Below are 61482 nucleotides of genomic sequence, written 5' to 3'. Positions count from 1 at the left end.
AGTGGTTCATCATTCTTGCAATATAAATAAGTAAAATCGAGGACAACAGATATCATCAGTATCAACGTTTTCGGTCAACAACTCGATACAAACTTATTCACAGAACTCAACTTCACCAGTTCACCATTATTGCATAAACCTTCAACACACCCACAATCCTCGATCATCACTGATCCCACACAATTCTCAGCTTCCCTCCTACAAATCAACCCATCTCCCTCTTTGCGACCGAAATGACTCTGGAACGGCCATTGTCTTGGTTTAGGCCGGAGTCATACAGATTGATTTCCCGAATCTAAGCACCCCCTTTGCAGCGGTGCATCTGTATGAGGAATAACATTTTGCCCGGCTGAGGAGTCTCGACAGCACGCTCGACTCTCCACTTTCCCGAAAAACCGGCGACCCGTTTTTCCCCATCCACACCAATATATATTCAAAATTTAAGAGGGCTAGTTTCCCTAAGATAATGATCATCATAGAGAAGCCTAGCACAATCCTTTCAGTTCTATATCACTTTTTGGTCCCTAAAAGTGGAAGGCGATGAGGTCTTTGTCTAATATGGGACGATAACTTCAACATCAAAATATTACTCCACTCACAGAATTACATTTATACAAGGGTTATTACACCACCGCCTCAAAAACCATGGCTCAGCACAGGTATTTATGGCCAACTGCACCCGGATATAAGGAAAAGTCTCTGGCAAGACTTCCCATCAATCTTCAACAACACCATCCCGTTTATGCCTTTGCTTTTGCTAGGAGGCTTCAATGACATTCTGGATCAATCAAAAACAAAAAGGAGGAAGACAAGTAACTTATGCTCAATCTCAACCTCTCCTCACAATGATGGCCAGATGGGGTTTATGGATTTGGGATTTCGAGGTGACCCCTACACATGGAAAAACAACCAACTGGGGCAGGATAACATTTTAGAGGGACTGGATAGAGCCCTGGAAACCCAACATTGGCGTACTGAAAAATCCACATGCAGCAGTTAATCATCTTCTTAGAATAATATCTAATCACGTACCAATCCTATTACAAGGAAAAGCAATATATTGGTAGGGAACAAAAAATTACAAATTTGAACACATATGGCTCACTCATCTGAAACTCAAGAAAGTGGTTGAATCGGTGATAGACGCATCTATGTGTCTATTTTGATCTCAATTATGTGTATTGTTAGTGCTAGATTTTGTACTTATTTTGGTGTTTTATGTCTTTGTAGGTATTTTTGGGCGATAAATATTTTTGGAGAAATCGGCTCAAAAAGTTGATAAAGGCACCCAGAGAGCACCTACTATTCGGACTCTCAGTTTGGATAAAGGGTACTTCAATTACTAAGGGGCACCTCACTGCTATTTGTACCCAAGATGTGTTATTTACACCCCACTGTTATTCACACACCAGCCGCTGTTAGGGGGAGGTCATCTTTTTCATTTCAAATGAATTAAAATTTGGCGGGAAAAACTTGGTTTGAGAAATCAGTTTCTGTGATATTCCATGGATTGAGTTAAACGAGATTTTCTTGTAAGATTTGATTGGATTTCGATTGCATTCGATTGGTTTGAGTTTGTTGCGAAAAGTCAGGGATTGTATGTGGTTCAGAATCATAAAAAAGGAAAGATATTGTCGATTTGAAGAAAACGAGGAGGAGAAACATTCTCGGCTTTTTAGTGGAATTATTTTTGGACATTCGTGGTGAATTAAGGAGAGAATATCTTCTCAAAGGATTTATTTATAAAATAGAGAATAGTTTCAGTTAAAAAGGGAACGCGTGAGGTGAATCAGGGGAAAGAAAATCCCGGTGACTTCCGGTGAAAGAAAACCGAGATATTCTCGGATTTATTCGATAGAATTAGGGTTTGTTGTGTATAAATAGAGGAGGTACGAGTCCCATAGAGGAAAATCGAGACTTTGGGGGGAGTGGCAGTGAAGAAAAAACAGTTGCAGAGACGATTCATCATCAGCAGGGAAGAAAGAAGAAGAAGACGCAGATGACACTTACTGTGTGTTGTTAATTCACTATTATTCTGCAGCTGTTTTCTTGAATCGTTTATGTAACAGCTGGTTGTAACGCCTACACAGCGTTGCAAACTGCCTGAGTTATTAGTTTTCTCTTGTTTTTCACCTGTTTGAGCTATGAACACCTATTTTGAGCACGTGAATAATATGAGGAGCTAAACCCCAACACTGGGACAACTGAGCAAGCAACTTTTCATGATTGTGGTAAATGAATTAATTATTTTTATGACTTTTTGCATAGATCCTTAATTGATTTATGATTTATATTAATTACTTGTTATTTTTTCTGATGTCGCATGCTTAGTTTTAATTACTTTTGATGCGTCATGCTTACAACTTACAACTAATGTTTTGTGAAATCTATTTTTGGCAAAGAATTAGAGGCACAACTTCGTTTGTTTGAGCTATATTGTTTAGAGTTAATGATTGAACCACAAGAATATGAGAAGTAGTGAAATTTTGAGTCCCAGTAAATTCTTCATCTCGACAAACCTTTGTGTGTATATATATATAATTAGTGTTTTCAATTTTTAAGCCTTAAATCAAACCTTTACAAGCCCGAGTGAACGACATCCTATTTACCACTATCTACATCACATCAATCGGCTTGGGCACAAAAGAAAGATATCGAAACTACCTCTGGCCTTTAGTTGAAACTCATAACAACCGGTCAAACTCTATTGGAATAGAATAAGGAAACTTTTGACCACCTTCCAACTATGATCAGGAAATCGACGACCAAGATAAAACTTGCTCAGCATCAGTGTGCTACCCAATCGGGTAACAAACTGGAATTTTGGTCGGCATAGGAAAAACAGCTAAGAATCAATCATACAGAGTTGTTACAATATCACGCAACATACTGGCAGCAAATATCCATAATTCAATGGTTACAATCAGGCAATCTCAATACAATCTTTTTCCACATTAAAGCAACCATTCACATGGTCTGTAACAATGTAAAACGACTTCAATACCCACAACATAACTAGGTTAATAAGAAGGAGAACGTAGTTCAAATCATTCTTGATCATTACACTTAACAATATACGGCCCCACCTACTGTGATAGATGGGGATCTTCTTACAAATATCAACTCAAGATTAACTCTTAGACAGTTTGGCCTACTTGCTAAGGAAGTAACTGCATCGGAAATCAAACAATCCCTCTTCTCTATAAATTCCTAGAGTGCTCCTGGTCCAGATGGTTACACAAGTAATTAAGTGTTTTTAAAGTTTTCTGGGAAACAACTCGCTCCAAATTGATAGTTATGGCTCAAAGTTTTTCAATGATCTTCATATGCATCCATTCATGAATCACATAAATATGACGCTAATACCTAAAGTGGAGCATCCATCAAAACCTTCAAAATTCATACCTATACTAGTTAATCAATTACATCCCTACTAACTTTCTTAATAAGCCCATATCAAAGTGCATTTGTACCACAAAGATAATTCAAGACAAATAGTGATTGCTAGAGAGTTATTCCACCACATCGGAACCTCAAGCCTCACCAAGGATCCAAAAATAACTCTCAAAATAGATATACCGAAATCCTACGACAGCTTAGATTGGGGATTCATCGAAAATGCATTAACCAAGTTTCCATCAACCTTTGTAGATTACATTATGTTATGTGTCAGAACTGTTACATATTCGATCAACATGGACAGTACACTTCATGGATACATCAACTCAACAAGAGGTATTTGAAAATGTGACCCGCTTTCTTCCTATATTTTCATAATATGTGCAGAAATCCTTTAACGGACCAGAAAATTACGCCTAGAACGCCAGTTGCGCAGGCCATAACTCCCTGATGCGCCACTCTGATGCTAGAATTCGGGCCTTAAAAACTAGGAAAATGCACGTCCATCTTCTCTTGCAAGTATGCTCGACAGGCATGTTGCCTTTAACTTAGCTTCCACACCGTCCCAAACTTACCCTTGTTATGCGAAGAGTTTAAATCCATAGAGGCTAATGCCGATGCATAGAAGATGCCTTGAACTTGCACATAAGTCATTGTAGGCCTAGTTCCGCCCCTTTACTCAGCTTAAGCATTGATGAAAGTATGCACTTGTCTTTACCGTGCCCAGGTTGCATCAATCAGGCTCATTTTGTACTTTCCCTAGGCTTATACAAGCTTTGTTAACTTGCACACTGATATTGCTTGCTTTCATGGCCATACCTAATGCGTCATTGGTCCACGCCCACGTTGAACGCCTTTATAGGAAGTATGATCATCCAAGGAATGGAATGAAACTTGCCTTATCAAGTTTGCGCACAATCATCTCTTGCATCACAATACTGAGCCATGCGATATGAGAGGCCAATATGCCGCAATCATCTCGCAATTAGATGATATGAGCAACAATGTGATGGACCCGTAATGCTGCAACTCATTGTGTCTTCCTACGTACCCTTCCCTACATTAAAGGGATAAAGAAATGACTGTAGTTCATCCCCGAATGGACATCAACTTAAGCCAACTCGTGTTGCAAGATCGTGGCCAAGCAATAATGGCCTGGTTCGTATAGGTCGTTCCGTCAAAATGCACAAAGATTGCACATAACTTAGTTTGCAGCATGGCATGGTGATGTATTTGCATCATATGCCCCATTGGTAAGGTTACACAGCTATAAATGAGGCCTAAGCATCATTTATGCTCGTCCGTCTAAGCTATGAAGCTTACTTATGCATAGTCCACTATGCACCTTCAACCAGCTACCCCTCCCTATATATGTCTTAAGGACATTTTTACAACTGAAAGTTGGGGAGGAAAATTAAATCACCAAGTGAGGCCAAGATGGTTGTACATTGCCTCGGCCAACTCTAATGAAGCGCCAAGATGGTTGTACTTTGTTTTTGCCCATAGGCCAACTGCAGTGAAACGCCATGATGGATGTACACTGTCTTGGCCAAGTCTCGTGAAGTGTCATAATGGATGTATTTCCAGCTTTGGTCCACATGCCAAATCTAATGTCCAGCCACGATGGTTGTACATTTCCAAGGACAATTCCAATATCTACTTTGCTGCAATATTGGTGATAGGCCAATTCCAATATTTACATCCATGATGGTTGTAATAGCAATTATTTGACATATACAGGTGGCAACATCTTAAGTGGTGATGTACCAAAAGAATGATCAAAGAGAAGCATAATCAGTTCCCTAGCCTTGACACAGTAAAATAGATATCTACCACACCCACGTGAGAAGCGAACACGTGTAAATCTTGGGCCTGACCTAATGGTATAGCGTGGATCGGGAGATTAAGGCATTAAATGCTACTTACAGAGCACGCGTGGGGAGCAGAAGGGTCAAGTCATGGTGGGTATAAACACAGAAGGATTGACAGGTTCGGATCAGGTAAGGAATTTACAGCGGATGAGGCATTTACATCGGACGATGATATATCGGAAGGCATATTCTTCGGGTGTAAGAAGTATCGGGCGGAGCACATCGGAAGTGACTATTCACATTCATCCGAGAGGAACATCAAGATAGATAGATTAGTATAACACAGTATGGTTGTATATTCACCTTATACCTATAAATACACAACTATGTATTGAGAGAGGGGAAAGTTTTGTAAGTAAGTGAGTAAAGAGAGAGACTAAGTATTGTGTTCCATTGAGTTCTATCATCCTTGTAATCCTTAAGAAGTAATAAGATACATCCTTTCACCCTCGTGGATGCAGGTAATCATACCGAACCACGTATACCTTGTATTCTTGTGCATCTCTTTACTTACTTATCTTGCAATTACTTTAAATTCAATGTTAGATGTTGGAAGTAATATTTTTTACAACTACAATGGTTGTACACCATCTCGTCCATCCTGTTCTAACCTAAGCATCATTGTGAAGCAATGTTGGCCATAGACCAATGTCATATGTAATGCGCCATAATGGCGCTACTTTGCTCAAGGCCATCTCCTAACTGACCTAATGCACCATTTTGTGCGACATTGGCTCTTGGCCAATATAACTCACATAATGCTCCATACTTAGCGCAAATACTGGTCTTGGCACATATGCCTTCGTAATGCGCCATACCTGGCGCTATATTGTTCCTTGGCCAGTGGTCCTCTTAAATGCAACAGAATCTTGAGATGAAGCTTCATCTCAGACCATGGCGCATCTTTGAGCATGTGCCATGCTAAAAAAACACGGGGTGTTACATCACTCACCCCTTTACAGAATTTTGTCCCCGAAATTTAAAACAAAAACTATTGTGGGTAAAATCTTGGTTTGGATTGATTCTTGAGAAAAAGTCTGGTCGTTCTCGTAATATGTCAGAAATAATAACACTTTCTCATTACTCAAAATATATTATGAAGTAAGGGCAAGAAAGGATTGTTCCCACAGAGAGGTATAAGATTATCGTTTGTTTCGGTTTCTTACGTAACCAAAGGGGGATTTTCAGATTTTTTATAAACTAATGGTGGGTTTGGATGTAGAATTTTAAGGATGGAATTTATGGGTCCAGGGGATTTGGTAGAATTACGTATTCCTCGGTATGTCTGGTTGCCAAAATCCTTGTAATCAAGTTTCTTACGGGAATCAGTTTTCCAGCAAATCCTCCATATGGAATCCGACTCCTCCCCCCTAAGATTTGCTGGGAAACTTATCAAGGGATTTATGGACCCACTTTATTTTAACTCTAAATTACATATACAGTAAGAACTCCACATATTAATACTCCATATATTAATAAACTTTGTACATTGATAAAAAATCATAGTCCCAACTTGGGCCAGTTATAAACAGTAATAACCTCCACATTAATATCAATAGATTTTTCTAGTCCCGCCGTAAGGAATTTACCTCCATATATTAATATAATCATCATCATTGGAAACTTATAGATCTTGTTACATCGAAATTTAAGATGAAATAAAATACTTATCTACAGTTATTTGAGAAATATTTATAGTTGTTTGAGAAATCTCAAATGATGTATTAACTTTTTGGGTTGTTATGCTATCTTTTGATTTGCGGATGCACAAGACCTCGTTAGTATAGGCACCTTCTTGTTGAAGCCAAAATATTTCCAACTTGTCGAGCATGTTTAAAGCTTATTGGCATGAAATTTTTAGTGTTTACATACTATCATACTCGGGATTATCTCCCGTTGCTTCTTGTCTAATTCCATCAATGATTTCTTCTTGGATAAAGTATAACTTGTTGCTCGTTTGGATTATTAAGGAAGACATTTATATCCATTATCATTTACATATTTTAATTAGCAAAAAAAAAATAGTGCTTTTGGTATACCTCCATATATTAATAATTTTGTGAAGTCCCAAGACTATTAATATATGCAATTTTAAGATTTGAGGGTAATGTCAATTTGCCAAACGATACAAAGACTTTAAAACAAGAAAACTCTATAAATCCTATGACTTTTAATTGAGTTACCAAACATACAAGGGATTTATTTGAATTCAAGAATTTGTAATCCCATGGGATGATAAATTCCTGGAAATGGTGAATTCTGAAAACAAACCCATCATAAATATAAACTAAAAACAAAACAAGGAAATCAATCACGCAAATCAAAGATGTGAAAGTATTGGATAAAGATTTCATCTTCATTGTAAACAAGTATTTCAATGAACGATTAGAATTCATATTTAATCTCTAATTATCAAAATCCCTAGAGTATGAAGAGAGCAAGTTACTCTGTTAATTTCCTAAAATCATCACACTTACATGTAAAACGATGCAAGTACGAATACTACCTAGAGAATAGCCTGAAGCCTTGCTCTAATCAAGTTCATTTCTCATGGAGCATTAAAATTGGTGAAATAGGCTAAACGCAATTGAAATACATTGCGCAAACAATTCAATAGCTCCTGGATGGGGAACTACCCCTTTGATGGGTGTCACAATGGCTTTATTTGCGGTATTCCTATGTATTATTTTAGAGATTTATAATTCTTCGGTTTTACCGGACCGGATTTCAGTGAATTAGGTCCATAAGAACCATGAAGTCCTAGCTTTTCAATAGAAAATGAATTACTTAGGAATTTTTTTATAGATCATTCTGGTAGTTCGACCGTGGAATTTCTTTGTTTCAGTATTTCCAAAATATGAGTGTGTGACTTGTTATAATTGATCCTATTAATAATACAGAGAATAGGTCTGTCATCTCGACAGAGATGGTACTACCCCGTCGGATACTTATAGCCCGTTTGGATACTGAAAAATAAGTATCTTATTGACTTTTCAAAGTCAAAAAATCGAAAGTAAGGTTGGATAGTTAAAATAAATTGACTTATGGAAACTACTTATAAGTTGAAAAGCAGCTCCATGGAGAAGCAAAAAAAATTGGCTTCTCATTTCGGAAAGAAGTAACTTCTCGTGGGACCCACATTCATAATCCCTATCATTCATCGGTTTCTCCCCCTGCGTCTTCCTTCCTCCTTCCTCCTTCCTTCTGTCTTCCTTCCTCCTTCCTTCTGTCTCTCTTTCTCTTGTAGAGAACTTAATCCTAAAAGAAAATCAAGGTTCAAGTCTCATGTAAATTTTTTTCATTTTATCGATAGTCTTGGTATTCTTCTTACAATATTTTTTTATAAAATTTTTATTGACTTATAGAAATTTTGATTGGATTTCGAACCTTAATCAAATAAAATTTAATTTTTGATGTGGTCACAACAAAAATCTGATCAATCAGAAAAAAAAATAATCAATGGGTTTAAACATTACGGCAACCAAACATTAAGAGGGTAGATTTTAATTTCTATATCTGATTACTAGCCAAGAATATAAAATCAAATCTTGGAAGATGAAGTCGTTGGCGATATGAATATGGAATTATAGGCATATCAGATGTACAAATTCAATTTTACTTTTCCTTATGTTTGGTAGGATAGATCTGGTTACTAGTATTCAGTACGGTTTCCATTTATTAAGTGATTTAGGAATGATTTGCAACCGATGAATAAAAACATGCATTCTTAAGTTTGATCGAACATACAATTTTAAGTTAATTTAAATGATAAATTTGTGATACAAAAAATTGTGTTTTAGCTGAATCGAAGCATCTATATTTTGATCTTGTGATCATCGAAAGCCTGCTGAAAATGTAACCATGAAATTATCAGATTTTTTCTTTTTGCCAAACTTACTTAATTGATTTTTAGCTTATAAGTAAGGGATTTGACAGATTAGCTTTTTTTTACTTTTGTCTTCTCGTAAGAGCTTCTGCTTCTCACAGAAGGACTTCTTACTCCTATTAATGTATCCAAACAGGCTATTATTCTAATACCTGGAGCACGGAATCCAATTCATACCTACTATTTAGACCTCGCGATCCTAAATTAGTTATAACCTGGCGATCATACCTACTATTTAGACCTCGCGATCCTAAATTAGTTATGACCTCGCGATCCTAAATTAGTTATGGGCAAATTAATAAAGTAACCAACTTCAACACCCCTAATTAATAAACCGGCCGTTTTCTCAAAATGTTTTATAAACTGGCCTTTCCGTTATTTATTTCATACGGTCCCACCAAGATGGTCCAACAAGTTGACTTAGTCAATTTCTATACTTAAAATGACCACCATATCCTTCATGTAACCCTTGTATCTTCTCTTTGGTTTTTACATTGTCGAGAGTCTATTTTGAAAAAAATTCTAAAGCCAGGAACGGAGAAGCAGCGACCTTCATCTTCTGATTTTAGTTGGAGTTTGCAACAAATGGGATGAACCACCAGAAGATTTTCTTTGTCTCAACTGTTCTTAGTCTCTCCCTTTCTCTCAATTGTTCTTAGTCTCTCTCTTTCTCTCAACTGTTCGTAATCCTTGTTAATTCAGTTAGTTTTTTTATTGATAATACTTTAATTGAATTGATTCAGTTTGAGACAATGGGTTTGTGTTAATTCATCATATGCATGTTCGTTTGGATCTAATTTCAACAATTAGGGTTCTGGATGTTGCATTGGGGATTCCTTAATTAGGGTTCTTCAGAAATTAGGGGATTGCGTTAATTAGGATTTTTAATTTTATCAATTAAATGGGTACTGCTGCCATCATGATTAACAGTGGTTGATAAGAAAATCATTTGGGTTTGAATCAGTAACAATTTGGTTGGATTTTGGATGAGTTTTGTTGCTGGTATGGTAAGCTTTTAATTGGGTATTTGATTTCAATTATTGTTGCAGAGATTTGATTTTCATGCACATAAGAATTGATTAGAGTTTAGTTATGTTGATTTCAAAGGGATTTGATTTCAATTGTTCACTTGTAACAGGGAAGAGATGGGGTCTGCTAAATTAAACAAGGAATAGATGAAGAGGCTCAGTTATGTATGTGCATGTGTTAAAGGCATTGATTTTACAGAGAAGTTGCGCTGTTGTTGTTCTAGTGGAGTTGCAGCTGGAGTTGTAGGTGGTTTCTGGGTTGGCAAGAGTTATAGAAATGGAGATGGTGGTTAAGTTACAGATGCAGTTTTGTGGATTCAGCTACATATGAGCATTTGAAGTCAACATGGGGTCTGGTAGCTATGGTTTATACTTTATGAAGATATTAGAGGTGAGGATTTGTTGCAGCTGTTGTTCAAGAGGTGATGTTGCAGGTACTCTGGTGTTGCTGAGTATGGAGAAGGGAAGGAAGATGTGGAAAAATTTACAAATCCCATGGTTGTTTTACACACTCAACATGTATGTAGAAATGCCTACATAATGATGTTCTTCACTTGGTCCGAGTCACTGAGTTGGCTCGAAAACGACTCATGTTATTAACTCGACCTAGTCAATCCATGTGAGGGTCTAACTGTCTTTTACTGAGTAGGATAACTGACACGTAAGCATTTAACTGATGTTACCCGTTTTATTCAAAAAACGGGACGGAAAAAGTCAGACTCGGCCAGTTTGTAAAACAATTCAAAAAAACGGCCAGTTTCTTAATTATGATCCAAAAAGTTGGTTACTTTATTAAAAAGCCCATTAGTTATAGACATGGATACGAGTTGAATCAATTTAGACCTCACGACCCTAACATTCAATCATATTATGGCGCCAAGTAAGACACATTGCAAAGATATATTGGCCAATCGCACCACAAGTTGTAATTTGTATTGGCCAAGAGCCAACCCTGCTTCGGGCCAGTTGGGTGGCTAGCTTAGAGTAAAGTAACGCCACAATGGCGCATTACGCGGGTCACCAATATCGCAACAACAGGCTGGCCGGCCTTGGCAATGTACAGCCATCACGGCTGAACATTGGAGTAAAGAAGAAAGTTATAATTTATCATCACGGTTCTTCTAGGGTTCAAAGCTTTTTATTTTTGACTTATTAGTGAACAATGGGGAGGAGAGATATCTATCATTTAGACTTTAGAGGGATACTGAACTCAATTTGTTTTCCTTAATTCATCACTAGAGGATCTGTTTAAAATTATAACTTTCTGCCCATTAAGAAGTTCTTTTGCAATAATGGAAGATAATCTTTCAAGCATATGGTGACGAGCATCAACACCAACTTGTTTAGTGAAGATGACACTCCCCAAAACCATTACTTCTGCTGCTTCATTTCTTTCAGCTCTAAAAAGTTGTGCATTCACAACTTCAAAGGTTAATTAAAGCATCTTCAGGGTTTCCATGTGTTGTAACATTCAATAGATAAATTCATGCATGTTTGAAGAGTTTCATGCTGAGCCAATGGAAATATACAGCCACCACCAGAACAGGAAGAGTCAGCGGCACCAAGAAACAGTAGCACCTGCAATGAAAAATCAAATCCACATACACAAAAACATTAGAATTCATTATGTTTTAAGTGACAGGTATAATCAGGAAGAGTCAGCGGCACCAAGAAACATAATTCATCATGTTTTTAGATATGTTAAAACCAACCGTGTCAAAAATAATATTGTTGACAGGTATGATTCCAACATGACTAACAAGAACCATAAAACAATTAAGATAACAAAACCAAGCCTTTCCTATTACCTCATAAGGAGCAATATGTGTGCTATCACATACTCAGGATGGGTTTTGTTTTGGTACTGAGACTGTACCAGATTTACCTGGACATATCTCACATTAATAACACATCCAACTTGCTCAAGATTACAGTAAAAGAACCTTTTTTGGAAAAATCATGCCACCCTTCATCAAATGCCTAGCCAGAAACTCATATATTACCTTCCATTAGATGCACTTCAGCAATGGAACAACAAAATCACTATAGAATAATAAAAGGTCACCTGTTATTCTGGACAGCTGATACGATTCGATTGCCAGATGGTGGAAGAAGCTTGGATAATACTGCTGAAAAGAAAAACAACAAAAAGGAAATGGAGCCACATAAAATAAAAAAGTATCCCCCAAGCACATTTGCCTTTGAATCAATAGGCTTTGATGTGGTTGAAGCATTCGCCATCTCAACTCTACTGTACAACGTACTGGAAGAAAAGAGATATATCACTTAACCAATACCCAAAGTCCCATTCAATGTTAGATTGCAAGTAAAAATACAACAGCAGCATGTTTGTCGGGTGGTTACAAAGGCAGGATGGAGCAATTACAGATGTCCAGCAACAATACTGCAGTTCAATTTGAAGTGATCAAATATTTCAGGTAGAATGCTAATTATATTCGCATATTATCACTAATATTTTTCATTTTAGCTTTTGTTGTTCTATGACAATCCAGTATTAGTAAGGAATCAACAGTGTCCAACTCCAAAGTATTCTATAGAGAGGAACCCAGTAATATGCAAGGTTTGTAATCCTGCTGTGACATTTGTGTAAAACTGGAGTCTCAGACATCCAAGGAAGGAATAAAGCAGCATCAGCTCTCAAGCCCGGCGAAGGGCGAAAGCTCTTAGGCGGCAACTGCGAATGTTCTTGAGAAACAAGCCTTTGGATTATCATCATGGACTATATAAGACGGGTTTATAAAGCAATATCAATGCCTAAACCTTGACACATCTTTCTCAATTTGGGCATTACCTTAGAAATTAGCAATAATATGATTAGCAAAAAACTGAAAAGAAGTTTAATAATTGTTGTAATTAGTCAGAAATCTCGTGTGGAAAGCGCAGCTCATCGCACCTCGAAAGATGCTGCTTTTGCAGCAATACAGATGTTCATCATTCTATGACTACAACAATAAAATGATAGTTCTATGGACAAGGTAGGATTTTGGAAGAGACCTCTTACAAATTAAAAATAAAATGTTTCAGGAAAACAATACAAAGACACAATACTTAGAGATCTGATATGTTGTCAATGTGTAGTCTTACAAAGTTTTCCATCATTTAATGATCAACAAGTAACAAGAAAATACACAGCTGACAAAGTGAACAGATGGATGAATTTGAATTTTAGGGACCCATTCATTCCCTAGGCACAAAATCAAGCCAAAGAAGAAATGTTTAATCCCTAACAAAAAGCAAAGTTTACAAACTAAATAATGTAGAACACAAATAATACACAGAAAACGCAACGAAACACCACTGCACAGCCCTAGATTTAGTTTATGTCACGATGAGTCACTAGATCTTATCATTTTTTATTTCAAAAGCAATGAAATAACAGAAAAATTAGAATTAGGGGTGATGAAAACAGTATCGATCTACGCACAAAGCATCAGATGATGAAGTAGAAGAATGGAAAGATAACGTGCGAGTGTGAATGGCGGAAGTATGCGGAGAATGATATAGTTTTATAGGGAGGGGTTAGGAGATTAGGGTTTCAGGGTTTCATTTTTTTCCCGAAGGGTTTTATATTGCGTTACCAACGGGCTGGGCTTAAGATGTTCAGGTTTTAAGCCATATGGTATGGGAGCATTGGGAGGGGAAGCCGGGATTCATAGGGGCGACCGGTGAGCATTTGGCACAAAATCCGTGGTTTTTATCCGGTCCAGACTTTAGGGCTGTCAATGGATAAATATCCGTCGGATATTGACCATACCGATGAGGTTAAGGTTAAGATTTATCGGATATCCGATAACATCTGACGGATATCAAAAAATCCAATTCGATAAGGTTAAGGTTAAGCTATTGGATATCGGATTTTTATCCGTTAAAATCCGATAGGCACAAGACCGTTAAAACAACGTTCTGATTCTTCTGTTGCTTACAGTGAAATCTTCACATCTAATCCAATAATATTTTTCTTTTTTTATCAATCAGTACAATGTATGTAGCTTTGACAAGTTTTTTTCACATATGCTTGATCTTTTTCTCACTGAATCGCTCGTTTGTAATTGTAGGAACAAGAAGAATCTGTGATGTTATCTTTATCCCCACTGTTGATATTAGATTAACTAATAAAAGATTATGTTTCTTTTAGAAGATTGTTCTCAAGAAGGTTCACATTCATGGATACTAATGAAATGCAAACAAGTCTCAAATGAGTTTCGGGTACTCATTAGAACCATCGCAACAGCTTTAGATGTTCTTCCGATTGGTTTAATCGATTTACCAAATGAAGTCAAAGAGATTGTTGTTTTAGTTGCTAAACAAGTCGAGAAAGCGAAATCCGAGGTGGAGCTAACTGATGAAAGAACTGCAGTTTTGGTTACTTCCATATCGAATCAATTCGAGAACCGGGTTGCTCCCAATCCGACTGATTTAAAGAGAGTTTTAGATTACTTAAACATTCGAAGTTGGAATCAATGTAATAAGGAGATTAAGTTTTTAGAAGAAGAGATTAGTACTGCAAGAGCTCGGGGAGAAAACAGAGAGGTTGATTTCTTAAGAAATCTGATCGCCTTCGTTATTTATTCTCGCGTTGTGGTTTTCGATTTCATAGACGAACACCGAAGTAGTTCTAACAATTTATCTATATTTGATAATGGAAGCAACCCCGGATCGACGATTAGTTGTTTGGATTCAGAAGATTTTCTATGCCCAAATTCTCTGGAGATTATGTCAGACCCAGTAATAATCTCAACTGGTCATACATTCGATCGAGTTTCAATTCAAAAATGGTTCAAATCAGGGAACTTAATCTGTCCCAAAACGGGCGAGAAACTTACGAGTATCGAGATAGTTACAACAAAAAATTAGTTAATCTAATGCCTAGAGGTATGAAATTACAAGTACACCCATAGGCTATCGGATGTCGGATATTAACCTAACGGAAGCAGCCTAATCCGATTCTGATATCGTTAAGAGGTAAAATCCGATAGAATATCTGATTCCGATATCCGATATGTCGGATTAAATCCTATAGGATGTCGGATTTTCAGAAACAGAACCCGGATATCGTCTATCCGTTGCCAGCCCTAAGTCCAGTCGTATTTTTGCAGATGGATGTCCGGAGCATTCATTAATGGATTGGATGTGGATATAATATTTGGGATCAGATGGATTTTGGATTGGATGCACGTACCTTTAAAATTCCGTTAAACATTCACATCCGTTAGGTTTAAAGTACTCGTAAGATTTTTATAATATATGATGTTAATTATGTATCATTTTCAATAGTTTACAATACAACTAATTTATCTCTTCATCGTTTTCTTCTATCAAATTTTTAGGGCTTGAATTTTAGACGCAAAATTAAGTCATATTCTTCTTTTTTATTCCTTGACCGATCGTTATTCAAGTCGTCTTTGTTAATTTATTTATTTTTAATTTAACATTTAATCGTAAAAGAAATTCATCGGATCATCCGCATCCAATCTGTTTATCCGGGCATCCACAGGATGCAAACTCGTTAGATGTTGGGTAAGGCAAAAACCGGCTCATGCTCACCTCTAGCCAGGAAGGTGGAAATTTGTTTGTACTCAATTGTTGCATGTGGGTACGGGTGAGTATTTGGGACCGAATATGTGGATTTGATCCCATCCATTTATTTCAAGGGGCAGGTTTCTAGCTTGTACATTAAGGTCAAGCACAATGGTGAAGGATTTCCCTTAGTTATAGCTTAATTGAAGCTAAGCGAAATGGGTTTGAGGCGCACCTCACTATGGGGTATTGCCATCGCTTAGCTAAACCACATGGAAACTCAGTTTCCGTGTAAATAGTGGAAAATGGATAGTAAGTCCGTTTAGGTCAATGTGTTGAATTGACTACAGGGAATTCCATGTAAAATCCATAACCCAATAGCGAAATCAAACTACTATGGCTTAATTACCAAATGGACACTAAGTTTTCGTGCAATATCAAACGGATACTCAGTATTTGTTTGGATAAAAAACGAAGATTGAGTTTCCATAAAGTGAAAAATCCAATGAAAACTTAGTTTCTGTGTGATTTCCCTTAGCTATAAGGTGCATCAAATCTGATTAACTTTAAAGTGTAGTTAAGTGATTTTTCTACATTTAAGCGACATGGAAGATCATAGTAGTTGGATTTCGCTACAATTAAGTTATAGCGAAGCGAAATCCAAAACCATTGTGCTTAGCCTAATGGGCTGGATGATGATGCAATTTGTATGATTCAATGAATTTGGATTGGATATGGAGGTGGACACCTACACCCCTTATATTGAATATATAGAATTTCCGTAAACTTTGAGTGTAGTTACCCACTATATTCATCTTACTTCTTCACCATTAACCTTTATCGAATTTTTCAGGGCTTGAAATTGAGAAGTAGAGAAAAAAAAATGGTATAAATGCACTTTTCTCTTTGCAATGATGATTTATTGTGGTTATCAATTGTAGTATTTATAAAATTAAATCCCATTAGATCATCTGCATCTAATCATTCCATCCGCGTATCCGGTGGACGCAGGTCTGTTGGATGTTGGATCGAATGAGGATTCTAAACTTGAAATTCGTCGTGTATCCATTCCGGACCATGATCACCCCTACATGTGGAAACATTTTGATTATCATTTGAAAATAGTAAAGGAATTAGATTTTAGTTGGATGGACAACCAATAGGACTCTTAAGGACAAGTATTCTGCTATCTTTTGCATTTTGCAGTCAAAATAGTATTTTTATTGCAGACAAGGTTGAAGGTGGAAGGCTTTTTTCAGGTCAAGGAGAAATATTTTAACGCATGAACAATTAGAATGGAACTTGTTGCATAATAAGCTTGGTAAAGTCCCTAATTCGGTGGATGGGGGTGATATTGTTGATGTGCTTTGAGCTTTTTTTTGTCCATAAATGTTGTGAGGTGCTGAATCAAGTGCGACATGATCATTTTTTCGAGAAGTATATAAAAGACGATACCTCGACAGTTAGTATTATGGTCTCATCATAATTCAATGCTTATTTTAAGTATGTTATTTCATGGAGGCATCAATGTGAAAAATAGCTTATGCACTATTTGTAACAAGGATGACGAGACTTTTTATCATGCTCTTCTCTATTGTGAGTATGCTAAAGAAGTTTGGGGGAGTTTATAAACTTTTTTCGCATTTAACGGGTTTCTCCGGAGTTTTTCAATGGTCATTTTGAAGCTTGACATGTTATTGTTCTTCGTGGGAGGCAAAAGAAAATATGGAATAAACTAACTTATGATATCTTGTGGTATCTTTGGAAAGAAAGGAATAATAAGGCTTTCGATAGCAGTCTCGTGTTTTTTGATGAGTTATGTTTGATCATCAAGCAAATTATCATTTTGTGGGTTTTTTAGATGATTTTTTAAAGGGTGTGATAAATAATGAGTTATACTGATTATGATTGTTAAGGATAATTACAGAATAGTTTGTCCTCTACATAGTCTACAAAGAGGAAACAAAATAAAATTAGAATGACGGGAAAAAAATGAAAACATAATAATATTACAAGAAAATAAGACACTGAAAAGCACATTGGGATGTTTTCACTTCTATATTTACACTAGCTATGTCTTGTTAACTAGTTAATAATATTGTTTTAGTCATTTCTATGAAATACAATCCAATCCGACCACCGGAAAGAAAATGGTTAAATTGGTGTCTAAAATAGCGTTAGCCGCTAAAACTACCAATGCTACATTTCACAGCACCAAGATGAAGAGGAGTAAATAATGGCAGGCGTTTTAATCTTTTATATTAAGCGCATGCAACTGAAATATCTCACCCCACGGACAGGCAATGATACAAAAGGAACAAAAAATTGTCTTTGTTTTGCCCCGGCACGTGGTGGAGTCCACTAGGAGGATAATTGTGGTGTGTCCTACTCTCCACCACAATACTGTCTTGCATAGTCCGAAGCGTCATCATTTTCATTTCTTACTGAAAGAAAAAGGAAAGGAAATTCTCATCTCAGCTGACATGGTGATGGGTTGATGTTACTGAATGTTCATAACGGCAACAGCTAGTCGGAGTGGTTGTTCTCTAATATTTACAGTGGGTGTCGGCTGAAATGATTGTGGTTGTATGGCAGAGAAAATAGTTTCTTACGATTGATGGCTTAATTGGGTTTATTGTGGTCGGATGATGTAGATGGGTTGGTTATTGCACAAAAAAGGTGGGGCTATTGATATGGAACTGCAGATTGAAAGGCTACAGAGAAGTCAAGATTGGTGTTGCTGGTGTTATGGTTGGTTTGGGAGATGGTCAGAATAGAATTTCCAGCCAGCGGTTAGGCAACAGGCGGACAAAATTTGGGCATGTGGGTTATTTTTGAGCAGTTTCATGTTTGGTCATGTGCAAACCGATTGCAACAATCACTATAATAAAAAAAAAAGTGGTCTTTGACTCTGACATGTGAGAGTCATTAAAGGGACAGGATTTAACGGGGATCCTGATCTTGCGGTCGGAATCTTTTTGACTTCGACGGCCAGGAATGATAGGCTATGTTATGCGGAATGCCTTTTATAGAACCAGCTAATTCCAATCTCTTGGCTATCACAATCAAAAGTCGGAATAGGCTATCTCTTTTTTCCCTCTCTCTCTTCTCAAACGTCGAGCTCAAATTCTCAATGGCGACTCATTCACTGCACGAAGAAACAAGATGTCAGGTTTTAAGATTTCAATCCTAATTCTCCCCCACTTTATTTTGGTTTTACTCTGATACTAAAAATCCCATCGTATTAAGAATTTTAGGTTAACTTTTACTTCATAACAGTCTTCCAATTTATATTGTTTAGGTTGAATTTTACTTCAATGATAGCAGTCTTCCGAGAGAAGAGTTTCAGAAGAAATAATTAGTGAAAGTGAAGATGGATTTATCCTTTTAATCTTCCAGGAGAAAGAAACCCTAGATTTAGGGCATCTGTGTGATTTGAAACCTGGTTTTTTCTTTCCACCTCTTTGTTTTTTTATATCGGATTCTCTTTCTACCTCCCCGATTCCTTTTCCTCTCTCCCACACAAAACCTAGACCTTTGCTTCTTTGGTTTCTGTTTTGATTGTTTTTTCTTTTTAATGTATTGGTTAATGATTTATTTTTATTTTGATTTTGTAGTTGAAAAGAGACTGATTCAAAGATGGGATGATTTTGGTTGGTATCCTTGAGTCTTTCCTTGGTTGCTTGCCTTACATATATTTAGTTTGGATAGCACAGTATCTGTTTGGGTTAACATATTGGTGTTTTCTTGAATTTTAGTTTGCCTGTTTTTGATTCATGTTCTTATAAAATTTTGTTGAATTTTAATTTGTTGACCTTGCATAATGCTTACATTTGCGTTTTCCGCTGATGATTTCACTTAATCATTCCATGGTTCAGAAGGATATTGTGATGTTTCTGACGATGTATCATAAACCTTTTCAAAGCGCTTATGTTTTGATAGAAGTGTATTTCGTTTCCACAGTATAATTTTCATTGTTTTCTAAGGAAGTTATTTTGTCTGCCTGCTTCACAGGTAGAGATCTTTAAACAAAAATAAAGACTTATGGATGCTTTCAGATTTGAGGGCAGACTTAAAGACATGAGAACTTTCAGTATATTCAGGTTCGTTTATCCCTCCAAAAACCTATCAAAGATTGAGTGGCTATGTTATAAGTCTCTTTCTTCACTTAGACATTTGTAGTTCTTTTCCCGTACCAAGCTATATATCCTGGCATCATTTTCCACTTAATTTACTTAGTCGGTTTATGCGTTGTAGATTAATGTGAGAGAGTTGTAGGTTTCTTTGTGTAGTATTTGATGCTTTCCGTTATATATTTTGTACCTGATGTGTACCATTTGATGCCATCACTTTTATTATTCATGCAAGTGAAATTCCTTACATAAAGCACATGAATTGGATTAGACATTGCTTCGTATATTTCATTCTGGACGCGACTATAAAATTCACATTTCTGCCTGCTCTTTGGATGTATAATTATCAGTGTATGTGCCTTACACGCGTTTCCTTATTGGTCTTTGTAGTGGCTGTAATTTCAGGTTTTCGGGTATTTTCATTTTTCCATTTTTCTTCAGTTATTACTGGCATGTTTTGTCTATATCCACAGTCCATGTTTTCTCAAAATCCACTCCTTATACAGTAAGTGTTTTACAAGTCTCTACTTTGGCAACATTTGGGTGTGTTAGATTGTTTCTACGGATACGTCCTTGCTCCTAAATCATGGCCATGGTATGATATTTTGTTTATAGGCAAGTGATACGAGGCAACAAGTGAAGGCACTTGCTGCTATATTTATGTCGATAAATAAAAACTCAGATTCACTGTGAAATTCATTTTTAGGTTTGAAATTTGAGTAGTAATTGTATCCATATTAGATATGTATTGTTACACTATGTGATTGAATTTTGATTTTTGGATTCTTATGTGTTTCAATTTTTGTTCTTTTTAGGAGATTTGTGATATTTGATCTTTCTTTTGATTTATGATATTTGATTTTTCTTTTCGTGTTGATTGGTGTTTTGTTTTTATCTAAGAATTCAAATCTTTAGTGTACCTGTTTGGTGTATAATTTGGGTTTTTACTTAGATGTTGGTGCAGGCAAGGCAAGTGAATCATGACAAATATCCTGCTGATCCTGAAGCTGCTGAAAGATTTCAGGTGACTACATATATTTTTTTTAATCTTTTGGGTTAATGAGTGACAACATTGTGCTTACTGTGTAGTGCAAAAATATTTGATTACTTTTTCTTGCTGAGTTAATTAGATGCAAGTCCAGGCTAAACAATAACATTTGTTTATTTGAATACCCATAATATTTTGATGTCCTTTTCATGGTTCAACCTCCAGCATATTCTTTAAAGTTTCTCAATAGTTTGTATATTTAGTCATTACTGATTTACTACATTGATCATTGCTCCGTATGGGAGTCTTTTTTTCTGTCTTAATCTTCATGTTAGTCATTACTTATGTTCCTTTTAGCTAGCTACTCTAAAATCTCTGCTACCTTATGACACATCATATTTTCGCACATGATTGACCAACGGACTCCAATAAACTTGGGTTGGTTTACACTATAATTTCAGAATACCTAAACATAATTAGTCTTTCTTTTTTGGGAAGAGCATAAGCCTTTGTGTTGGTATTTAGCTGCATGTTAGGTGCTATATAAAACCGAGCATGGCCACAGTAATATTGTAATCTCAATAGCAAGTTACTTTGGTATTCCCTTCACTTTTGGTTTAGTGGAGTGGTCAGCTAATTGCAAGACTCCGGTTTCATGGAATACGGCAAAGAAATAGGAAGGAGGAAATAATATGGTGGAATGTTCTTGAGTTTCATGCATGTATGGATTCTTAAATCTGAGCCGACAACAATGCATTCAAATTTTTAAATTTTGGTGAATAAAAACTGAATTGTGTTTGTTTCGTGAAGTTGGTTAACATTTGGAGAATAGTATGTTGCACCAAGCAAACTTCGGTGGTTTCTTCATATTATTTTGTAGAGAATTGGCCGAGTTTAGACCACTTACAGGGGTCAGCTGTATTCGCCGCTACTCACCCTACCCGTTACTGTGTTACCTTCTGTCGACACAGTGGCTAGATCAGGCACGTTGGCTCTATTATATCTCTCTCTCTACTGCCATTAGAAACTCATAGTAATTAATTACATAGTTCTGATCACTTTTTTTTCTCCCAGTAAGGCGTCTTGATCACCTCTGAATGGAATAATTAAGAATCTTCAGTGGGTGTACCAACTTTCCTTAAAGCACGTAGAAGTGTCGCGTTTCATATTATTTACTCAGAATTTTTGATCGACTAATTCTTTGTTCGTGTTTTATGGGTTCTGTTAGGGTAACATGGCAAGTGAGTATTAGGGAAAAGAAAAGTTTCTCAAAAGTTTCGATTCCTCATCTTCTTGATATGGGGAATCCGTTATAATTGTAAACACCCATATCGTCTTGCTCTTTTATAGATTTATGTTCTAGCAGTTTCATCATTCCTTCTTCTCATCTGTGGAACAGTTCGGCTTTGAATATATCTTTCTTTTTGTACTTCCATTTGCTTCGAGTTGGAACTAGCTACATGTGGGTGTGGAAGGGATTGCGAAGTACATTTGTCTCTGCTTCATTTTCATAATTATTGCGATTGCAGAGGTTTTTCTTAAGGGTGGGTTTGTTCGGGGGGGCTTTTCTTAATGCGTCCTGAGTTCATGCAGGTACGGTTCTTTTTTTTTATCTGTCAACACTGAATGATACTCTTATATTCTTTGATGATATTATATTTTTTCTACAATCTTTTTTTTTTGGGTTTTAGCTACATCCGGCATGCTAACGCCTTATTTGATATTATTGAAAAAAGCGGCCTTAGAATTTTTTTAAGGGTGGTTTTCTCAAGGGGCAGGTAAGTGACATATTTTACTAACTAAACTTGAAATTTAAGAAAGTAAATTTCTAGGAATTGCTTTAGCTTATAAAAGAATTTATCTACTTTATATGAAATAAACAAATACCATAATACTACGTCAAGCTATCTTTTCGTGTTTTATATTCTTATATGGGTCCCATCCAGTATGTAGGATGAAAAGGAATCAGGTAGTCTATTTTAGAGCCACAACAAATGACCCAGCTATTCACCGGTTGTTTAGTTTCCCCCGGTATTTCTGATTAATCTAAGAGAAACTCTTGCTTGGTACTTGCTTGATCTCATTTACTGATCTGAATGACCATTTCTTTGGAGTAGCTATCGGCCCATCTTCTTTTTAAAATTTTGTAACACATTACAACTACTAAGATGTGTGTGATGTACCTGTTGTCCCAATAGTTTGAAATTATATATACTAGATCATAATTTGCAATGGCATGAGCAAGACTACATGCATGACTTCTGTGGGGCCTATGTACCTTTTATCTCTTGAAGTTGAAGCAACAGATAGCTTCAAAGCTATTGCAATTCGAAAATGTTAGATGAACCGAGTTTTCTCCACCACGGTGGGTACCGTGTGAGAGGGGTTGGGGCCCACGCCTGCCCACCACCCTCCTGATGCTAAGCACGCTGCAAGAGGGACCGTCAGATCCCTCTCGGTGCATACCGTATCGGTGTATTATCAAAGATGATTGCAATTTTATGTTGGTCAGCATTGTATGCCAGAGGTTACTCCACAGTTCGTTTTATTTAAAGTATTTTTCTTTTGTCGTCCCAAAGTTAGACTAAAGAAATGTTTCAATCTTTCGAATGTTATGAAGCATATTGTGTAAGGCGTTAAAAAATAGGTGGTGCAAACATGAAATCTGGAAGATGATTTAAACTTATTAACCTCTTCATCATTGATTAAAGGTTGTATATTTGTTTGTTTAAGCAAATTATTTGGTTATTTTTGTTTGAGATACTGGATATGTACTCCACACCTTCATGCATCATCCATCTTCAGTTCTTACAGTTGGGATTAATTTACAAAACAGTGTTGATTGATTGTTAATAGGTAACATTCTTGATTTTAGCAGGGAAATCACCAAAGAGTTTCTGCACATTCATTACCCCTCTTCTTTTATATTTTTTTGTTTGGTTAAGACCCTAATGTCATAACAAATGTTCTCATCCCTAGAACTGTCGGCACACTTTTCTTAATCAGATGATTGCACCGCCGTATCATCTTTATATATTCATGGCTTTCATTTGTAGGTTTATTGAACGGATTAATTTCTTTTCCTTTTGCAGAGGTACAACATTACATGGGAAGTCAGTTTAGGTTTTGAAGTTGGTCGCTACCCATTTTGTTGTAATAACTCTCTTTCCTTCCTGTATCTTTATTTGAATCCCTATATTTATACAAGAACATTTTGTATGCTTCAAACAAACAAAAAAAAAAACTAGAACATTTTGTATCAATTTTATTTTTCTAATGTGTTATTTGTTTCATTTTGCAGAATCTGGCTTTGTATAATCACGGGAAGGAGAAACAAGCAAGGAAGGTATATATTTTGCCCTTTATTCTATTTGTACTATTATGTTGTTTTTCTCCACTATCAATTTTATGCACACTTCAAAATTCTTTTGCCTCATATTTATTTATTGCGAATCACAATGATTAATTTAAATATGTAGTTTATAAATGTTTGTGGCGGTATTTAGGCTTGGATCTTATAATAAATGATAACTGATTACTAGAACATGAAGCCACCCGAAGATGTAGTAATTACTAATTAGACCCCATAGTTGGCTATGAAATTGAGCGAGGTTTTTGAAATTTGTCATGTCAGAAATATAGTAAGAACCGGAAATATGTCTTTCTTTTACATTTTATCTCCTCGAAGTAAGGTTTTTGTTTGAGCTTGACAAATGTTGTGAAACACTCCATTGATTATGGGACAAACATCCGAAATATATTATTCAGAGTGAGTTGATTTAAACACTCTAAACTAGGTGAATTTGGATCTGCTCTCCCTTGGCTTTCCTTTATAAACTTTTCTGAGGTTTTTGATGGGGTTTTGGGGGTTGGTTTCTTGATTTTTGGTATTTTGTGACACTGTTTCTTATTGTTCTTTTTCTTCATTCTCGAACTTGCTATGTGCAGGAAGTTGCTTCATTCTAGGAATGACTGAGTCGACCCTGCTTTAGAAAAATACTGGATCCATCCATGACTATCTTTGGGATACTGGAATGCTTGGTCAAGTAACCTTGGTAACAACAATTGGCTTATATTCCTGAATGAATAAACGCAATGCTTAGCTGACTACGTGGGGATAATGATGTAACAATGATTTGTATGATGGACAGTCGATGTGCCTACGTGGAGGTTGGTGTTGAGTTATTTGGAAAAGAGTACATAGCATATATACATGCGAAGGATGGTAATACTGTCATCTTTGTTTCTAAAACAACAACCGTATATGATATAATGTAGTTGTCACAACTGAGGGATGAGTAACTGCTCCATTTCAAGTTACGTACATACGGACACGGACATTTTCCAGACTATATCCATAATTGCATCCTTGGAACCATACCGATGATTTAGCTAAGATTTACGTTGTGTAGCAATTGTTTTTGTTGTCAAAGCACTGCATAAAGTTTTTTTGCCATTGTTTTAAGATTAAGATACAAGCATTACAATTGTTGCTGCATAAATTATGTTTTTTCATTCGTGAAGTCCGTTGTTTCTGTTGAAAAAGACTAGCACCGAAGGTAAATCCTGTTTTTTTCCCATGCTAAGACGAGTATTTTAAACCATGGATCTGTGGCGCAATGGTAGCGCGTTTGACTATATGTCAGAAGGTACGTGTTCAAATCACGTCAGATCCATCTCCAATATTTAACCGTGATGTACAAATATATTGATGTTTCTTTTCGTGTTGTATGCCTGCATTTTGAATATGAAAGTAAGTACAGTCCAACAAAGGTAAATGAAAACCATTAGTCGTTGCATGTTCTTCTACTTTTGATTTTTTTTTTGGAGAATAAATGATGCGTTCGTGCCTTGGAATTATTGATTCACATGCTAGCCCGGATATAAATACCACATGGTATACATATCAAAATAAAAAACACCTCTAGGTTAAAGTCGGTGAGCAGCTTTTGCTCGCGTTTCGTCCATTGTGACTAGGTAGAATGATATGCAAGTAAAAAGCCTTGGCCATAAACTTTTTCTAATTAAATTACCATTCAAGAATTGAAATACTAAAAGCATTTTAATTCTAATATAAACCCTTTGTACAAAGCTTGATTCATAACATTGAAAAAAGTGAAAATAAATTATAGGATTTTTGTAATTATGATTCATTAATCTTTTGTAATGGAGGGGGCTATATACTAAGAACATAGCAGTAGGTATTGTAGTATGAAGAATCCAACCCTGTTCGAATTCTGTTGATTAATTTGTTGGTGTAAAATTTATTTTATTGATTTGATCGGTTAAGATTTTTGTCCAACAAGGCATGAACTCCTTTTTTGCAGCCAGTTTATGAGAAGGTGTTGGTTTTAGTTACTGATTTAGCAAACTCAACCAACTTACGTAGATTGGGAATGACTTCACTAGACCATGGCTATAGTTAAGGAAGGTCGAGTCACTTTTATGTTTCTCATCGTAAAGCAAATTCGGAAATGGCGACGACCTCTACCAATTTTCAACTAAACAAGTTTATACGGTTATCTAAACTATTCTATGTAAACACAAGGAAGATTTATGCTCTTGGCCTTCACATTTCTTATGCATGGTTATCTATGCGATCCTGTTTGATCCTGTTACAAGATTTAATTTATTAAACAGTTCGGTTTTCCCTTTTTCTTCATCTCTATCTGTGTCCTAAGCTCTATGAACCAAGGAGATGTTTCTGAAAGGTAAGAAAGCATCTAAAGGACATGCACAAACGGAAATGAGCTTCGGACTAACTGTACGTGCATACATCTTATTCCCAAATATGAGATACTTTCCTTTAAGGTTTTGACCGTTTTCCTGCTGCTACAGGTAATTTTTATCTTCCGCTTCTTTGAGTACTATCATTCACATATCTTTACCCCTAGGTGATATGTTAGAAACAAAATCTAGCACATAGTCAATGTGATCGTGTCGTATATTTAATTCTTAGTGTTCGAAAGATCCCTTGATACATTTAATGCATTCGTGACACCCAGTTTGCAAGGTTCTGGAAATGGTGAATTATCAGTCTCACAACTTGAAGGTTACGTTTGGATGAGTTCATTAATAGGTGGTATTAGTTGGTGTCTTTGTAAATTACATAAATTTAACTCCCTTCTAAGGTAACTTAATTTTTGAGCAAGTACAAGAATAGGAACATAACAAGTTGGCTGAATTAGTTGCTAAGAAAGCCAGAATTCGTAATTTAAACTTCTGTAATTTATGGTAACTTTGATGTTTTTCTCTAATGATAACATCCTTGAGTGATCCCAACTTCAAACAAGCTCCAGAAGCATCTCATTGGTACTTCAGGTCTTCAACAGAGGTTACTCTGATAAATATCATAATAAAGTTTTCAAGGTACAACCATTTTTCAATTTGACCTATTTTTACAATTTAACTGATCAATAAGGAATGAAGAACATCATTAAACTAATAAAAGAGCATTATCATTATTAATGGGATTGCTCTCATCTTCTTATTAAACTCCTTCGTCATATTCAATTCATCAGGTAAGCCTTCTGTACCCGTGAAGGATAAGAGCTTCCAGCATAATAGAAAACAAACTAACGGTCTTTTTGGTTTGGGAAAATAGCCAAAATGCCCCAATTTGGGAGGCATGGTTGCAGATATGTCCTGGATTTTCAAAAAAAGTTAAAATGTCCGTTAATTTTTCCATTCAAGATAATTAAATGGTGAATTTTGCAACATGTGACTTCACACATGTGAGAAAAAGATAATAATAACCCTTCGGGGTTAAGGGTTTTAGGGTTCATGATTTAGGGTTCAAAGTTTATGGTTAAGGGTTAAGGGTTTGGGTTCGGGGGTTAGGGTTCAAGATTTAAGGTTCAGGGGTGGTGGTGGTGGCGGCGGTGGTAGTGGTGGTTGTGCCGACGACGACGACGATAATGATAACGACGATGACGGTGGTGGTAGCGGTGGTGGTGGTGGTCGTGGCGACGGTGGTGGTGGTTGTGATGGTAGCGGTGGTGGTGGTGGTGGTTGTGACGGCGAAAATGGTGGTGGTGATGGTTTTTGGCGGTGGTGGTGGTTGTGACGGCGACGATGGTGGTGTCGGTGGCGGAGGTGGTGGTGGTGAGGATATGACACGTGTCGCAATATTAAAGGTGGTCAATTTCTAATAAGAAAAGGTGAATTTAATAAAATGAGGGCTAAAAATAACTTTTTTCACGTATGAGAATTCACATGTGTGCAAAATTAACCACTTAACTAGCTTGGATGGAAACTCTAACGGATTGGGGATTTTAACTTTTTTTCAAAACTCGGGGAATTTTCACTAACAGCGTCCCCAAATTGGGGCATTTCAACTCTTAGCCCTTTTGGTTTCGATAAAAACTATACATGGCCCTGATAAAAATAAAGGGTTATTTTGTTTTTGGTATTCAGGTTTTGTCCAGCTTTTGAGTTTGGTCTAACATTTGTCCAGCTTGGTGTTTGGTACCTGAAATAGACGTTGACTTGCATTGACTATGTCAAACATAACTTCTCAGGGTGTTAGTCCTCAGGGGAGTTGGGGGAGTTGGATGTAGTTGGGTTTTTTCCCGTTAGTCGTGGGGGAGTTCGAAGGAGTCTCTTAAAATCCCCGTTAGTCGTGGGAGAGTTTAGAAGAGTCTCCCAAACTCCCTAGAAAACCCCGTTAGTTGTGGGGGAGTTTGAAAGAAACTCTTAAACTCCCTGTTAGTGGTAAAAATTAGAATGTTAGGGAGTTGAGTTTTTTTGGGGAGTTTTAGGGAGTTCACAGTGTACTTTTGCCTCACTCCAAATCTCTCAAAAAAGTAGAGATTTTGGGAGAGGCTCTCAAACTCCCTACACTCAAAACACCAAACTCTCTCAAACTCCCTACACTCTCTTACACTTCCTAAAAATCCTCAAGATCCAAAATACATTAAACTCCCCTCAACCCACTCGTGGACTACCCCCCTGTCTCTTTGTTAATTACTAAAAAAATTAAATAAATCTAACACCGTTTAGATGCCGTTATCATCCTCTTAATTTGTTTTCTATATATATATAAAAAAAAGATTCACGAACCGGAAGCATGAGATAAAAAGGAAGAACAAAATGTGAGAGAATTTTTTCATCCTCTTCCATGTTCAGATTCAACTAATCAACTTGATTATTCAAGAGAGTATTATTAATAGTTAATGGTATAATATCAACAGATGGAGTATTGGTATGTATCTGAGGCACCAAAACAGATGGGATTACTTGATGTAAACAGAAAATGGTCGACGATAGAAGGTGGTGCTAATTTATATCACAAATATGCATGGTGAATTAAACAGATGAGTTTGATGTTAATGCAAGGTTCAGAACTACATCAATTGGAAGAGCGGTTACAAGGGTGTTTATAGTAGGAAGCTAGGGTTCGTCTGTCGTCTAAAATTGGGTGTTTACGGTGGTGGTTCTCCTAATTACCTTGGTGGGGTAGAGCTTAAACGTGAATTAGAGATGAGATTAAACATCCATTCATTGGGTGATATCCATTGTGGTACAACAATCATGGAAATTCAAATTGGGGGTTTTGTGTGTGATCCAAAATCGAATGCAAATGGAACTGTGCTATGAGAAAGAGCAGATTTGATTGATGGATTAACAGCAGCAAAAATGAAATTTGTCTTGGTGGTGTTGCGGAGATAGTAATAGGTGGAATCAAGAAGGGAACTGCCAAATTTTTAGGGTTTTTCAATTCCAATTTTGGGAAGAACATCATACAACAGATTTCTTTAATCTTAGCCCTTCATTTTTTGGACGGACAAAAATAGTCCACGTGTAAACTGTGTTAAGGACTTAGTTGGTCATTGTTAATAAAGTCAAATATACTTTTGTAATTAGATATGTAGTTAACAGAAAGTAAGTACACGTCATCATTTGACATGGTCAACGCGGGTCAACGTCTGTTTCAGGTACCAAATGGCAAGCTGGACAAATGTTAGACCAAACTCAAAAGTTGGACAAAACTTGAGTACCAAAAACAAAATAACCCAAAAATAAAACTATACCCGTATCAGTTGGGAGTTTTAAAATAAAATAAACAAAACTAGTCATAAAAACCCAAGGTGACCAAACTTGTGGTACAAAAACCCCACTCAAATGTTGGGATCCATTAAAACTCCATCGTAAACAAAATTGATACAAAAACCCCAAATTTTTAAAAATTGATACAAAAACCCCAAATTTAAATGTTGGTTTCATCAAATTTTGTTTTGATGGGGTTTTTGTGTTACTTTTGTTTTGATGGGTTTTTTGTGGAAGGATGGTGACACCTCTGGGGTTATAACTCGCGGACCGTAAAATAAATCCAAAGCTCAAGTGCAAACCCTAGATAAAAAAATTCGGAGTGAAATCCAAAGCTCAAGTGCAAACCCAAGATAAAAAAATTCGGAGTGAAAAAGGAAAATCTTTTCAAATATGAGAACACTTGTGAACAGAATTTTTTTGCCAACAAAGGTGTTGATAAAACTAATAAGATGCTCGATTTTTATTACGCCACAAAGTTCCTTCAAAAATAATTATGCCACAAAGGGAAATTTTCCTTGACGTTAGCAATAAAAGGACGACACGTAAACAAAGACGGTATGAAAGAGAAGCTCGCGAACATTGTAGAGAAAATGGAGGAAAATAGGGACAACATTATAATGCATGCACCTTTTACTAAGGAGGAGCACCCAAAATCACCCCTCCTATCTTCTCAAGCTAATATATTATTTTGTTGTTAATGATTTGTTGATAACGAGTTTATGTACTATTACACAATATGATGATTTTTGGAGTTCGTAAATAAATTATCCATAAACTGGGTGATTATTTGAAGGTGTTTTGAAAGCCTATCATTCGAGAGAAGGTCGAAAGAGGTAAGCACAACAATGCATCGAAGAACAAGAACGTCGAGGACCCATGTGTACTAAGGGAATTGAAACAACCTAATCAAATTCTTAAAGGAGACGATGTATATTTTTCCTCCATCTTAAAGTTATAATCTTTAATAGTCTATTTGACGTAACGAGTGATCCGAAACGAGAAGCTATGCCACAATAAATGTGGTGAATTTATCAAATGCGTGGAGATATATGGTGTTGAAGTCATATAGTTATATCACCATGATTTGCACCAAATTCTTGGCATTAACCTTAAAATCCTCGGTATCCCGTTATATTAAACCCATATATGGTATTGAAGATTTTATTAGCCATAAACAAAGCTTATATGCAAGGACAAAAAGTTGAGTTGGGTTGTATGGAATAAATTTTTAATTCGAGTACTTATCCAAGGCAACTTCATTTTTTGTTAGCGTCGAAAGAAAAATATATGAAAGAAGGATTTATTGTAACATAAAAAACTAATAACATATACAAGATCAAGTCACATCTGATAATCACTTATACCAATAGACAAACACATCTATTTAAGTGTCGATTCAAATATTAAAAAACATACATCGAGATAATCAACATAAAGTTTCATAACTTCCAACAACTTCTAGAACATTTAGAATAACCAAGATTCTAAATCCATGAAATCCATCTAAAATTTGGTTTATCTAAGTGTTGTTGCATCATTTCAGATAGTATGGATTGTTTATTTGGATCTATGCATGGTATGTTGCTCATTTATTTAAGTGCCCCTGAAATAAATTTGCTCATTTGGATCTATGCATGGTATGTTGTTGCATCATTTCAGATCGTATGGATTGTTTATGTGATGGGTTCACCCATCTGTGTTTTTGCTTATTTATCCGCTTGAAAATTTATGCATAGTTTATTTAGATTCGCAAGGGGATATACACAAGTTCTTTGGTTGTTTTACAACTCTTGCTTGGTGTAGAAAGAAGTTCCTACAATGTTTTAGTTGACTCAACTTCGTTGACTTGATCTTGCATGCCTAGATTTTGCAAGGAAACGACCGTATTATAGGTGGATCTAACCTAATCAGATCGAGACTTTGAGCCGTCGCCAGTTGATTAAAATGAGATTTGTGGAGGCTTCTTTCGGAAGAAAATGAGTAGATCTGTTGGAGTGGAGAGCATGGTTGTGGTCTTCTTCTTGCCAAGCTCATGCACATAGCTGCCATATTTCTAACATGCTCATCAATGACCAGATTCATTTTGTTGCAGTCAACAAGTTGAAGACTAATCATCCTAAAAGATATGATAATTGACGTGTCCCTGTCTTACCTCCTTCGCAATTGACCGTCCAAATGTTACCCTCCTTCTCTCTTAAAAAAGTCGAAAAGGTACTAGGATTATTTCGTGAAACTAGATCTCATGTAATTTTTGTAAGTCTCTCTTTGAAGTTTGAACTCCTTGAACTCCATACTTCTTAATCTACGTGTTATTGTATATACAAAAAGCTCACATAGTAAGATCAGAAAATCGGGAGAAAAAATGAGAGCGTGATATGACTATTCATTCACTTTTGAAGGTAACTTTTAGTGAATCCAAATTATTTTGTTATTTTTCCCATTATTATTCTTGATAATGTATTATACCATATGGTTCACCATGGTTTTGGTTGTGTCAAAAGGCATGAATAGCCTGAACATCTTCAGTAGTTTTTGCATTATTCACATAATTATTTATCTTATTATTATTTTGGTAATTTGAATTCTTATTCAGGTCAAAATATTTTTTTCTTCGGTATAAACTTCCTGGATTGCTTTCATAAAATTCAGATTTGTTAGTTTTATATTCTTAAAAAACAAAATCGTTAGAATAATTTGTTACGGCAAAAACTAGATTTGTTCATTTGCTTGTTTCAAGTAAATAATTAAACGTTGGTTAAACGATTCTGTATATTCATACCGTGTTTGCATAATCTAGATTGTTAGATAAAAACGCCCAATATCAACCTCATAAGCCACATTATACTTTGGCTCCCATTAACTTTCAAAGATGAAGTTCAAATTTATTGAATGATGTTCATGGTCTTCATTTATTTACAATGAAACTAATGAATAAAAAAGACATCAAGGGAAAAATCTATTTTAATCATCAATGGTGACACCTGAATAGCATAAACTGTATTATATTAATAGGAATACATGGATGACAGAAGCATCATAAAATATTTTAAAGTAATTGATGCAACATACCAAGCTATAAAATCATATCTTGGATACCGAAGTCTACATGAAACGTGATACTAATCGAAGGTTGAAGACTTGAACACCGTGTCTCAAAAATGTTCAATGTCGTATTTGGATTCGCAGTCAAACGATCAACTTCATATAGACTAAGTAGTTCATGTTCATCATTCAATGAGAGTTAATATTTTCGTTTTTGCAGGCACGATGAGAGTTCCAAGACATTAATTATACACTCAAAATCATTGTTTAGAATTCATTGGATAACTTTAAACCTAGCGATTCAAACCATATCATGTATGTTAGTCGGCTGAGAATTCACTAAGCATGGTGTTTTATCTTATATGTTTTTGCTTCCTTATTGATTTAATTGTTTGATTTGATTCCCAGGAGACAGTTCACTATTACCCTATGATCAAGCTATATAACCTTTGGGCAGAATCTGGAGGCACCTTTCAACTATCATTCTGTTTGATTCCGTTTTTGTTTATAATCTACCAGCAAAAAAGAACTATATGATTGTTTCCTTAGCTACAGTTTGATCGTGATAGAAAATGTCCAGTGTTTTTAAATTTTAAACTGTTAAAGTCATTCAAAATTATTTTGATTAATTTGAATTAAGGTTTATTTGATGTGAACGATATAACTTAATCGATAAGTATGATGGGATTTGGTAGATGACCATAACAGATTTATGTGGAAGAAGCTATAAAGGGAGACAATGTATATTAGAAAATTGCGTTTTGGACCATTACCACGCCACACCTCGCATAATCTCATTGTAGTTACTTTGTTGGCATCACATAGCCATCTATTTTACTTTTTGGACAACTAAGTTTCACGTGGCTTTGAGACGGTAATTTTTGGTAAGTATGGATCTTATATTCTAAAATGTTATCAAATTGGTCATCATTTGCGGGTGATTATTTCAAATTATCTATAATGTTTCATTGGGTATAATATATATTGGTTGTTTCTTATGAGATAATAGAGGTACTGACTGTGAGTGATGGTATATATATGTATTTTCGGGTTTAAGAAGTTCCCAATGTTTACGAGAAGGTGGCGGGTTGGAAAATGCTAAAAAAAACTTTACGAGGTACAAAACTACATTATGGATTAATCACCTGATGACTGATCATGTCATTTTGACAACACTGATATTTGTTAAATACAAATATCATGAAAGTTTTGATTTTTGTTAGATACAGTTGCACCTATACAAAAAAGTTAAAAGGGTATATGCATTTTTCTCAAAGTAATTTTCCGTTGATTGATTTTATGAACAATAAGAAACATTTGTTGATTATTTAGAATTAAGATCTTGATCTCCGTCATTTTCCTTAAAGAAAGTAAGACACATTTGTTTCATTATCTAGGTGTTAATGCGAAAGATGAAAATATCGATGTTTTGGTTAGAGTTATGGAGGGGTTGAACTTAGGATTGGGAGCTTATAAGTCAACGACAACGACTGCAAGGACGCTTCCTTAGAAGTCAGTTGGAATCATAATTCTTTTGATACAGACGAACTAAGTCAGTTTCTTAGAAGTAGAAATACATGTTGATGTGTTCTGATTTATTGATTAATCGACTGTAAACTACTTTTACTTGCTCAATTTGTATTTCTTTGAGGCTTGACATTACAAATACAATAATCGAATCTACTCATGCACATAAGAGAAAACCATACATAATGTTAAAATCTACTTGCCAAAATTGTTTCAATAACAACATTAGGTCAAAGTTTGAAAATTGTGAGAAAAACTTTGTGTATAAAGAACTGTTCAGCGATTTACATTCAGGGACTTATACTAGATAACATGTATCCAAATACATGTGGCATTGAATATGGAGAAACTCCAACAACAACGGGAGAGAAATTTATAGAGACGAACTAAGTGAGAAAAAAAACATGAGAGTTCCCAACAACAAACGTAAACTTCACTTATGAAGCTAAGTCGAAAATATAACTTTAATTATAATTTAAACCTCCCTTATATAACAAGTTGTTTTTCGTATTGTACTGCTTGCTTTTGACAAATTTACTGTTTTGTGTTAAAGCGGAGATAATACAAGCTACTAAGATAGAAAATTTTGTATTGCTATTGTGGACATCAGGTGCACATTTTGTTAATGAGATCTCCTACACTCCGACAGACTTTTGGGTTGTGGTGTGTTAGTGTAAAGAAAGATAACTTTTCAATTTTAGATTTCTTTGTTCCGAGTTTTACATCGTTTATTTTGCAGGATTTTGGTTCTTATAGTTGTTGTAGTTGAGTTGTCATGTAATCCGTTTAGTTGTTGTAATCGAGTTGTCGTGAATCCCATTTCCTACATTTTTGTGCTCTTTATGATGCTTAAATGTACGTGATTATCTACATAAACGCAGACTACATAAAACTCTTACGGTTCCTAGATGAACTAGCTACAAGATAACCAACAGCGAAATTCAACAAAAATAATATCTATTATATATTTCGAACTATCCAGATCGTAATTACCTACTGTTTTGATTTACTACAATAGTGATGTCAAATGACCATAGACTCGCATCCTTTCCAATGGAGTTATACCCTTGAAAGAGAGACTCTTACTAGAATTTTTGCATACATAAGGTTTAATATATAATTTTCCATCTTTACTATCAATGGATAGAAACCTTATACATATAACCACTAATAAATGACAAAATACCGAAATGAGAGGTTGAGTCCGGGTCGTAAGGCCCGGGTGATACCTAGTATATCTTTGAAATATAGACAGACAAAAAAAAAATGCGGTTGCAGAGCCGAAATAGTGAAGAGAAAGGGGCGCTACAGAGCGCAAGAGGAGAATAGGGTTTGCAGTTTATGTTGATCGATTCCATTTTTGATTAGCTAGCTATTGATTCGATTCTCTTGAATATGTTTATGGCTTCTGAGAAATCCATGTTTTGTTAGATTTTTTGTAACTAGAGTTTATGTTGAAACCACTTTGGGTATTAGGCTACTTTGATTTGATTATATAGCAATAGGCCGTTATGATTTGAATTGATAAATTCTTGAATAATTTTTATTGATTAATCGAAACAATAAGTTTTTGCTTCACCGGTTTTAATACCTATGTGCGTAATTGATAGTTTTACAAATATGTTTGTCTTATTATTTGATGAGTTAATTACTTTGATGGGTTATGCTTAGGAAAGCGATATAAAATTTGTGAACCTGAATTTAGTTTCATATGATTTTTTAGTTGATGCAATTTGATGGTTCATGCTTGGATTCGGTCTTTTGATGTGCCATGCTTAGGGTATACCAGTGATATTTGCGACTCTAATACATATAATAGGTGATGTCAATAGAAGGACAATAGATAATTCATGAATTATGTTTCATTTCGGTGATTGAATAGAAATAGTGGTGGATACTATAAACCCTGGTTACCGACTCCCTCTTTTTACGAATTTACTTTATTAATTTCGTTTAATTTTATCATTTCATTTTCAGTTCTAAAAAATCCAAAATTATTGTTTCTGATTCGTCTATTAGAAATATTGATCACGGTATTTTCATCGCTCCCTGTGGATTCGACCTGTACTTGATGTTGTCTACATTGTAGACACCGTGCGATTGCGGTTATTATATATATGTATCCCCGAAAACATATTAGATGCCCACCTCACAACTCGGTTGTAAATAAAAAATAATATCCAATTACCCTAACATGATCAGAAGATCCCTACCAACCTGATAGTTACAAATACGCATATGCAAATCAAAAGATGCGATAATAATCCAAAAAATTACAACCTTTTCTCAAACAACTATAGATACATATTTTTCTTTATCTTAAATTTTGATGTAACAGGATCTATAATTTTTCGATTATGTCTATTATATTAATATATGGAGGTAAATTCCTTATGGCGGGACTAGAAAAATCTATTAATATTAAAATATGTTGTTTATTACTATTTATAACTGGCCCAAGTTGGGACCACGATTTTTTATTAATATATAAAGTTTATTAATATATGGAGTATCAATATATGGAGTTTTTACTGTAAATCAAAATTAAAGGCTTTTGATAGCATCATTGAAAAGATGGAACAAAGAATCGATACTATTGGCTAGGAAATTTTTTTATCTCAACCTAGCAAAATAATGCTTAACAAAATTGTATTGTCTAGCATGCATGTCTTTAGCGTGGGTTGTTTTGTGCTGCCAAAAAAATTCACTAAGAGAATAAATGACATCCAACGTGATATATGGTGGGGGAAACATTCTAACTCTAAAGGTATCTATATCAAATCTTTCGACTTTTTTTGCAAACCAGTAAACCAGTGAGGGTTAGGTTTCAAGGAAGCAAATAAGATTAACCAAGAAATGATAAGCATAATTTCTTGGAGACTGGTAAGTCATCCTGATGACTTATGGGCACAAATCTTGAAAGGGAAATATTTCAAAAAAACCGTAGCACTTCATTCTAAGAAGAAATCACAAGCTTCTTGGGTATTGAAATGCATACTGCATGGAATTGAACATATAAAAAAACATAGCATTTGGGAGGTTGGGGATGGCACATCCATAAATATATGGGAAGATAAATGGCTACCTAATAGGGAGGAGATTCTTATCAACTCAGTCCCAAATGGTAACCCAAATATAACACTTGTATCACAGTTAATTGACAGTGACACAAAAAAGTGGAATATATCTTTGTTAAACTCTATGTTTGACACAGAACTAGTCAAAGAAATCTTGAATATTAGACTCTTCTTAACTGAGGCAGGAACATTAAAAAAAGATAAAATCAGATGGCTGCTAACCACCAATGCCGAATTCACTGTGAAATCTCTGTATGCCAAGCTTCAAAACTTATTAGGTACAACTTCAAAGGTAGCAGGAAAATTTTGGAAACAACTATGGAGCATGAATACATCACAAAGAATAAAGCTCTTTACTTGGAAGTGCTTACAAGATACATTACCCACAAAACAAAAGCTAGGGTTTCAAGATGAGGAGAGAAAATGTGTTTTCTGTCAGCAAATAGAAGAATCAACTTTTCATCTATTTTCTGAATGTGATTATGGAAAAGCTGTCTGGAAGCTCCACCCAATGCCTTCTCAGGGAGTAATCTCTAACCAATCATCTACTGATTCTTCTTTCTTAGACATGTACAATGAATGGAGGAAAGGAGACCTGAACTCCATATCCATGTCTTTAGCAGCTACTAAATTATGGTTTATATGGAAAGAAATGTACCTTAGAGTGTTTGAAAACAAAAACAGAACACCAGAGAAATTGGCTATTGATATTCTCAGACATTATGAATACTGCATCCATCTACTCTGTCTTCAGTTTCAATTCATAATAGCATCAGACCTTCACCCCAACCTTACTGGACATTTCCCATAAGAAACTCTTATAAATTGAACAGTGATGCTTCGTGGAAATGTGCTAAAACTAATGCAGGTTGTGGTTTTATTTTGCGCAACTGGACAGGTACCTTCAAAGCAGCGGGAATGGGGAGCTGCAAGACTGAATCTGCAGAAGAAGCGGAAGCTGTAGCTTTGCTACACACTACACAATGGGCTGTCACAAAAGAATTGCAGAATCTGGCAATAGAAGGAGATAACCAAAATACGATCAAGTACTTACAAGGCACACAGACCTCAATCAAATGACAATGCTTAGCAATTCTAGAAGAAGTGAACAAGTTGGTAGCTAATCTAATCTCTTTTGGGGGGTTCCATTTTGTGGATAGCAGAGCTAACAAAGTGACAGACTTGCTGGCTAAAAAAGGGAGAAATTCACCTCAACAATTTACTAGTTTTGCCGAAGTTCCTTTGTTTTTAATTCCAACAATAACTTTCGACTCTGTCAAAGCTCAAGACATATGTAATATGAACTCAAACTTTGTACCTTTTCTTGGAGAAACTAATCACACAGATTCAGTCATCGGGCGGACGACTCATTCAGAGTTGATTTTACATGAGTCTGAATCTACGGATTAGTCTTCTTTGCAGTAATTTATCTGGTCATTTTCAAAAATAAATAAATATCATTACCATACCAAAAAATTGAATTTAGTTTCACTACAACCAGGTGAACACAGTCCAGCACAATGTCAGATCCCCAAAACCAGAGAATGGCATTGATTCTTATCTCAGTCATTGATCTCCTCTCTTGCTTCCTTTGATGCTAAAAGTTGAGCGACAAATGCTGCATCAACTTGTTTCTGGGCTAAATGTTTTGACTTGCCGTTAGCATAATTTGCTGTTTTTTTGTTGGACATAGGGCTCCGCTGTATGTAATAATTCCGGCATGCACTATTACTTCGTATACGAGACAGCATTGCATTTTTCTGTGCAAAAGCCTGATGAGCTCTAGTAGCATTTGTATCAGACTGATATACTTTCATTTCCTCGCTTACTTCAATCTTCCCCTCAATTCATTACCACACCCTCCATTGGAATTGAATCAAGTGGCTCTATAACAAGCGCTGAGGACTGTTAACTAAGCTCAGGTTCAGCTATGGCATTCGTTTTAAAGAATGGTCATGCTTTATTATCATGGTACTAGATTCAATTTTTGAGGAGTCTGCACTTGCATTAAGGATATCAGGGCCATCCTCCTATGAATCGTACAAAGGGATATTCTCCACCGAGTATCTGGTAAAGTTAAAAACAGGTCAACATATTGAGACAGTTTAAATGGAAATTTGTATTTAAAGAGCAAAGTTATTGCTTATTGCTTAGAAACAGTAGAATTTAAAAAGAATTTGGGGATAAGATCCCAATCCAGTAAGTAATTAGGATAAAGATGCATGACATTAGGAACTTTTATGATAAGAAAAGGCATCAGGGGATCTTATTATGATACAACTGCATTAGACAAGATATGATTCCTTGTTCTCTTTAGTCTATGAATTGCTAGCTAAAACAAAAATTGAAAAATAAAGCAACATCAAAGACAAATCATTTTCCAAGGAGTTCCGACAAGAAATTCAAGCTAAAAGGCACCACGGATAACTTGTATCAGTCATATGTTGTGCCATGACCGACTGTATGTCAGAGTTACGACTATCACTGCCAACAAAATTGCCAAGATTAAAGAAAGCCAAGCTAAATTTCCAAGAGATTTAGAAAAATACAGACACATTAAAAGTGCACTCCAATAACAAACACTAAATTCTTTCATGCTACAACTAGGAATTAACCAATTAATACAGACAGATGGGATTGCAGTTGGTGCCGGTTTAATGGTTAGCCTGGTTTAGTAGATTGCTCAAATTACTATAAAGGAAACAAGAAGAATTTATGATTTCAAAGTTCTTTCCATTAATACCCTGATGTGCAACAATGTAACAAAAGCTACAAAACTTGGAAGTGCTCTATCTCTCAAACGAAAGAACTGGTATTTGTAAATTTTAGACCGTTGGTGAACTTTTCAAAAGACATGTGCAACGAGTATAAACATGACTATCAAATTATTTACATTTACCAGAGTAAGATTTAACAACACTAATTATGAAAAAGGATAAAACATAAAAAGGAAAAGATCTATTATTTTGGGAAGGAGGGAGTAGTTTTTATAACTCTAAACAAATGGTAAATTGGCAAAAGTTTAGCTAATCTTCCTGGAACCTATTTGCAGTCTTCTTTTTGTTACTTTTGAAAGACTACACGCACTACTGAGAGGGTTATTTCTATGTAAAGTGGGTAGGGTTAAGCACAGATGCTCCTCGACCGCAAGGGTCCACAATTGTCACTCGGACACTATCCGTACAGACATTTAAAGTATTCAAACCAATTCGCCCATCTCACATTAGAGACATACAATGTTTGTAAATATAAAATTGCACACCTAGTGGTATATATTTTCAGTAGTACATCTATGATTTATCCAACAGTTCTCATGCATAAAAAGTTTTGTGAACGGTTACTGACAGGTAAGAAATTACCTGAAACCCACTAGATTTTGCCCCAAGAATATGAAAATCTTGTTGTTAATGTTTGCATCTTTCTTATTTCATATCTCTTCATAACTTCACCTCCTTAAATCTTCTATTTCCCCTTTAAGGAACACAAAGAAGACTAGAGGGATGCCATAACTCAAAATCACCAACAATGCCATACCTAATCACAAAATTTGTGACAGATGTATCATAATTTTAGTTTAGTAAATCAAATAAACAAAAATGAAAAATCGATTCAAAATTTGAGGACTTGCTATTTCTCTAAATACAGGTAGTCGAATCTAAGGATTGATACGAAGTGCGGGGTTAATAAGCAATTGAAGTTGATAGCAGCCCTTGGAATATGAGTAATGACAAATTTCTTACCGTAATTAACATATCGTGGTGCCACCTTGATTTTTTTAGTATTTCCCTTTGTAGATTGGTCCGAGGAACTAAGCAACTGAAGAAGCATCGAAATCACAACTAACCCACTTCCAGTTTTCTCTCTTACAACTCTTTGACTAAAATCCATTGAACTAAAACCAGCTAATTCATATACATAATCTTCGATCACAACTTTCATAAACAAAAATATACCTAGCAACAAATCCAGTCTGGCTATGTTCTGGATTTCTTGTGATTGCTTATATCTCCCGATATTAATCAGATTAATAGCAGAAGCAAAAGTATAAAGAGGTAACCAGAAGTACCAATCTGAAACATGAAAATAAATAAATGATGATTTGGGTATTTGAAACTAGTTTGATTACAGGTTTGATAAAAGTTTGATTTACATACCTGGGTCGTTTAACTGAACTGATGCAGAGTAAGCAAAGAGAAAGGCCATTAGAAGAGAGCTTATGGTAAATAGCTTAGGTTCTGTCATATTTCTTTTTTCAATTTCTAAAGCTTGATCAGCTGAAGATGGTGAAAATGTAGAAGTAGGTTAATCTTTGAATTTGGACTCCTTCAAAAGAAGAATGTTATAGTGTGGTCAACGGGGTCTGTTATCTGTTTGTTTGTTTTTTTTTTTTCAAGTTAAAATTCATTCAAAGAGTTAACCCTTACATCTGGCCTAGTAGAGCCATCTAATGACAAGATATATTCTATTTAAGTTAGGGGAACAAAACAATCATACTTGCAGATTAATCCTAATTTTAATAACGGGTGGATACCCGACCCGCATTTTGATGAGTTAGACGTGGATGAATTCCTAAACCTGGATGTTTTCACGGGTTAGACGTGGATGATATTACTTATCCGTTGGACATCTGGCCCGTTAAAAAGGTCAAGCTATCTACTATAACGACATACCCGATTGATAAGCGAGCAGCAGGGATTTATATCAAGTACCCCGGATCCTAACGAGGTAATTCATAACCTAATTAACTATTCAACAATCTATCATTAACCGGTTCTTCTTTTATCATTTCAAAATTTTCTATAGTATTTATTCTTATCATTCTATCATCAATCTTAGATTTATCCCAAATCTTATAGAAAACGCTAACTATATTTGTTTACACCAAATCATTTCATACATTTCCATCTTGATCTATCACATCATCATTGTTATCGGGTTACATAGTTGTTATATTGTTTATCGTTTTACAATTATTCAACTAATTAAAAAAATATCTTCTACTCCTGGATGTGATTTCAAAGTTCTATCGCGGAATCTGCAGGGCCTTAGATCACAATTGAAGCATGACGTCCATCTTAGATATCTTGTAAAATCTCATGGGATATATATAATTTTTCTTACGGAAACTAAATTTAAAATACCTCTTGTGAAAAACGTTTTGAATAATCTAAATGTTAAGGATTGGTTTCTGGTTCCGTCAATTGGAAAATCGGGTGGGTTTGCTATTGCTTGGTTTAGTGAAATTTCTGCATCCTTAACAACATTTAAAGATAACATATTTCACTTCAATGTTTTAAAAAATGCAATTTCTATCAACATCTCTTTCATTTATGAGATTTAGATGCCAAAATTAGAGTTAGACAATGGGATTTTATATATGACTTGCATACCCAGTCTTGTCCTTGGACAATAATTGGAGACATGAATTTCATTCTGCATGCTTCTGAAAAAAGAGGGTAGTAATTCAGCAAACTCAAGTAATCAATCATATGTTTATAGTTGCATTCAAAAACTTGGTTTAATTAATTTAAATTTTTCTGATTTACCTTTCATTTGGATAAATAAAAGGATTGGTATTAATAATTCAGGAAAAGATTGATAGGGTGCTTTCTAATCATAAATGGATGGAAAATTTTCCTCTGTCCCAAAACAAACATCTCACCAGAGTTGCATCATACCATGCTCCAATCATGCTGGAATTTGTGCCGAAAGGTGAGAAAAGTAAAAGACCTATGAGATACAAGCGATGCTGGTAAGAGCACAATACGTATAACTTTGTGGTTGAAAATAATATTGCTTCTAGTAATTTAAATTATTTTATGAAGATTATACAAAGCTTTTAGTTGGTAACCTAACAACAAGCTGGGTTCCAACACCTTTTTGAATAGCAATGCATAATCTATGAAAAATAAAACTACCAATACCACTACTAGCGTCATTACTAACTAAACAATTTTTCAAACGCTTAAAAAAACATAAAGTATCCTCACCTAACTCTCCTAAGGTAGTGAAAGCTAGAACACCCAAACCAAAGCCATGTGAAACACACTTGTTCAAGTACTAGAAAAGATAATAATGTGAATAGAATTCTGGCTAACCTTAGAACTAGACCTGGAAAATGGAATAAAGAAGAATTTGACAACATAATAAGGAATATATCAAATATCCTTCAGGAAATAGAATCGGAGAATGCTAAACCTAATAGTATGGGCACTAAAATGAAAATAGAAAAACTACAAGCTGATTTAAAATCTTGGTATGCTATAGAAAAGATCAACTGGAGTCAACATATTAACGAAAAATGGATAAAACAAAATGATCATAATACTCAATTCTTCCATCAAAATGCTAATGAGAGGAAAATGATAAATAGAATCACAACTTTGAGAGACTCCACAAGTTTATGGGTTGAGGGTCAGGATCTTCTGAGTAACTTGCTCGCAAACCATTTTAAAAATATTTCAATTGCTTCTGATGGTAATATAGGTAAAGTGTTTGATGACATTATTCATTTTGTTTTGCAAGATAGTGATAACATGTATTTGTGTGTTATCCCTACTAAAAAAAAATCTCTTTACACGATGAACTCATGGGGGCACCAGTACCAGATGGGTTCCCTCCATGGGTTTTTCAACATCATTGAGATGTTCTTAGTAGTGATATAATTGTTTGGGGTAGAAGTGTCTTCTTTGAGAAAAAATTTTGATCAGGACATAAACCATACTTTTATTTCTTTGATTCCGAAAACAAAAATGTCTTGCCCTCCTTCTGACTATAAACCAATAAGTTTAAGTAATGCTCTGTATAAGGTAGTTTCTAAAATATAGCTAATAGGGTTAACCTATATATGGATAAGATAATCTTACCAGGCCATTCTGCTTTTATACCAAAAAGACAAATAACATACAATATAGTAGTAGCTCATGAAATATTGCACACCATGAAAACTTCTAAAAGGAAAAAAATTGGTTACATGGCAATTAAGCTAGATCTCTTTAAGGCTTTTGATAGACTTGGATTGAAATTTATTAGAACCTCTAAATTGCTTGGTTCCAATTCTGAATTTTGTGATTTAATCTATTTGTGCATTTCTTGTTCAGTGCTTGTTAATGGTTCACCTGGAGAATCTTTCTTCCCATCTAGAGGGATTAGGCAAGGAGATCCATAATCCCATACCCTTATTAATAATTTGTATGGAGGCTTTATCGAGATTACCCGAGCATGCTGAAAATTTAAACTTGATTAGTGGAATTAAGGTCACTAGAAATAGCCCTCAGCTTCTCACTTATTTTTGTTGATGACTCCTTTATTTTTGCTAATGCTGGTCTTGTTCAGGAAAAAAATTTACTTGATATTCTTAAAATTTTAGCAGTTCTTTTGGACAGCTTGTTAATTACCAGAAGTCTGGTATTTATTTTAGTAAGTATGTTCAAAATAAACATTGCAAAATTATATCAAAAATTCTGAAGGTTAATAGAATAACTAAGATAGATAAATATCTAGGTAGCCCTCTTTTCTTTCATAGATAAAAAACTTTCAATTATCAATGTTTGCTTGATAATGTGTTTAAAAGAATTCAAAGCTAAAAGGAAAAACTGCTTTTTCAGTCTGGCAGAACTTTGCTTATACTAGTGTTATGCCCATATTCCAAATGATGTGTTTCTCTCTACCTAAAAAAAACTCTGGATAGACTTGATGTTATGCAGAGAGAATTCTGGTGGCAGAAAAAGAAAGGTAACAAAGGTATTTACTTAAAGTCTTGGAGAACTGTGTGTACCAGTAAAGATAGTGGGGGCTTAGGTATTAGAAACCGACACAAGTTCAACCTGGCTCTACTTACTAGACTGGCATGGAGACTTTTAGAGAATCCTGATCATTTATAGTGTAAAATTCTAAAACATAAATATTTTCCTAATCATATACTAGTCCTAAACCAAAACCAAAACCAAAATCAGGAGTCACTTTGTATGAACCAATCCTGATGGAGACTGGAAAGCAGTCCTTTTAGAAAAATTATTTGATATCGATTATCGGGAACAAATCAACATTATTGAACCTCTTTCTTCTCCTGATGGGAAATACACTAGGGAATTGATAGGAACTAGAAATGGTGAAGTTTATGTTAAATCTGCTTACAATTATTTATGCAGCAGGACATATACAATGTTTCACTAGAATGGGTTAAAATATGGAGTTTCAATGTTCTTCCTAGAGTTAAAAATTTCTTATGGAAAGATTTAACTGATTGTCTCCCAGTTAGAGAATGAATAGGAAGATATGTTCCAATTGATATTGTTTGTCCTCTATCTAGCTCTCTTAAGTATGAAAGTGTTGCTCATATTTACTTGGATTGTATTTTCTCTGAAGTTGTTTTGAGGGGGTTATCTAACTTACGAGTTTTTAGTTCTGGTAAAAGTATGAATTTTAAGGATTGGGTTACTCTTTGGATTAACAGTGATAGAAAGGACAAAGATAGGATAACCTATGTTCTATGGCTTATCTGAAAGTTCAGACGTAAGGTGGTTTTTGATAAGAAAATACCAGATCCTAAAAATATTATCAGGGAAATACGAAACTGCAATTTTTCCTAGGAAAGGATTATAAGAAGCAGGTTAAGTCAGACACAAGAAATAAGTTCATTTGTTATGAGGATCATCCAAACTGCAAAAATGGCAAAATTGATCTAAAAATAGATACTAATTATATCATGTATGATGCATCTTTCATTGAGAAGGAGAAACTGCTTATGGCATTGTTAGAATTAACAGTGAAGGTGTTATTTGTGAATTTGTAGATGGAAATGGGTGGTGTAACAACGCTTGTGAACCAGAAGCAAGAGATGGAAGAGAAGCTCTGAAGTGGGCTTTGAAAAAAGATCTAAAAGATATCACTCTGCTGAATGATAACAAGAACGTAGTCGACTATTTTGCTTTAGATTTTTGCTCTGTCGACTGGAGATGTCTTTCTATATTGCAAAAATCTAGTAAACTTAGTAGCGGTTTTACTTTTGGTTTCTTTTAAGTTTGTTAACATATGTTGTAATAGTATAGCGGATAAACTCGTTAATTTGTTGCTAATTTTTGTTAATCATCAAATGAAACAACATAGCAAAAAGTTATGGATTGATAAAATTAGCTCTTAAGAGCATGTAATCGGTTCCTCTTCAAGTTAATGAATTTTTCCTCTTATAGAATTTTTTTTTCTTTGGGTTTAAAACAAAAATGTGATACAAAACAAAAAATGTGGTACCTAAATTAAGACAAATGGTTGGCGTTACATGAAAACGTGGTTTGCACTTAAACCATATATCCACATCTTATTTTTTTAGTTATGGGGTGTTGTGGTGGGAATAGTCAATGTCGATTTTGTTAGAGCATTGCTCGGTTGAACCCACCAAGCGTTGGTATGTCAAGTTTGGTTGTCATATTTTAGTGAATCAAAGCTCATGTTAAGAGCCGCTTGATTATATACTAGAGTCAACTTCGTATAGGTTATCTTGAAAGTATTAGGATATGAGACATTACAAGTATTGCGAAGTCTTGAATATGTGAAGAAGCAAGGAGCTACAGCGACAACAATCATCCTTTCACTTGAGGCTAGTGATATTTGACTTGAACTGTTTCATTCCCTAACGTAACTTTCAAGTCGTGCATATTGGAAACAAAACTCCGAAGCATATTTGAACTCTAGATAGACATAGTATTAAGGAATACAATACGAGGTTTATTAGTTAACCATTAAACTTTGTAGATAAGACATCACCATAATCATTTGAATGCCATTGTGATTATGTATGGGTATGAGGTGAGGATTTCATCCTAGGGAACAATGTTTTACATGTGTTCTAAGGAAGTAAGTTCATAAACTTGTTTGTGAACCGAAAAGGAAATTTCCAGGCGTTATTGGTTTTGTTATTCATTGCATATGTTATGAACAACCAATATGTGTGCGTGAGTATAACCGTTCTTGGTAGAATTATTCACAAAGGCCTGACTTATGTATTGGTATGACTTTTATTAGTGAAACCGACCTTAAGTAATCACCCGAGATGGTATGATCGGGTTTGTGATTTTATATCTGACCAAATATGGGAAAGGGGAACCGATCCTAGTAAGAGGTGCAGTACATCACAAAGGGGAACCGATCCTTGTATGAGGTGCAACAAGGTTTATAGCAGAAAGAGGAACCGATCCTATGAACATGTGCAACACGTTTTTAGGAAAAGGGGAACCGATCCTATGGACATGTGCAACACATATAAGTTAGGTACCATATATATGTGGGGAACCGATCCTAGTACCTAGTCAACCGAATTTTGGAAAGCTAGTGTGACTATGCACAATACTCACATGGAAGGTAGAACCGAAACTTGTTTTGGTAGAACCGTTAAACCCATGATTGTGATTGAATGTTATTTGATTAATCGCATAGTTCTTGAAAGTCGGATGAACCAATTCTAAACTTGTTTGGAAGTGTGGCAAATCGGTTTCAAGGTTGTAAGTGTGAAAGAGAACTTACAAAGTAAGGATGTCGACATACTTTGAACACGTGCTATGAATGTTTATTATTTAATTGTTCAAAGTTATTCCGTAATAGCTACGGGAAGAGAATCCCAGGATCGAAACATAAGTAAGTTAAGAATCTTTTAATTAAGGTATTTAACTTCATTTTGTAGCGAAATAAGAATTAGTAATGTGCACTAATTAGAGATTTTTTCGAGAGATTTCGATCAGTATTTTTGGACAGAACATTTCCAGGAATTATGAAAACCGAATTTGTGCTTTAATGAATATTTTGAAATATTTTCGGTTTTAGAAATTCCTTGGTGTCCAAACTTCCTTGTCTATAAATACTTGAAGTTTTCCTTTCTAGCAAACTAATCCTTCGTAACAACAAGCTTCCTCTTTGTTGCGTTGTTACTGGTGTAGCCGCCTATTCGGGGAGGAGAGTAACCTAATTAAGCGAAATCTCTTACGGCCGCTCAATTTAAAGTCTTCTTTGGGATTGAGAAGCTCTAGCGTGTACCGTTGGTGGGAAACTAGATAATTGCGGTTTATCTTTTGTTTTCATTGATTTGATTGACTACCGGTGGTTGAACTTTGATTGCACCTAGTTTGTTTATGCTTGAGAATCTTCTCTTCTGATATAAGATTCACTCAAACTAGTTTAGAGTTTCGACATGGATCTTTAGACTGTTGTTAGTTCTAAAGACGATCTTGTGATAATCCATTGTTAACAGACTCCGTTCTGTGCGTGATTGATCACAAGAGATTCAAGTGATTGTGTGCAGGTTATTATTGAAGATATTGAAGATTTATGATTTGTGGGTTCATAATCTTTGGTGTGCACTATACTTGTTTCGATAAAAGATGATCCAATTAATAATCGGTTTATCCTTGTGATAGATTGGATTGATTAATTGAGTAGATTGGCATCAACACAATTCTTTGGACTAATAGTGTTGTTGGCTTAATCTTAAACGATTACTTCGTTAATTGAATATAAGATAGATCTAAGAACCTGGCGAAGGAGTTTATGTTAAGATAAACAGAAGAGCCTTTGTCCGACTCATATCACTTGGTTGAATAGAGTTGATACCAAACAGATTTGTTGTTCCTTTACTTTTTGGAATACGAACCAAAGGAATTGTTCCAAGTACGTGATTAAGGTCGGAGGTGTGGGAATACAGATTGAACTAGGTGAACTATAGGTTTAGTTTCTTGGTCTCAACTATACAAAGTTAGGTGTAATTTTGTGTAGCATCTTAATCCTGAGAGTATTCAATTCTGGACAAGGTCCCGGGGTTTTTCTGCATTTGCGGTTTCCTCGTTAACAAAATTTTGCTGTGTCATTTACTTTATATTTCCGCATTATAATTGTTTTATTATAATTAAAGTAAATTACACAAACGTTAGTTCCTATTTACTTGTAAGTGAATCCTATTGTGTTTGGTTAAGTCTGAACCTTTTTATCAAGTAACATACTTCGTTGTTGTATTGTCTCGATCTTGTATCCATAGACGATTACACGAAGTGTGAACCAATTAGTTGTACTATCTCGACTCAGTCCATAGACAATCACTTTCGGAGAAAGGACTTATAGGTAGGAAAAGTTTTAGCTTGAGGTATATTTGGGTACCCTCCCCTTTTCAATTGGTATCAGAGCAGGCAAACACGAAAAAATCTAACAGATTAATCTGTGTTTGGTGCGATCCAACCTATTAGGATTGAATCAAATGTCTGATTCAGTTAACGTTGAGCAAGAAGATGATATACTTCTTAAAGGATGTTTGTTTTCAAAACCTGATAAACAGCTCTGCACTGTAAGTTCACTAGTGGAACACAACTCAGGAAATATTAACCATGATGTGTTAATGAGAAAACAAACTAATGTGGCAAAGAAGTCAGATTCAGATGACTGTAATGAGATCAAATTTTTCAGAAAGCTTGCTGAAAAATATAATCTAAAGGATAATACTTATTATCCATCTTCCGAAAAGATCGTCAGAGATTTCTTGATTCATGAAGATGCTGAATCAAAAGGTCTTGAACTTACTCAATCCAAAGGAGCTATATTAGTTAAAACAAGGATATGTGATTCTAACCTGCAGAATCTCTTAACTAATATACAACATTATGATTAAAATTGTCGAATCTCTCACAAGAATCATGATGGATACATTTTTAGGGATAATCTCTTGACTAGTATCCAGTCAAGATCAACTGTCATCAATGGTGACAATGATTATCCCTCGGACAGAAGTAAAGATCAACACTTACACACAAAAAGGAAATGATTTCAGATCATGATGTTTTGTTATTGATCAACTGTCTAAAATTGGATCCAGGAAACAATCTCATCAAATGATGATGTCATATTCCAAAAAATTCATGGGTCAATATAAGAGTTCTGTTTATTTTACAACTTAAAAAACTTCAAGTCACAATTTTGATCATCAAGATGATTATTCTGTTGAATCAGATCACTCCTGCTGTGACACAGTGAAAGAAGTTTTATCTTGGAAGAATCCCAAAAGGATAGATATTCAGAAATATCATGATGGATCATGTCCCATAAGTCCTGAGCTATCACTAGCTCACTCCAATAACTGATGTTGGCTTTCAGAATTTCCCTATGATTGTGCTCAATTCAAATAAAAAGGGAAATTCTTAAGAGGAGCACAAGAATATATCTAAAATATTCTTATACTTGGAATATATTTTCTATTTTTAGAAAAATACTCTCGAATCTTTGGGATGTCCCTAAGAAAAATATTTTTTAATATTTTCAGAACTCCTAGGTCACGATAATTATGAGATGTTTCCGAAAGCATATATTCACAAATAAAATACCGCGATTAGGTTTTTCATCCTTGGATATCAAGTTTGAATTATTATATAAACCATCTTTTTGGACCGCTACTCATCTATGTTTTGTTTGCGGTCAAAGATGGGTGAAAATACTATTGACATTGAATCTCAACTTCGAAAACTTGAAACCTTTCCAGTTGAGTTCAAGTGTTATTTCTCAAGCGAACATAAAAATAATCATATTTCTTTTGAGCTTATGCTTATGTTAATGGGAGATTTTGAGGTCGCTCGCGAGCTTGAGGAATTGAATCTTTTGAAACAAAGACTTAATCATCTGAAAGAGAGGAGAAGATCCAAGAATCAAAACACCGAAGAATCTTCGGTAAATAATGAAAGGTCTTCTAGAGATTAAGTTATATGCTGTAATACTTAATCTAGAAAGATAAACATCAATTTTTGATTTCTTTCAATGATTGTATTGGTCTATTATGAATAAAACTATAATGAATAAAATTATTTGATTTATAATTTTTCTTGTGATAGTTTTCGGTTTACATAGCTTGTGCTTGAATGCTTTTATCTTATTGCATGTATGTTTATGGGATGTCTGATTTCGGTTTTACTACCTTAATATTCGATCTCATATATTGTGAACCCTTGTGGTTTGAGTGACTTTTTGATTTAGCAGGATTAAGTTCTAGCCCATGTTGGTAGGCTTTATCAAAGAATCATGAGGTGTTCTGGTAGAAACAATATGTGAAAAGGTCACAATATGTTGAATCGGTTTTGGTTTAGCATAAAAGCATATGTGTTTCGACGGTTTTGAACTTTTGCTTGAAATTGTTAAAACCGATTTTCAACCTTTCTTTGGTAAAGGTTGGTTGTTGTTATTCTTTTGTTTTTGCATAAGTATGACATCATGATGATATTTCGATATCAATTCTCCCTGGACGAAGATGCAATCATATTGGAGAAGTGGATGCGAAATTTGAGGTAACAATCTTGTTAGTTAATTGTTTTCCTGTTTAAGAAAAGCCTGAGTTTATATCATATATATTTATTGCTTTTGCTTAACAAAATTTCGGTTCAATTGATGTTTATTTCGTGATATGTATGTGGATGTGTGTGGTTCAATTGGTTCCGGTTAAGAAAAACTATTGTTATGTTGTTTTATTGTGTGGTATCAATTGTTTAGGCTTATGAAATTTTGGTGCAATTGCGGTGTTTTTTTTTAATATAAAATGCTTTGCAGGATAAAGTTAAAATATAAAATATAATATTTTGGTGAGATAAAATAGGATGAAGTGAGATAAAATAGGATAAAAGTGAGATAAAATAGGATAAAGTGAGATAAATATTAATAAAATAACAGATTTTGCAGTGGGCGTTCATGGTAGAAACGCCAGAGTTTATGGTAGGAACGCCCGCGTTTTTTCTTGGCTCGCGCAAATTACCTAGGCTCGCGCGTCCTTACCACAGACGCGCGTTGGATGTTCAGACTCAATGTTCAAAGCAACAGATTTGTTGATTTGAACATCCATTTTTCATGTTTGTTCATTCCATAGTGGGAGCAAAATGAACAAACTCTGAGTTTTTTCATACCATAGGAACTTCTCTTACCATATTAAAGTGTTTGTGATTTCTTCCTAAGATAAATTTTGATTTATTCACATAAATACAAGATTTGCTAAATTAATTATCTATTTAATTATTTTGGTAAGAGTTGTAACTTAGGAAAGACTCCCAAAATTAGGAGAGTCTTGAAAAAGGAAACTAGCTTTGCTTAACTTTCAGGCTACCTTGTTCACTATAAATAAAGGGTTCGTGAATGCTACACGTTTTCATCCCCTTTGGAAAATTGGTGTAATCTTCATAAGGTTGTTTTCCATGTCTTCTGTTCTTCATGAACAAGAGTGAGATAAAAGTCTTTGTATTGAGGATCGCCAAGCCGAGTTGGATTCAATCTTCCTGATTGATTATACAACTTGTATAGGTTTTTCACCTCTTGTCTATTCTAAGGTTTTATCTTCTAATTTAAACCATTCAAGAGTTGTTGATCATAAACCCTAGGTTTTGATAGATTTCAGTTTCCGATCGTATATCAACACTTGTTAGTCAAAATCAGAAGATAGAAAGAAAACTTCGATTAAGGTATCTCGTAAAAATCCTTAAGAAGTTTTAAACAAGATATCTCTAGATTTATTCTAGTTGTTCTTGTTGTAGAATCATTAGGTTTCTCTTCTTATTTTTGAAGAGTATAATAATCCCTAATCTACAAGTTTGTTTTGATATTACTTTTACCTAGTAATTGTTTTTCTCAAAACAAACACAAGATTTCCAAAACCTTTATTCACATCTAAAGGGAAATCAAATCGGTGTTTTTGTGAAAACAAAAAGATCGAAAAGTATCAATGTGTTATTTTCTGAAGAGAACTCTGTTCTGCCAGAAGATTTTCGAGAATAACTTCTAAAGAGAATTGGTGTTCTGCTAGGAGTTTTACAAGTGCTTGAATACACCTGAAGCAAGTATTACATCTAGTCTGAATAAGTAGTAGGAAATTGGTGTAACAACTTATAATCAGTTTGTGTTTATTCTGGACTAGGTCCCGGGGTTTTTCTGCATTTGCGGTTTCCTCGTTAACAAAATTTTTGGTGTCTGTATTATTTGTTTTCCGCATTATATTGTTTATCTTTATAATTGAAATTAATATCACAGGTTATGCATAAGTTCAATCAATTGGGAATCCAACCTTTGGTTGTTGATTAACTTGATTGACACTTGGATATTGGTTTTTGATACCGTCCAAGTTATTTCTTATATTCAACCGGCCTTGCATATTCCTATTTGTTTGATTGCGGATTGAATTGAGAAATAGAGATATAACTCTTTGATATACTTTTCTTAAGATTGAGTCTGACTGTCTAGTTGATTCTCTTGAAATTATATTGGAGTTAGTCCATACAGATTGCCAAACGAATTATTGGGTGTGGTTGTTATACCTGTTAGAGCATTGCTCGGTCGAACTCGCATGCGTTGCTATCTCATGCATGTTTGTCAAGTTTAGTTGTCAAAACTATATGTCTTGATTTCTAGACTACTTATAGCTAAGTCTCGGTTTAGTATAGTTTAGTGTAGTTGAGCTCCAGACTCCATGGCGATCATCTTACGAAGACGAAGAACTACTCAAGGAACCAGTGGAACTTCATCCGACTAAAAGGTATGTGGGGACTTGAACTTATCTATCACTCAAAAGTCTACTCTATCTCCTACTCTTGAGACAAAGTCGTATAAGTATGATAGTTTTCATACATACACATTTTCTATTTCGATCCGAGTTTACTCGTCTATATTTTTCTCGAAATATGTGTTGGTAAGCTTTCGCTTTAACCACTTTTCATCTTAACCCGTGACGAAATTCATGATGACATTTCCATCTTGAAAATAGCTTTGATGACGATAGTTGTGAATAACGACTGTTATAACATTATAAGAGAATGTTTCAATGATTGAAATGTAGAGTTAAGATTACGCAACCAACTATGGATATAAGCATATATAGTGTGTTCACATATTAGTGTATAAATCCATGTGCCGAAAACCAAGTGTGTGCATATGTGTGCATACGGTATTGGTGAAGGAGACAGATTGGGTATGCATACCAGCGGAAGTTTTCGGTTCGAAAATTTCTGCTGAGTTTGTAAGTTTGCAAACTGTTAAACCACTCACCTTAGGTACGCATACCTACGAAAGTTTTCAACCGAAAATTTCTGCTGAGTTTATAAACTCAAATCCGGCATCTATGGTACACGTACTCGTATGCTTACCCAAGCTGGTTATATTTCTCAAATCGGAAGTTCATGAACTTAAACAATGAATCAATAAGGACTGCAATCTTTCCAAACCGTGGCTATATTGTTCATGAATTGATTCAAGTGAATCAAACCGATTTTGTTTTAATTGTGTCTATTCATAAAGACCTAAGCAATTGAACAACTCTTCAACTAGTTCTTATAAGTCACTTGAACTAGTTATGTGAAGAAGATGAATATGGTTAGTATGGAAGCACTCATATGGCTAACCGTTGGTTAACTATTTGTGAACCAACTAAGTGTACACGTTTAGGTACGGTTACTCAAAACTAAATGAAATACATTTCATTTGTTTGTGAAAAGCTAATTTTCGATCTAACGGTTGAAAGATATTAGCTTGGTTAAATCAGGTTTTTCATCTAACAGTGAATATTGAATGCTTTGTTACCAAGGTAACTTGGATTGCAAACCCTGATTTGAAAACTATATAAAGGAGACATCTAGCAACTGGAAAAACTAATTTCCACACCTCCTGGTGTTGCTAGAGTTGATTCTCCTTTAACCTTAGGTTTCTTCTCGAGACCCTGTAGGTTAACGACTGAAAGACTTCATTGGGATTGTGAAGCCAGACGAAACTACTTCTCGTGTAGTGAGCGATCTGATCTTGCCATTTTCTATCGTACAAGTTCAATTGAATAATTGAGATGAGATTATATCTCCGGTATGGCAGGATAAAAATAAATCAAAAACATCTTCGTCTCGTCGTTTGTGATTCCACAATATCTAGTTTCGCTACCATACGATTTATATTATTGTGAGGTGATTGATAATTATAGGTTGTTCTTCGGGAATATAAGTCCGGGTTATCAATTGGTTTCTATTCACCATGATTTTATCAAAAGACGAAACAAAACTCTTAGTTTTATCTGTGGGAGACAAATTTATCTATCATTGTAGACTTTTCTGTGTGATACAGATTTGTTTATTAAAGTCTTCGACTTTGGGTCGTAGCAACTCTTGGTTGTGGGTGATATCAGCTAAGGGAATCAAGTGCGTAGTATCCTCCTGGGATCAGAGACGTAAGGAGCGTAACTGTACCTTGAATCAGTATGATATTGATTAGGGTTGAACTACAGTCTAGACCGAAGTTAGTTTGTTGTAGGCTAGTGTCTGTAGCGGCTTAATACAGTGTGGTGCTCAATCTGTACTAGGTCCCGAGGTTTTTCTGCATTTGCGGTTTCCTCGTTAACAAAATTTTCTGGTTCTGTGTTATTTATATTCCGCATTATATTTTGTTATATAATTGAAATATCACAGGTTGTGCGTTAAGATCAATTAATTAGAATATCCAACCTTTGGTTGTTGATTTAAATTGATTGACACTTGGATATTGGTATTTGGTACCATCCAAGTTTATCTCTCTAGTATTTGATAAAGACTCGCAGATTTCTATTTGCTTGAGTATAGATCAAATCGAGAGATTAAGATATTAATTCTTTAATATACTTTTATCTAGATTGAGTCTGACTGTCTAGTTGATTCTCTAGAAAGTATATTGGAGTTAGTCCATACAGATTTTTAATCGAAATATTGGGTAAGTTGTTAGACCCCCGCTTTTTCAATTGGTATCAGAGCAGGCAAACACGTTCAAGACCTCAAAAGTCTGTGTTTGTAGCGATCAGACTCTATGGACAGAGGTGCTATCTCTATTAACGTACCACCAGTCTTCGATGGCTCAAACTACTTATGGTGGAAAATTGCTATGCGAGATTTTCTTCAAGCACATGATTTTCAATCATGGGTATATGTAGTTAATGGTTATGATGCTCCCGTTGTGGCAATAGGTAACGCTACTGTTCCAAAGTGAAAAAGCGGGGGTCTAACAACCACACCCAATATTTCGTTTGGCAATCTGAATAGACAAACTCCAATACACTTTCAAGAGAATCAACTAGACAGTTAGACTCAATCTATAAAAAGTATATCAAAGAGTTTTATATCTCTATCTCTTGATTCAATCTGCAATCAGCAAATAAGGATTTGCAAGCCCGATTGAATATAAGAGGATTAACTTGAACGGTACCAAAGACCAATTTTCAAGTGTCAATCAATTCACTCAACAACCCAAAGGCCGGATACAAGGACTAATTGATTTTAACGCACAACCTGTGATATTTATATTATATAAATAAAATATAATGCGGAAAAGAAATAACACAGACACCAGAATTTTGTTAACGAGGAAACCGCAAATGCAGAAAAATCCCGGGACCTAGTCCAGAATCAACATACACTGATTATAAGTTGTTACACCGATTTCCTACTACCTATTCGAACTAGATGTAATACCTTCTTCAGCACTTGTAGAACTCCTAGCAGAATACCGATTCTCTTTAGAAATTCTTCACACAAATCTTCTAGCAGAACCCAAGGTTCTCTTTAGAAGACACACCACCACGATTGATACGATTTGATATCTTGTATGCACAAAACACCACTTTGATTTCCCTTTAGATGTGAATCAAGGTTTTGGAAATCTTGTGTTTATTTTGATAACAACAATTACTAGGTAAAAGTAATACCAAAACAAACTCGTAGATTAGGGTTTTATCTTACAATCAGTATACGTACAGACAAGGAGTATGTGAACCTGATTTTCGTAAGTGAACTTGGGTGATTCCAAAGATCAATTTCCAAGTTAAGAAAACCCTAATAATTCTACAACAAGAACAACTAGAATAAATCTAGAGATATCTTGTTTAAAACTTCTCGAGGATTTTTACGAGATGCCTAAATAGAAGTTTTTCTTTCTAGTCTCCGATTTCGACTAACAAGTGTTGGTATACGATCGGAAACTGAAATCTATCAAAACCTAGGGTTTATGATCAACAACTCTTGAATGGTTTTATATCGGAAGAGAAAGCCTTAGAATAGACAATAGGTGAAAAACCTAGATTACAAGTTGTATGATCAATCACGAAGATTAAATCCAACTTGACTTTGTGATCCCTAATACAAAGACTTTTATCTCACTCTTGTTCACGAAGAACAGAAGACGTGGATAACAACCTGCAGAGCTTACGCCAATTTTCCAAAGGGATGAAAAACGTGTAAACTCACGAACTCCTTATTTATAATGAACAATAGCTTAGAAGCTAAACAAAACTATTTTCCTTTTTCAAGACTCTCCTAAATAAGGGAGTCTTTCCTAAGTTACAACTCTTGCCAAAATAATTAAATAAATAATTAACTTAGCAAATTATATTTTTGTGAATAAATCACAAATTAAATTAGGAAGGAATCACAAACACTTTAGTATGACAATCAAAAATGTTTGGACCAATAGCCATCTTGACTAGATAAGGAAACATCACCAATTTGACCAAAAATGCCTTTTAGTCACGTAATTGGGCCCAAGTCCGTGAACTATTGCAAACAACCCATGGATTGTTTCCTACTAACGAACTGTAACAATCACAGCAACACTTATAATTGTTACTTTAATAAATCACTCATAACTTCATCGTTATAACTCGGAATTGAGTAATTCTTGGCTCGTTGGATTCATAATCTCATTCACTATAACATGTGATTCTTTATAAGGATAAAGGTTATTGTATTAAAGGTCATGAATCAAATAACCTCAAGTATATATACATAAATGTACATTTACCTTCATTGGAATTGTTCCATGGAGTGAGCATTTATCTTGATAGATTAGAAAGGTAGAATTGAACAGGAATCAAAATGAAATCAATCACATACCTTTGTTGATGAAGTACTTGTTGATGTCTTCTTGTAGTCTTCAATCTTCAATCTTCACCTTTAAGGATAGCTTTGATTCAACTTCTTAGACCTAATCTAGTCTGAAACTATCTTTAGTATGCTAAATCAAGAATGCATTTTGGCAACTAAAATTGACAACTAACCTGACATACCAACGCTAGTGGGTTCAACCGAGCAGTGCTCTAACAATCTCCCCCTTTGTCAATTTTAGTGACAAAACCATTTTACATATGGCTTGTACTTGTTAAAAGTAAAAACGACAATCTTGATTTCCTTGGTTCTTCAACTCTTCATGTGTTCATCCTGTAATTTTTGAAGATCCATCATAGTATTATTACACAACATCAAAGTTTCATTGTATCACAACTTTGACAATAATACTACGGTGATATGTATCACTCCCCCTTAGTCAATACTCCATCTCACATGGAAACCACTCCCCCTTACACAATGATCCGAAAACCATATGTATATGTAGTAGAACTACACATTAATTTTTCCCATTTTTGTCAATAAAATTGGTAAAGGTACAAGAACGGGATCCTAATGAAATTTCCGAGAAGAGACGTTTCATAGACTTAGAAGAAAAAAATACATACCAACTTAATTTAGATGCAATCATAAAGCCGAAGCTAAATGCATTCATCAAGGAGTTTTAAGATACAAGATAACCCTTATAAAATTCCACAGCCGCACACCCCGCAAGATATTACCATTAAGCACAAGTTCAAAAGAACTCTCCCTCATTAGATGTCATTCCCGAAAGAACAACAAGAGTGACCTTACTCCAGAGATAAGGATTTATATATTGGATTTTAGAAAAACCACAAGGAGATGCGAACTAAGAACCAATCATTGAAGGTCTCTCATGAGATCAATTTACTGAACAATAGAACTATCTCATGGTAAATAATACACAATATGTAATCATGAAGATCAAATATTGTGATCACTGTTCTAAGATACAAACTTGTATGAACAAGAAATGATATACTTAGAAGAAAGAATAATCTTTTCCATAAGGATTTACACCAACAATGATTACCATAAGAGTATGAAAAAGGATTCTTTGACAATAAAAACCAACATCCATGGCTTTGATAATTGCTTCTAACCTGTTATATTTAAGAATTTCAATCACAAATCAAGTTAGGTAATTAAGACTCATACATGTGGTATCTAACCATATTCATCTTAACCATAACTAGTTCAAGTGTCTCAAATGAACTAGTTAGAGAGTTGTTCAATTGCTATGAGATCTTATGTAACTACACAAGACACAATTGAAACAAAGATGATTCGATTCACATGAATCGGCTCATGAACTTTATAGCCACGGTTTGCATACTGCATTCCTTAGTAATTTAGGTTTCATGTTCAGAGCACATCTTTAGATCATAACCCACTCAAGCTCGCAAACAGGTTCGCGGACTTAAGGAAACCGACAGAGTTTCTAAACTCAGCAGAAAATCTCGGCAAAGAGACTTCCGCCAGTTCGCGGACTAGGTTCGCGGACTTGTACTACACGAACAAATTTGGAATCCCAGCAGAAAATCTCGGTACAAGAACTTCCGTCAGTTCGGGACTGAGTTCGCAAATTGAGTTCTCGGACTTGGCAAAGCCAATTCCTCCGGTTTCTCTCAATCAACAAAGTTCGCAAACTTCGTATTAAGGAATAAGACTTATGCACATATGTGTTACCACACAATGCTTATATCCATCATTGGTTATATAGACCTAAACTCTCATTCCAACCATTGAAACATTCTTAGAGGACGTTATATAGTTGTTACACTATTTCTCGTCAAAGCAATTTTCAAAGAGATTGAAACATTATGACTTTCGTCACTAGGTAAAGATAAACTTGATTGAAGCGAAAGCTTACCAACACATGTTTCGAGGAATATATAAGCGAGTTAAACTCAGCTCGAAACAATAAATTATTCCACATATTCAGAAATTTGCCAACTTAATATGTGCGCCCCAATTTTTTTGCAATCCTCACCGCATTTATTAGGGCTTCTTGGCGAGGATGCACTCTCAACACAATCAGGTTGTGTTGAAGTGAGTCTTGCTCACTACAGGTATTTGAAAAAAAATCATGCATGGACTCTAGGAATTTAAAAACTTCCTTGAAAATTTCAATAAATGTTCCATACCTTTTTAAGATGTTATCCCTTGTCAAACTCTTGTATGGGAGATCCTTCTTAATAGTACTCGTTGCTTTATTAGTCTTCTTTGGTACCCATTTCTGAGCAGCTTTTGGAGCAAATTATTTCTTTTTCTCCCCAATATAATTGTGAAACTTCTTTGGGGGAATATTGAAAGAACTGATATTATGAGACTCAGTTTTTCTCCAGTTTGGAACATCAGATATTGCCATCCTAACATAATCATATCTGGTTTTATCTCGTTTAAGAAATCTGCAATTCCTTTGCAAGTGACCTGGTTTTCCACAATAAAAACAATGTTTAGTATAATGGAAAAAGTTATGTTTAATATTACCTGAATGTGTATGTGCTTGCTTTGGAGCTTGGCAGGATTTCTTCTTTTCGCCATCCGTAGTTGGTAGAGATACTTTACTTTTGTCAACCATGGAAGGTTTTGGTTGAGAAGAATATTTAGATTTGACAAATTTTACCTCTTTGCAAATACTAGGAGCGTCTATTCCTTCATATCCCAATCCTCGTGTATCACGATGAATTCTACATGCTCCCAATATCGAGGTTAATTTATCTGAGCTGCTATTTCTAGACAAACTCTCTTTTAAGCTCAAGTTTTCTTATTCCAAACTTTTGACCTTCTCAAGCGCAATAACTAGATCATTCTTGGATGATTCACATTGAACTTTGAGATCTTCTCGTTCCGAATCAAATAACAAGTTCATCTCAATGTTTTCTAAGTTATCTAGCCTTGCTTGAAGAGTAATTTCCCGATCTCGACCTTCGGCAATTTCTTCTTTAAGTTTTCGTATTTCGTTGAGATAATCTCTTGCACCACTAGAATCAAGTTGGTCTTGCAAGTCTTTATTCCGAC

General features: G+C 35.1%; 2 protein-coding genes, 2 long non-coding RNA genes and 3 other non-coding genes across 11 annotated transcripts; 3 read left to right on the top strand and 4 right to left on the bottom strand.

The window, feature by feature from the left end:
- Positions 1–11429: 11429 nt before the first annotated feature.
- LOC113357210 lies at positions 11430–13722 on the bottom strand. The gene is made up of 2 exons (XR_003363538.1): positions 11993–13722; positions 11430–11762 (listed from the first exon to the last, which is right to left on the bottom strand). It is a non-coding gene; the product is annotated as an uncharacterized LOC113357210 (long non-coding RNA).
- Positions 12802–12926, bottom strand: LOC113362301. The gene has a single exon (XR_003365679.1). It is a non-coding gene; the product is annotated as a small nucleolar RNA SNORD14 (small nucleolar RNA).
- Positions 13291–13397, bottom strand: LOC113362513. The gene has a single exon (XR_003365764.1). It is a non-coding gene; the product is annotated as a small nucleolar RNA snoR99 (small nucleolar RNA).
- Positions 13723–14378: 656 nt separating the features above from the next.
- On the top strand, positions 14379–15059 carry LOC113359914 (U-box domain-containing protein 19-like). The gene has a single exon (XM_026603480.1). It carries the CDS (start codon positions 14379–14381, stop codon positions 15057–15059), a length of 681 nt encoding a protein of 226 aa, XP_026459265.1.
- Positions 15060–18786: 3727 nt separating this feature from the next.
- On the top strand, positions 18787–25437 carry LOC113357209. 4 transcript variants are annotated; one of them, XR_003363536.1, is made up of 8 exons: positions 18787–18894; positions 19340–19375; positions 19737–19825; positions 20808–22436; positions 23936–23996; positions 24145–24189; positions 24792–24898; positions 24995–25437. It is a non-coding gene; the product is annotated as an uncharacterized LOC113357209 (long non-coding RNA). The 4 variants fall into 4 exon arrangements; XR_003363535.1 differs by having other exon boundaries at positions 20808–20879; positions 22243–22436; positions 24792–25134; XR_003363534.1 differs by having other exon boundaries at positions 24792–25134.
- An 11-nt stretch (positions 25438–25448) lies between these two features.
- On the top strand, positions 25449–25519 carry TRNAY-AUA. The gene has a single exon. It is a non-coding gene; the product is annotated as a tRNA-Tyr (tRNA).
- A 13463-nt stretch (positions 25520–38982) lies between these two features.
- LOC113357208 (transmembrane protein 220-like) lies at positions 38983–41918 on the bottom strand. Of its 2 annotated transcripts, none has more exons than XM_026600541.1 (4): positions 41695–41918; positions 41281–41610; positions 40900–41074; positions 38983–39607 (listed from the first exon to the last, which is right to left on the bottom strand). In XM_026600541.1, exons 1-3 carry the CDS (start codon positions 41780–41782, stop codon positions 40986–40988), a joined length of 507 nt encoding a protein of 168 aa, XP_026456326.1. In that variant the 5' UTR covers positions 41783–41918; the 3' UTR covers positions 38983–39607; positions 40900–40985. The 2 variants fall into 2 exon arrangements, with proteins under 2 accessions (XP_026456326.1, XP_026456325.1); XM_026600540.1 differs by lacking the exon at positions 38983–39607 and adding an exon at positions 39782–40024.
- Between the last annotated feature and the right edge of the window lie 19564 nt (positions 41919–61482).

Source organism: Papaver somniferum, chromosome 3, assembly GCF_003573695.1.
Source record: "Papaver somniferum cultivar HN1 chromosome 3, ASM357369v1, whole genome shotgun sequence".
Lineage (NCBI taxonomy): Eukaryota > Viridiplantae > Streptophyta > Magnoliopsida > Ranunculales > Papaveraceae > Papaver > Papaver somniferum.
The sequence above is the reverse complement of the archived record's forward strand: the minus strand, read 5'-3'. Positions and strand labels throughout refer to the sequence as shown.

Bases quoted from the DNA above. Each gene is read 5' to 3' on its own strand.
- LOC113359914 (XM_026603480.1), top strand. From the start codon at position 14,379: ATGAAATGCAAACAAGTCTCAAATGAGTTTCGGGTACTCATTAGAACC.
- LOC113357208 (XM_026600541.1), bottom strand. From the start codon at position 41,782: ATGACAGAACCTAAGCTATTTACCATAAGCTCTCTTCTAATGGCCTTT. The intron at 41,611-41,694 runs GTATGTAAATCA...TTCATGTTTCAG, and splicing joins AGTTCAGTTAAACGACCCAG to ATTGGTACTTCTGGTTACCT. The intron at 41,075-41,280 runs GTAAGAAATTTG...TTTTGTGATTAG, and splicing joins ACCACGATATGTTAATTACG to GTATGGCATTGTTGGTGATT.